Raw genomic sequence first — 72,089 nt, forward strand, 5'->3', positions numbered from 1 at the left:
CTGATCCTTAATGCACTATAGACGAGCTTGTATGGGGGCTGATCCTTAATGCACTATAGACGAGCTTGTATGGGGGCTGATCATTAATGCACTATAGACGAGCTTGTATGGGGGCTAATCCTTAATGAGTCTAAATTGAAGTAATTGCTGAATGTTATTCTAATATAGGTGATGACAGATTTACTTAAATAAAATAGTTCAAGGTAATCTATAAGACTATGTAGAAATATCTTTTGTCTGGGAGATGGGATCTTGATACCTGAGGCTAGCAATAATCTAAAAGCTTCAAATCTATTAAACTATGTAGACATAACTCTTGTTTTATTGAATAGTATGTCTAGGAGATGCGCTCCCATTACCTCAGGCTAGCATCTGTCTAAAAAGCTATAACTGAAACTACTGATATTTTATATATGCATTTTACCTGATGATAAGTATTACTTGCTAAACTATAATTATATGAAATGATGTATAAATGATACACCATGATAACTCATAAAAGCACTTGATGTGGATCTATTATTATTATTATTATTATAGGACAACTTAGTATAAATGTTATATCATGATATTCCTCTCTGTCGGCTGCCAGAGAGAGTGGCTTCAGTCCCGGCTACAGCCCTGCCTGGTCACCGCAGCCCGGCTCCCCAGGCTCGCCAGTCAGTCCCTACATTCCCAGTCCGCGGGGCGCCATGTCACCGAGCTACTCACCAGCGTCGCCATCCTACATGCCAAGCTCACCAGCCATGACCCCTCAGAGTCCTGGCTACTCACCAACAAGTCCGTCATACTCGCCATCAAGTCCTGGTTATTCACCAACTTCCCCGAAATACAGTCCGACTCCTCCATCTTATTCTCCAACAAGTCCAAGCTACAGTCCGACTTCTCCATCCTATTCTCCAACAAGCCCCAGCTACAGTCCCACATCGCCATCCTACTCTCCTACCAGCCCATCCTACAGTCCCACCAGCCCATCTTACAGCCCGACCTCTCCATCCTACAGTCCCACATCACCCTCCTATAGCCCTACAAGCCCCTCCTATTCTCCTACCAGCCCCTCCTATTCTTCAACAAGCCCCAGCCACAGTCCCACATCGCCACAGCCTAAATCTAATCTCATGACGTAATCTGTCACAGGTTTCCGACAGACTAGGATCTCAACCACAAACCCCATCACCAACTGTGAGATATTAGCTTTGCACTGTGTTGTATCAGGATAAGAAATAATTTCAATAAATACTTCAAAAAGTGTGATTTCTGGTATGATTTGATGATTATAAGTGCATAATAAACCAATCCTGTAAATTCCTCAAAATGTGTGTTTTCTGGTCTGTTCCACTTTAATGAAGGGTAAACAGGTAAACAGGGAACTATTGCTTGACTAACCAACCTTGACTAATCCTGGTATAAGCTGTCTGACAAATAGGATGTCTGACAATTGGGATGTCTGACAAATGGGATGTCTAACAATTGGGAGGTTACCAACCCTGCCCAGGCTCCGTGGTCTAGTGGTAGAGCATCCGCTCTCTGCCTCCTTGGTCTAGTGGTAGAGCATCCGCTCTCTGCCTCCGTGGTCTAGTGGTAGAGCATCCGCCCGGAGAGCGGAAGGTCTGGGGTTCGATCCCGGCTGCGTCATACCTAAAGACGTCAAAAGATGGTACTTGTTGTAACCCTGTCTGGTCCTCGGCATTAAGGGGCTAAAACAAGGACTGGTCGGCTCGGAGTCAGTATACTCTGTCTGAATGGGGTATTTATGTTAAACTGCGGCATGGTATCTCAGTGAGCTATGACTATAAATCGGCATCAGTTCTGACTAGTACACACACACACACACACACACACACACACACACACACACACGTGCATGCACATCGCTATATAAGTGCAAAAATCTTGGACTCAATGTTAAACCCAATTTCACCTCACCTCACCTCCACGAGGACAAAGTGCTCAAGCATTATGCAGGGCACATCTGCATTTCCATCGAATTCATTCTTTGAGACATTTATTAAAGAACCAGCAGCAACCTTGTAGGAGTCAACCGTCATTCGAATGCCCTACCCTGATGCAGTATTTCAACTGCTGGTACACATGGAAAAATGACACCTGAAGATCCGGGGTAGAAAGGTCTACAGCAACCCATGCTTGCTGTAAAAGGCGACTATGCTTGTCGTAAAAGGCGACTAACGGAATCAGATGGTCATGTTCGCTGACTTGGTTGATGCATGTAATCTTAAACCAATTGCGTGGATCGATGCTCGTGATGTCAATCACTAGATTATCTGGTCCGGACTCGATTATTTACAGACTGTCGTCACATAGCTGGAATATTGCTGAATGTGGTGTTAAATAACAAATAAACAAACAAACATATAAAATTGGGTTGACTCTGGTTATGGGTTCCAAAGTGCTAGAGCCGTGAAGATCTGGGGAGGAATAGGTCTTCAGCAACCCATGCTTGCCGTAAAAGCTGACTATGCTTGTCGTAAAAGGCGACTATGCTTGTCGTAAAAGGCGACTAACAGGATGGGTGGTCCGGCTCGCTGACTTAGTTGATGCATGTCATCGATCCCAATTGCGTGGATCGATGCTCATGATATTAATCACTGGATTGTATGGTTCAGACTTGATTATTTACAGACTGCCGTCATATAGCTGAAATATTGTTGAGTGCGGCTTTCAACAACAAACCACCCACACAAAGAGCTAAATGATGTATGCATGTAATGCACCTTGGTGTAGTAATTCTTCACACTTGAATTATTTGTTGGACTATTAAAGCCTATGAAACACAAGTCTTTTTATTTTTTTTATCCAGTGATTGATATCATGAGCATCGATCCACGCAATTGGGATCGATGACATGCATCAACCAAGTCAGCGAGCCTGACCACCCGATCCCGTTAGTCGCCTCTTACGACAAGCATAGTCACCTTTTACGGCAAGCATGGGTTACTGAAGACCTATTCTACCCCGGATCTTCACGGGCCAGATGTGGGTATGAACACAATATGGGTGTACTTCGGTATATCGGACAGTAAGTCCAATGAATATTTCTCTTCAACTTTTAATTAAATTTTAACCTGTGAAGAACTGGGTTAGAATTGGTCTTCAGCAACCCACGTTTGTCTTTAGAGGCGACTAACAGGATCGGGTGGTCAGGCTCGCTGACTTGGTTGATGCATGTCATGGCTTCCGAATGGGGTAGATCGATGCTCATGATATCAATCACTGGATTGTAGACCTAGCCTAGATTCGATTATTTACTTACAGCTGGAATATTGTTGTGTGAGGCGTTAAACAGCAAATGAAGGAACAAATTAAATTTTAATTCTGGTTATAGCTTTGACATGTTATTCCTTTGCAAACTGTGAACGTTTAAAAATACTGTAAGTATTCAATTAAGTACCAAGTGTTGGAGATTATATTAACCCTTAATTCATACTTCCATGAGTATTTGTATTTTTTTGCAAATCTTATAAACAACCGTCTGCTCAATCATTTTACAAACACTGTGATCTCGTGGTATATCTTGTTAGCATTCTTTCTCTATTGGTAATCAATGCTTAAGGTTCTTTTATTTATTATGGGAATGTTTCACAGTATTTTTCCAATATTGACAAATCCTTACATTCCAGTTTTTTTTTTATGAAGAAGAGTTCATTAGAATGATATGACATACTAACATGAATGTTTTAATTTTATTGATACAAAATCACAAAACAACAAACATGATACGGTCCCATTTCGCCAGGTACTGTTTTCGCCAACTTCGATACTTTGGCTAGGGTCGGATAGATTTGAATGTATGCAATGTCGTAACCCTGGTAATTTCGTAACCCTGGTAATTGCGTAACCCTGGTAATTACGTAACCCTGGTAATTTCGTAACCCTGGTAATTACGTAACCCTGGTAATTTCGTAACCCTGGTAATTACGTAACCCTGGTAATTACGTAACCCTGGTAATTTCGTAACCCTGTTAATTTAGTAACCCTGGTAATTTCGTAACCCTGGTAATTACGTAACCCTGGTAATTTCGTAAACCTGGTAATTTCGTAACCCTTGTAATTACGTAACCCTGGTAATTTCGTAACCCTGGTAATTTCGTAGCCCCCAAAGGAAGAACCTTCGTAACCCTATTTCATATTTCTAAGCGTTCGTTTATTTTATTTTTATCCTAATGCAATCATTGCATCCACATTCATAACACCAAGCGTTCTGAATTCCATTCACGTGCAACTTATAATCAACATACAATCAAACGTTACATATTTTTATTGCCATATTACATTGCTTAATTTTGTTAAATTACCGGACCGAAGCGGATATCTTTACAATTACTTTGACCCACTCTCCGCCAGTTATGTTAACTGAATCAGTGTATCCTGGATGTTTTTATTTTTGTGTGTTTGTTGTTTAACGCCGTACTCAGCAATATTCCAGCTATATGATGGCGGTCTGTAAATAATCGAGTCTGGACCAGACAATCCAGTGATTAATTTCATGAGCATCGATCCACGCAATTGGGATACGATGACATGCATCAACCAAGTCAGCGAGCCTGACCACCCGATCCCGTTAGTCGCCTCTTACGATAAGCATAGTCGCCTTTCACGACAAGCAGTATCCTGAACGATCAGTACCGACACCGGCACGTATAGGTCCGTGACACCGGCAGAGATTATGGTCTCAGGTAAAGTCTTGATTAAGGCTGGGACGAGTCTAAATTTACTACCTGGGTACCCGACCCCCTATTACCCGACTCTACCCGGGTACCCATTGTAGGTCTCAAGTTGGGTTCAAAATGTTCGATTGGGAAGTTTTTTTACTGGAGCCCTGGCATAAAGTATTTAGATATATTATAAAACGATCTGATCGTGCATACACTGAAGTTGACTGAAGCTTTGTCCTTATCTAACATATAAAAATCAGAAGGAATGTGTGCACAGTCAGAAAGAAATGCGAACATTATAGCGACTTGTACTTATAAAGTGTAACCATGAACTTTTATGGTTAATGTCACAAAAAAATATATCACATGACTAACCACGGGTCCGGGTAGTCCTGTGGGTACCCGGATCCCACCCGACCCATGTACCCCAGTTACCTGTCCCAGCCCTAGCCCTGATATGTTATTCTTGTATATTCAAATAAAATATCTATGCATTTACATTTGCATAACATTCTATGCTCTTCTGTTTGGATTTTGGTCAAGTTGGGTACTTTTCAATTTGTTCGCCACTTAGGTTTAGAGTCGCTATATGGCTGAAACAATGCCGATGCGACGTTAAATTTTAACTCACTCACTTCGGTTCAGGGTTTGAGGGTTACCCATTGTTTAAAAAAACAAAACAACATGCCCCATAATTTAAATAACTCCCCATTAAAACGACCCTCTTTTCGACAGTTTTAAACATTATTTGTAGTGGCAAACATATTGTAAATATGCTTCAATCACTTTCTATTTGTGTTTTGAAATTTCTCATTTTGAGGTTTACGAAGTTACCGCGACCCGACTTGAACTATATCGTGAGCGGTGCTGTCGCATATTTGGCGTATCATTAGAGTTGCCTCCCTTCCAGAGAACAAGTGCGTGCGCATATGACAACAAACATGGACGAAAAAGGTTGAAAGTTCCTGTTTTGCATTATCAACATTAATTGAGGGTAATTATCAAATATCGAAACGACGATGTAACCAGTCAGCCATAGAAAATTCTTGCTTACAACCCAAAATGCATTTTGCCAAATATGAACACGATTAGAAAGGTAGATTTTGTTCTCACGTTTCGTGTTGTTGACAATTTTTTCTCGACTGACGAAAAACAAAACTCAATCATTCTAACACCGATCTAACGAAGAAGTTAAAATGATGATGAATAACCCAGACAACACGGTACAGTTTAGCTGTGGCCTTATTTGTGACACATGCTTTCCTCGACTTGTGTTTGTTCTGTGTGTTTAACTTTGACCTTGTGAGTTGTTGTCGCTAGGCTTAGCTCTCAACCAAGTCTTCCGCCAGGCCTTTGACATATCTGCTGTGTTGCACAACATGCTGACAATCTACACACATATAAACCCATCAGCGATAAGAAAGAGTAATAGTTCGATACGCCTGAATCTGTAGTGGTTCAGTTGCTCGAGGTTTATTATGAACAATCGCCGGAAATACAAGGGTAGGAGGAGGCCCAAGAGTCTTTTCACGATTCCGGAACGAGAAAGACATGGTTTGGCTTTTCTACTGTAGGCCTATAAGTTTGCCTCTGTTGTCAAATGTGGTTTGTGTACTCTAAATTGTAAATTCCAGCACATTTTCTAGTTTTATCAAAGATTTTTAATGGACAAATATTTGATATCCTTTGACATGTTTGCTCATGTTGCTCAATATTCAAAAATACCATTTCCTCGATTAAATGCTCAGGCGTGTATTTCTTTCAGACACTCTTTACACCCAGCGTTTATTGCAAAGATTGTAATGGAGTGAATCCAGTGCATAAATATCTACCTGGCATTTTATCGAGACCCTGCGTTTATTCGAGGCGGCATGTTTAAAACAATTAATGTATACTTGTGCTTGTCATGATTGTATGTAATCTGTAAAGAGCTGTCATTATTGGAAAGTCCCTGTATTGATATATGAACCGAGTAACTTGATGATGATTGATAAGATCATGCAGCTATCACTACAAGTTATTATGATGATACAATAAAACCTTTCTGATGGAATTGTTGAATACAGAACTTGTTAGTTCACTTTGAAAACATGGAAAAAGTTAGAAGTTAATTTCGATTTTCATTAGTCTGCAAACCAGTGGCAACAATGATCTGCCATCTACCTACGCTAATGGTAAAAGTGGTAGTCCACAAGGAAATGTCACTAGTCCAAATCTGAATTTTCCTAGTCTCAGACAGCCAAACTTGTGCTGCAGCATATTTTAGTGAGCCTTCTTGCCAACCTATTCGTCTGAAAAACCATTAGACATAGGATCCACTCCCTCCTGCTCACATAAATACCATCTTTCTCTATGTATATGTTTGTTCAGCTAACTAATTCAGCATGTTTAGTGGGTACATATTTTTTAACTGCTTTTTCAATGATGCGTAGGATGTTTAGTATTATATTATATATTGTATAAATTTAGTATCTATTTTGTTTGATTATGATACATAATATTTCCTGTTCCACTTGTTTTCTACATTCTTGTTGTGACAGGCCAGTTGGGTAGTCTAGAGGTTAAAATGTTGGCTCTTCATGGTGGAGGTCTGGGTTGATTCCCCAGATGAGGACATATTGTGTGAAGCCATTTCTGGTGTTCCCCACTGTGATATTGCAGGAATATATTTATAATGTAAACTCATCTCTCTTCACCTATGCTGACAATGCATTTTATTTGAAATAATTAATTCAAGACACTGGTTCATCCAGCATGTCTAGATCGTATTGATATGTATTGCAGTTAATAATTGCAGTGATATATTGTAACATCCTGATTAATGTTTTTTTTCATAAACTTCAGAGGCTGTTAACAGCAAAAGCATGAATCTCAGCCGTCCAATCTTCCCCTTTGACCTCCCAAACTGGCAGGAGGTCAAGGTCCTTCTGAACGAACTCAAAGAAAACTGTTTGTCAGAGGCCTTTGATGCTGAAGATATCGTGCGGCATGTGCAGCTTGTATATGTCACTAACCATGACACGGTTCTGTATGACGGTGGACTACAAAACTCATCAAATAGCTTGGTGAACAAGACCAGGTCAAAAAGGGACAAACGGAGCAAGATTGACCAGTCCTGCATATGGTTCGGCGTTTGGAAATTTATTAAGAAAGCAACAGAAGAAGAAAATGATAAGTTTCTGTTTACGGTGATTCCTGGAATCTGTGATCTAGTCATTGAGTCTGAAAAGTTGATACCGTCAGATTTCATATTCAGCGAACAACAGAAATGTGAGTTTGTCATTAATGTTACAGTGATCGCTCGTTATTGCGCTCTTCGATAAAGCGCTACTTCGGTTATTACGCGCGGTAACGCATGACTCCCAAAATTTATGTACACTTTTAATACTGAGAGTTTTACACAGACATGATTGTATTGTTGTTCGTTGTTTATTTGCACAAAACGCTTCTCATTGCATAATCAACGGTTTATCGCTGAATGGAGTTCTAATAATCTGTTTGAAAACATCCGCGGCAGGTCCCGGAAATACGATTGTTCTACTAGTTAACTTTTCACACTATACATCCTTTGATCTTAGAAGCGCATGCATGCAATAAAAGAGAACCACAAGTGAAGTTTATATTCTTAATTAGTGGGCAATCCAATTTAAGGCTAAACTGTCACACACATGTAGTTGCTGTCACAACACGGCGGTCATTCATTTCGTAATCGTGCTTTCGTAACATCGCCTGTTTTTTCCCCGTAGTTATAACAAGCGATTTCATTGGATTAAAATTTGTTTCTAATGACGCTTTCTTGCCGAAATCTGCTACAAGTTTCACGCGACCGCACGAAACGATGGAAATAATAACTTAGATGTAAGTTTGATTACTTTTAGATATATTTTTGTTGATTTTATTTATCACTTTGTATAATATATTTAAAGATTTGCTTAAAATAGTCTTTATTTTGCTCTTTGACATGTTCGATGCGGACCCGTTGTCGAAATGTGTGTCCGAGAATTTTATTTTCAATAACATCGCGGGAAATAGTGAATAATTTTTTAATTTATTGATAAAAAATGATAAATTAGAATGGAATACGTATTTCAGACATTGTGAAATATGACAGATTTAATAAATGAATGATATTACAGGTAGATCTAGGTCCATAAAAATATATACTATTTTGACGTGACGTGAGATAAACACATAGGACTATTGATGATTTGAGATTTGCCGAGCGCGCTCCCCCGCCTCGGCCTCGGTTAAACGGCTCATCGTCTATAACGCCCACCAATTATTTGGACCCCATTGGTAGCGCAATAGCGAGCGATCACTGTATATGTCTTTGGTAAATGTGTGAGTTTCATATCTACAAAAGGTCAGTGACTCACTTATCTCAATACTTGCTTGAATAATAAATTTATAATAACATATCAGCAAACACTACTGACCTAAGGAAGACCTTTAACATTGGGAAGACTACGATTATATCTAGCTGCAACTACCATATCCCTTCATTATGCTTACCATATTCGACATAATAAGCGCCCAGGGCGCTCTCGAAATTAGAAATAGGGGGCTCTTATCCGAATATTATTTTGGTGAAAAATAACAGAGTTGAAAGATCGTAAATTTTGTGGTTTATGCTGACAGCCTGTAATGTTTATATATGACAGATATATTTTTCCAGGATTTAATTTCCCATAATTAACGTATTATACATGAATAAATAAGTCTCGTGTACTTTGATCAATTGGAAGGGGTGCTAAATAGGATTGTTCACTAGCCAATGTACATGTATTAGCAAATATCGCTGTGGGCGCTTTTTAGAGCGGGGCGCTTATTACGTCAAATACGGCATTCATTCAGAGTTTAACAAATTGATTGCATGTGGTTCAGTTGCTGGCAAGTGATTGGCTAACCATGCCAATTTTTTTCCCGTTTTTTCTCCATCATGTCCAGGGCGGTGGGGTAGCCTAGTGGTTTAGGCATTGACTCGTCACACTGAAGACCCATGTTCGATTCCCCACATGGGTACAATGTGTGAAGCCCTGCATTCACTCTTAAAGAGATCAATAAATAGGAACAGGTTTTAATGCTGTTTTACATTATTGCATTACATGCAATCTTTATTTGCCAGTGATTAAGGGTGCATATAACACACGATTGCGTATAATACACGAATAAATAAGTCTTGTTTACATTGATCCATCGGAAGGAAGGGTGCTTATTGGGATTGTTCACTAGCCAATATATTAGCAAATATTGCTGTGGGCACTTATTGGAGCAGGGACCTTATTACGTCAAACACGTTACCCATTTTGCACAAATTAATGCTTTGTTTCTCAATCTGTCTGCCGAGGGCACTTTGCTTGGAATCCTTGATAAATCCCTATGATGTCATCTCCCAAAAGAAGAAGTATTGTATGTCATTTACAAAATACAAAGTAACTCTTGGAAGTGCACATTTAAGAAAGTGAAAACATTGACAGTTTTGTGTGTGTGTGTTCTCAGGTGGCAGTAGTGTACTTTCCAAGAGATGTGTGGCAGCCATCTTGGCCTGCTCCTTCCTGTGTCTATTCCCGGAGAGAGAGAGGAGTCGATGGACCAAGCTCAATGTCATCAACTTCACCAACTTCTTTAAACAGCTCCCAATGTAAGTCATGTCTAACCCATGGGGTGGTGGGTAGCCTAGTGGTTACTGCGTTTGCTTGTCACACCAAAGACCTGTGTTCGATTCTCTACATGGGTATAAGTTTGAAGCCCATTTATATTGCCCTTTGCCAGAATATTGCTAAAAGCGGCTTTAAACCACACTCACTCACTCACTCTCACCTACCCACTCACTCACTCACCAGCAACCCATGCTTGCTGTAAAAGGCGACTATGCTTGTCGTAAGAGGCGACCAACAGGATCGGATGGTCATGCTTGCTGACTTGGTTGATGCATGCTCATGATGTCAATCACTGGATTGTGTGGTCTAGACTCAATTATTTATAGACCACCAGCATATGGCTGGAATATTGCTGAGTGCTGCGTTAAACAACAAACAAACAAAATTTATCATATGGTTATGGAGGAACAAATTGATATGTAACTGGTATGTCCTACCTTTCAGTCTTTTCCTCAATTCCTCACAAGTCCTATGACACAAATCCTAATCCTTGTTTTGCCTTTTCGCTTTTGTAATTTATGTAAAAATATGTAAAAATGTTTCAGGTCATCACAGAATGCTAAGATGCGGTGTATCTTGAACTACTTTGAAAGAGTGACCGAGCCTGGTATAGCATTGACAGGAAACGTCACCTACGCTAGACAGGTATTGTTGTCAGATTTCACCTTATCATGCTCTATTATTGATGTTATCTTGAACTTGAACTTTTAGTAGGTTTGAACAGCAGGTGTGTAGAGTTGCCTCCCTTAGCTGTGTGAAGATACGTAGGTCATGGGTTTGAATCCCAAGATTTGTCACAGTTATTATCCTTGTTCTGGCATGGTTGTATAAGATGTGAAGAGTTGCATCCCTTAGCCATGCCAGGATCCCATGACAATAGGTCAAATCCCAGGTTCACACCTGTTTTGTTTCTTGATTTGTCAGAACCATATAGGCCAATTTCTAACTTATCCTATCTCATGCTTTGCATTTCTTTCTTTCTCTTTCGATCCTAGTGTGGAAACGTCCCAGAACAAAGTTTCTAGCTTCAAAAAACATTTCACCCAAACACATCCCAGCATTACCATGGTTGTGACCCAAACAAATGAGTCATGCACTGCAATCCTGTGCGTTGTGTCCCGAAGCGACCTGATCGTCTGACTCCCCCTACCACATTATTCTTTTACTTAGAGCAGACTGGCTAGCGCAACTGTGATGCAAGGATGGCTGGGAGAACAAATAGTGTGTGAGATAGGCATGATAGGATAAGTACATAAATATACAAGTTATTGTAAAATTTTCAATTTTGGGTTTCACTAATGTGGTAAGTGTTGATGACCTGTGTTATTTTGGCCTTCCAACACAATGTCGCCATATAACTGCATTAAGCTTGGACATGATGCAAAACCCAGATAACCAGATAACATTTTGAGCAATTGAGTTTTTACTCAAAGGTTTTTATTTTAATTGGGTTATTACAATTTTCATTGAGTACTTTTTCATTCATCTATTCATCACTCTATTGGGTGTTCCAAAAATGAGTTAACATTTTGAAATTTTCAAAAAAACAACTAATGTTTTAGATGTATATAAAGTTTCTAACTTTAGGCTTGACTCGGAAAGTAAATAACTAAATAAGCCCGTAATTATTTCGGAAATTACCACCTTTGTATGCATGCTGAAAAAGCTTCACTAGGTATTTACGCATGCTGTTTATATACATTTGAGTTTTTCCTTTAATTCATGCAGCATTTCTGTACGCAACTTAATTGAAAGTAATTGGGTTTTGAATAGTTTGGGTGGGTATTTTACGCAAATACACAGCTTATCTGTAGCTCTGAAAACCCCATTTCACCTCACTTCATCTAGACAGCGATTGGTCACGAGACTTTGTAGCACAGCTTCCCTTTTATCTGATATACTGTGTCATAGCAGAAATACAGTAGACTCACTCCATCTGAAGCTCCTTTATCTCAATGTCATGTCTATCTGCAGCCGGACCTTCGGGCCTATATCTTCTTATATAAGTATCATTAAATTTGTACATAGCTTAGACTTCAAGATTCACATTCAAACAGTATTTAGAACCAGGAATGAGTTGTTTTGTAAACCAACTAATGATAGAACGGCCTAAGAGATGTGTGTGCCAAATAAGGGAGTCTAAGCTCAGTGGAGACCAAGCCATCTGTAATGTTGTTTTGTGTGCAGGTGATGGACACGGAGATTCTGCTGACTATTGTAGATGTGACGTCATCAGATGCTGAGCTCTGGCTGTTGTTTTGTGTGCAGGTGATAGACATGGAGTGACAATGGAAGATGTGACGTCATCAGATGCTGAGCTCTGACTGTTGTTTTGTGTGCAGGTGATAGACATGGAGTGACAATGGAAGATGTGACGTCATCAGATGCTGAGCTCTGACTGTTGTTTTGTGTGCAGGTGATAGACACGGAGTGACAATGGAAGATGTGACGTCATCAGATGCTGAGCTCTGACTGTTGTTTTGTGTGCAGGTGATAGACATGGAGTGACAATGGAAGATGTGACGTCATCAGATGCTGAGCTCTGACTGTTGTTTTGTGTGCAGGTGATAGACATGGAGTGACAATGGAAGATGTGACGTCATCAGATGCTGAGCTCTGACTGTTGTTTTGTGTGCAGGTGATAGACATGGAGTGACAATGGAAGATGTGACGTCATCAGATGCTGAGCTCTGACTGTTGTTTTGTGTGCAGGTGATAGACACGGAGATGCTGTTGACTATGGAAGATGTGACGTCATCAGATGCTGAGCTCTGACTGTTGTTTTGTGTGCAGGTGATAGACACGGAGATGCTGTTGACTACGGAAGATGTGACGTCATCAGATGCTGAGCTGTGCTCCATGTTCATCCACACTGATGGCTTCATTGAAGATCTTGGTAGTGAAGCAATTGAGGTAGTTGTTACATGCAGTCAAAACTTCTGCCCCGGCCGCGTCATACCAAACGATGTTAAAAGATGGTACCTATTGTTACTCCATCTGGCGCTCGGCATTAAGGGGCTAAAACAAGGACTGGTCGGCTTGGAGTCAGTATACTGTCTGAGTGGGGTATTTATGTTAAACTGCGGCATGGTATCTCAGTGGGCTAGCACTATAAATCAGTCAGGCCTAGTACAGCAACCACACACACACACACACACACACACAAGTGCATGCACGTCGCTATATAAGTGCAATAATCTTGGATGCGACGTTAAACCTCATTACACCACACCTTATACTAGTCAGGGCTTGGGTTTTACATTAGTGTAATTTGCTTTTGTCTTTCTTTCAACATTTGCATATATTTATATACATATATACACACACACACACACACACATTATACAGAAATGTACGTTTTCTTTCAGGTTGATTTTGCGAACAGATCCATAGGAGGCGGAGTGCTTGGTCGTGGTCGTGTACAGGTATGCTTATCCTAACAACTCATTTCAAACTTAGAATTAACAACTCATTTCTTGTCTGCAAATTTAATCTTGATAACCTAGCTTATTCTTGCTATATGAAACACCTGAAGTCATAATAAATTAATCATTAGATTTTAGTATAAATCTTTAAAACTTTGAGGTTGGAGGCAGTTTGCTTTATACATATACGTTTCTTTTGAAGAAACTGTTGAAGACATGTATGCATGTAGGTGTTGACGGACGTGATCCTATATCATCAAATAGAGACATGAGGGAACATGCACAGAGGTTTAACTACACCTGCTCATAGACTGATAGCCGTCCCCAGTTCATGTTAATATGATTATAATTATTAGGTAGCTGTATATCACTGAAGACCTGTGAAGGTTCCGGGGTAGAATAGGTCTTCAGCAACCCATGCTTGCCGTAAAAGGCGACTAAAAGGATCGGGTGGTCAGGCTCGCTAACTTGGTTGATACATGTCATCGATCCCAACTGCACTGATCGATGCTCATGATGTCAATCACTGGATTGTCTGGTCCAGACTCGATTATTTACAGACCGCTGTCATATAGCTGGAATATTGCTGAGTGTGACGTTAAACAACAAACCAACCAACCAACCAAGTATATCACTGAAAACAAGACCAATAAAGAGGAAGGGGCTTAAATGCTTATATTTTTTACTTATCCTGCATCTTATCTTCACATCGAGAAGACTGGAGGCATGGGGATGTACAGTTTAAGCACACAGGGTTGGGATCCCACGCCAACATATGACGCTGGCACTTGGAACAGGATGGCATGTTATTTGCAATGAAGCAGTGTAAAATCACAATGCACCCCCGCCTGATTATATATGCTATAATTTGTTTGCCTACTACGTTGGTTTATGAAAACAAGATTACGAAAAACGTAAGACAACATACAATGACAAAACAATACACTTGCAAGGGTACAACAATGATGAGGTAGGGTTTGCCTCTTAGCTAGTTGGAACTTTTCTTCAAACAAAATCTTCACACAGCTCTTTTCTCTGTCGAGACCAAGTAGTAATATGCATTGAGGAGTAATGCAGGATAAGTATACAAATGTAAATAATATCTAGGATTTTACTTGTTTTACTTTATTGCAATGTTAAATTAGCTCCGAATTTCGGGCAGAAGAAAACAAAATAATAGACAGATTGACAGATTAGCTGGGATGATTCAATCTTCAATCATGGTTTTACAACCGCTACCAAACCACCCACATCATCTTATTGACCCAGGGGCGGTCGGGTAGCCTAGTGGTTAAAGCGTTTGCTCGTCACGCCGAAGACCCGGGTTCATTTCCCGACATGGGTACAATGTGTGAAGCTCATTTCTGGTGTCCCCCGCCGTGATATTGCTGGAATATTGCTAAAAGCGGCGTAAAACCCTACTCACTCACTCACTCTTATTGACCCAGGTACCCACACATGACTAAAATCGCTGTGTTAGGATTCTAAACTAAGTTCCTTTGACAGGCAAATTGGGGAAAAAAATGTGTTTTTTTCTCTAGAAATTCTGAGGTATTTTAACATTGCAATCAGGTAAAATTCAGCATTCCCTTTATTGGTCCTGTTATCAGCGACATACAGTTACCTCTACATTGATTTGTTTGTGTTTTTTGGGGAAAATTTACATAAGTTTGTGTTGACCTTCTGATCAATTCAATTTAATGAAATACCACTAGTGAGCTTGGGCAAGCATAAAAATCTAATACATAATTTGTTATGGTCTAACTGAGAAAAGACATTGCACTATCTACAAAATGTACATGTTTTAGTCTGTTTTCAGTCGTACAAATGGGTATCTCTCATACCCTCACGTCTAGTCGCACGTTTAGAGGAAGCCAGAAGCTGGAATGTAAACATTAAACTTGTTTCCGTCCGGTTGCGCACGCACCTCCCTATGACATGTCACAAATCTCTCAGCGCGCCTCTGCGCTGGTCGCTCGAGAAAGTCTTTCGCGGTAGACTGCTAGTTCGTATTCTACTAGTACTTATCGCTTATCTACAGTTGTTCTAATAAAGTCATAATATGTCTTACCTGTAGACTCCTGGAATGTAATCCTTGGTAATCCATTGTTTGTGTTCAACGCGTGTTTCGCTGTTTGACAGTGATTCTACACGTGGCAATATGTCGGGCATTTGTGCCTCGTGTCAACGAAAACTGTCTAAAGTAGACCCTCACAAGTATTGTCCTTCCTGCATCATTAAGGACGGGTTTTCAACGTATTCGTGGAATAAACGTTGTAAATAATGTGAGAAACTGTCTTCAATAAACTTTAACTTGTATCTTCGTGCGTTGGCGAAGCGGGCCGCTGACCAGCGCTACAAGCGGCGATGGTCATCGGTTGGATCCTTGGACTATGCACCCTCCGCATCAGGCCCTGGGGGTGGCGAGTCGACCACACCTCAGAAATCAGTTGAAAAAGACCCGCCTCAGTCAACTTCAGTTTTCGACATGATGATACTACCCGCACGACTGGTCTTCGTCATTCGGTTGATCGAGAGCGTCACTCAGTTCCCCCGTTACGACGGGACCGGGTGGTGACGAGGACCATGAGGGGACTACGGTCCCCAGTCGGTCCGCATCTCGTTCTACCAACGACGATAGGGACGTCGTGCGGGACGACAGTGGACACAGAAGTCGTTCCCGTTCATGTCGGGACGACTGGATGAGTGCCTCGTCGAGAGACAGTACACGACACGAGGGCGTTCATCGTCATCGTGGTCGTCGAATGTACGATTCGGACGATAACTACGATTGGGATCGTAGTACTTCTACAGTTAGAGATCGTAGCCCTCCTTCGCCTGCTGATGATACTACCCGCACGACTGGTCTTCGTCATTCGGTTGATCGAGAGCGTCACTCAGCCTCCCCCGTTACGACGGGACCGGGTGGTGACGAGGACCATGAGGGGACTACGGTCCCCAGTCGGTCCACATCTCGTTCTACCAACGACGATAGGGACGTCGTGCGGGACGACAGTGGACACAGAAGTCGTTCCCGTTCAAGTCGGGACGACAGGATGAGTGCCTCGTCGAGAGACAGTACACGACACGAGGGCGTTCATCGTCATCGTGGTCGTCGAATGTACGATTCGGACGATAACTACACTGGGGATCGTAGTACTTCTACAGTTAGAGATCGTAGCCCTCGTCCCCACGGGGACGTGCGACGTTCTCGCAGGGAGAGTTTGGGGGTTCAGCGTCGTAGTGAAGATAGTGACAGAACGACGACCTCGTCTCACTTTCATATCGACCCGGCTTTGATAGCCCAGATCACGGCGGCGGTCCTCGCCTCGACGGCGTCGACCAAGAAGGATACGACTACATCAGGGGTCCATGGCCCGTCAACTAGTACAGCAGCTCCTTCATCTACGTCTCCACACTCGACGTCGACGATGGATTGTGACGACAGCCAGACTACGGCGCGTCGCCATGGTTACATAGACTGCACTGACCTACCTGATCGTCATGGCAGGTCACTCTTACGGGCCCCGTGGACATCGCAACAGTTGTTCGACGGTCGTACCAACGACGTTCTGGACAAGTACTCCAGGGAAGCCGAGCGTGACATCATCATTTCGGCTTCACCCAACCTGTCCAGACGGCCACCGGTTTCGAACGCCCCACGACGACGTTACCGAAACGAGAATGTGCAACGGGCCTTCCGTAGGGACGTGCCTCGACAGCCGTCCCGCAAGGGAGGTTCCGACAGGAAAGGTCGCCAGGTCTCCTTTTCCACGTTTCCCAGAGGGGGAAAGTACCAGCGGGGGAGGAAGTGAGGTCCCTTCCCCCGCCGTCGCCGTGGTTGGAGTCTCCCCCGGTGACACTACCTTTAGACGAGCTACCGGTAGGGGGGCGACTTCGTCACTATGCCCACAAGTGGGTTTTCCTCAACGCAACATACCTCCAACCACCCGACACATTCACCATGAATCCCTCAGCTCTCTGCGTCGGATGATATTACCGAACGACTTCCTCGTCTCGTTAGACCTTCAGGACGCGTATCTACATGTACCAATAGCTTCCGAGTTCCAGAAGTACCTCCGATTCGAATGCCAAGGTATTCATTACCAGTGGGCGGCCCTCCCGATTGGAATTTCTACGGCCCCGTGCTTTTTCACACGGATCATGAAGACGGTCGTAGAATGGCTCCATCGGCAGGCGATCAGGGTCGCCTTCTACCTAGACGACGGGCTCCAAGCTCACCAGTTTACAGTAGCCCTTCAAGGTGAGTTGGCGACCACCCTGAGTCTACTACGGTACCTCGGGTGGATCGTCAACTTTCAACAGTCGGACTTGGTACCACCTCGGGTTCTACAGTACATTAGGATACGCTTCCAGACGGGAGTCAATCTGGTCCCGGTACCTCAAGACCGTTGGGACAAGATTGTCAGCAGCGTTCCGTGACGTCTACATGCCTCGTCGTCGGTGCACACGTGGCAGGTAGTCCTCGGTCTGTTGACATCGGCCCAAGACTTGACCCGTCGAGGTCGTCTTCAACTTCGTCCGCTGCAGAGATTGCTGTACCCCCACCTGGTGTTTCCCAATCTCCTGGTTCCACTTCCGGCGCAGCTACGTTGTCATTTGGAGTGGTGGCTCCAGCCGTCGAACGTTTGCGAGGGCGTCTTTATGAGCGAGCCTCCGTTCATACTACACCTATTCGTTGTCACGTCATTGGAAGGCTGGGGAGCGCACTTCGGGGACGACCAAGCGGCCGGGCGGTGGTCGCCAGTAGAAAAGGTCCTCCACATCAACTACCTCGAGATGGAAGCAGTGCTTCGGGCGGTCGAGTTTTGGAAACTTCGACTCCGTCGGAAACGGCTGATGATACAGTCGGACAACTCAACAGTCGTCCACTGCGTCAACAAACAGGGAACAACTCAGTCGGCGGCCCTTTTGGACCGGACATTCAGGTTCTTCGCCCTCGTCGACGACTTGGACATGGGCGTACGCGCCCGTCACATCCCGGGGGCCAAGAATGTGATTGCCGACGCCCTGTCGAGACCATCGAGGCCGTCTCCCACGGAGTGGATGATCCATCCGACAGTCTTTCATCTGCTGACAGATCGACTCTGGTTGCCCCAAGTAGATCTCTTTGCTGCCCCGTACAACAACCGCCTCCCTCGATTCGTGTCGCCGGTTCCAGACCCATGGGCATGGGACCTCGACGCTCTAGCGATATCGTGGGGGGTCTAGACGCTTACGCGTTTCCACCAACGGTGCTGTTACCATCGCAACTGGTGAAAGTTCGTCAAACGGCCAACCTACGTCTGCTTTTGGTCGCGCCTTCTTGGCCGGCCAGAACATGGTTCCCGGAACTTCTTCAGATCATCGTTCAACCACTGTTCCCGTTGCCAGATCGAGACGACCTCCTTCTTCATCCTCACACCGACGACTTGCATCCGGGGATAAAGAACTTCCAGCTTCACGCCTGGGTTTGCTTAAGACCTCGTTAATGAAGAAAGGCTATTCGGCTAAAGAGGCAGCGCTTGTCTCGTCGGCACATCGAGTTACGACTCGTAAGCTGTAAGATGACAAGTGGACCACTTTCTCCATTTTCGCCAGGTCTCATGGCTTCAACCCGGCGGTAGCGACCCCACCACAGGTGGCGGAGTTCCTAGTCTCTCTCCGGTCATCTGGTCATCTCGGCGTCTGAAAGGGTCGACGATCTCGACATATCTGGCAGCTTTGGCTTCGGTAGTGCCGTCTCCTACGGGCGACAAGCTCACTAACGTGCCGGAGTTGCAGAAGATTCTACGTGCCTTCATGGTTGAAGATCAGTCACGTAAATTCCGACCGCCGGCCTGGGACCTCGATGTCGTTCTGCGCAACCTGTCTAGTCAGGCTTACGAGCCTCTCGATAAGGTCGCGTTCGACTTATTGTCTCAGAAAACGTTTTTTCCTTCTCTCGCTGGCTACGGCTGCGAGAATTACGGAAATACATGCCATTAACGTCGGTCGGATTACGTTCGATCAGCGTAACCATGGCAACGTCCATCTTGGTCTCCGATTGGATTTTTTAGCGAAAAATTAACTTCCTGGCCAAGATCCGAGAATGTTCAACCTTCCTTCCTTGTCTGCCATTATGGGCCCTCGTGATCACGCTGATCTCACCTTGTGCCCAGTTCGTGCGCTTCGTATTTACCTGCAGCGTTCTGAACAGCGACGACAACATTTTCGACGGCTGTTCATACAGCTCTCAACCAATGCAAAGAAAGAGATTACACGTAATACTCTCTCATTTTGGTTGAGAGCGGTAATTCTCAGAGCTTACGAGGCGCAAGGACTCGCACCTCCCACCTCATCTCATCCGCACGAAGTTCGAGCCTTCGCTTCAACATTAGCACTCCACAGTAATTGTTCGCTACAAGTTATTATGGAGGGCTGCTTTTGGAGGTCTACTTCAGTGTTTGCTTCGCATTATCTTAGAGATATCTCCACAGAAGAGGTTGAAGGACTCAAACAGTTTGGTCCACTCGTGGTGGCACAACAGATCTCTCAGAAAAGACAGTGAATTCGTGTTTTATTCACTTTGGAGTTTTTGCTCGACACTTCGTGACATACTACGGGTTACAATAAAAGCTGTTGGTGAATGTACGCATTCTTATGGTTTTTTGTTGCGTGCAGTACTTCTGCTTTTTATTATGGTTATTCGGTGTATGCATCGTCTTCCCATACATTATAGTACTGCTTGTATTTTTTAGTTACTTTGTATACTGCGAGTTGCTCTGTAACTAAATTATGCGCCGACCTCACTTCGATCCGGGTTCAACTGACGTGTGCAGTTGTACTGTCGCATCGATAATTAGTTGTGTGTCGATGAGCATTACCCATGCTATTTTAGTTACCTTGTCTACGGCGAGTTCTGTAACTAAATTATACGCCGACCACATTTCGATCGCAATTCAACTGACGTGTGCAGTTGTCCTGTCGCTTCGATATTAGTTGTGAGTCGAAGAGCATTAAACATGCTGTTTAAGTTACCTTGTATACTGCGAGTTGCTCTGTAACTAAACTATTCGTCGACCACACTTCGATCGCAGTTCAACTGACGCGTGCAGTTGGCCTGTCGCATCGATAATTAGTTGTGTGTCGAAGAGCATTAACCATGCTGTGCGTTCGTGATAAACAACTTGTCTCGTCCGTGCATCTGGTCGAATGTTCTATTGTCACTACAGGGGTGAGGAACTTGGTACATTCGACGTGAAAGTGGTCACTGCCTGATTACTTTCCCGACCCTCCTTCCAGTGTTCCGTCGAATTCTACCCATTTGTACGACTGAAAACAGACTAAAACATGGGTTTTTCAGATTAAAAACGATGTTTTATTGGTCTGTTTTCAGTCGTACGTTCCCACCCAGCCATCCCCACAGGGAAGTAATCCAGTCCAGTCCTACTTGATGGCTTATTCTTCGAGATTTGTGACATGTCATAGGGAGGTGCGTGCGCAACCGGACGGAAACAAGTTTAATGTTTACATTCCAGCTTCTGGCTTCCTCTAAACGTGCGACTAGACGTGAGGGTATGAGAGATACCCATTTGTACGACTGAAAACAGACCAATAAAACATCGTTTTTAATCTGAAAAACCCATTTAGTCTGCCTTTTTGGTGTCTATTGGAGTTGTAATATGCAAGGGGGCACGGATGGCCCAGCCATGTAAGGCGCCACGATTCGCGTTGCAGAGTTTTGTCCCTTGGGCACGCAATGAATGTGGGTTCGAATCCCGGTTCACCCCGATTATGTTTCTAGGTTTGTCAGCACCATACCCACCGAAGTGGTAAACGTCTGAGGCCTGCATCACTCCCACATTAAGCTGACACGCCGCGATATAACTGGAATAATGTTAAAAGCGACATTGAACCCAACTCACCCACTGTAATGTGCAAAGTAGACACATTTTGTGTGTGTCTACTTTATCATCCATCAACTTCTAAGAAATGCCTATGCTATAATAGTACATTAAAGAAGTTGTTATCCATAAATCGTGTTTACTTTGTCTTCCGTCATCTTCTAAGAAATTCAAACAATTGTAATACAAAGCATATTATGTTTTTATTTATGTCTTGTCTTGTTATGTTTTGTGGTGCAGGAGGAAATCAGGTTCTGTACGTGTCCTGAGCTGATAGCGTCCATGTTGTTCATGGAGAACATGGAGGACAACGAGGCCATCCTAATCAGTGGCTTCGAGCAGTTCTCCCAACACAGCGGCTACGCCTCCGGACTGGAGTTTGTTGGTGACTACAGGGATGATACTGAGGTGAGCTCCGGAAATGAAATTAGTCCAAACCAGATGTGTTTTGGTTTGAAAAATATGATTGTTTTAGACAGGAGGCTAGGGTTAACAATTTCAAACAAATTACCTCCCTTTAATTGACAAGACATTTCTAAAGTTATTCTTGCTATTTCTTATCGTCAAATGTGCTTCAATTTGTTGTGGAGAGTTGTGTCTCTTAAATGTGCCAGAACCTGAGGGTTGTGGGTTCAAGATATGGTTCGCCCTGGTTATTTGTCCCTGTTTATCAGCACCATACCAGTGCTTGTGGTGAGCTTCTAAGAGCTGGGGGGCACGGGTGGCCCAGTCGTCTGTGCAGAGTGGCGTCCCTTGGGCACGCCAGAAACCTATGAATGTGGGTTCCAATCCCGGTTCGCCCCAATTATGTTTCTAGGTCTATCAGCACCATACCCGTGCTCGTGGGTTTCACCGAAGTGGTAAACGTCTGAGACCTGCATCACTTGGGGCTTTCCTCCCACATTAAGCTGACACGCCGTGATATAACTGTAATATAACTGTTAAAAGTGGCGTTAAACCCAACTCACTCACTCACTTCTAAGAGGTGACCTGTGAAGATTTGGGGTAAAATAGGTCTTCAGCAACCGATGCTTGCCGTAAAAGGCGACTATGCTTGTCGTAAGAGGCGACTAACGGGATCGGGTGGTCAGGCTCGCTGACTTGATGCATGTCATCGATCCCAATTGCGCGGATCGATGCTCATGTTATCAATCACTGGATTGTCTGGTCCAGATTTGATTATTATTTACAGACCACCGTCAAATAGCTGGAATATTGCTGAGTTGGGCGTTAAACAACAAACAAACAAATTCTAAGACCTGCCTCATATGAGACTTTCCTCTTTCATCAGACATTAAGCTGAAACTGTAATGTAACAGAAATACTGTTCAAAGCAGCACTAAACCAAATCTCGCTCACTATATTATCAGTGGGGAGGGTGGCTGTTTTCCTTTGGGAACAGTTCCCAGGGATAGATGTCAGGTTAGGACTTTTCCAGATTACAGTTCTCCTGATGACACTTTTCCCCTTTCCCAGATAGATGAGTGGGGAAACGTGAAAAGGACGCTATGTGCAATAGATGCCACTCCCTTCAAGCACGACAAGTTCCGTCAGTACACAGAGAGCTGTGTGATGCGGGAGTTAAACAAGGCTGTGGTTGGGTTCTGTGATGTGGGTGGGGCCGACCTGGACACGTCATCTCGGCTTAGCATGTCATCTCACGGCCTCAACACATCCACAGACGAGGAATATCACACTGCAGTCCAAAGCCCTATAGAAGAAGGTAGGAGAATTCAGTGATCACTGCACAGCACGAGCAATCAGGGGAAACCTCAATATTACTCATCTTAGGACCCAGCAGGATTCTGAGCTAGATTCTCTAGCAACTAATGCTGATCAAAGGGGGGCCTTAATACATCAGGGCCCACTTGCACAAAGCGATCTTAGCGCTAAGATCCACGTAACTCCCATACTTTAGCATAGGCTTACAAGAGTCTTAGCGCTAAAATCGTTTTGTGCAAGTGTGCCCAGGTGGTCAGGCTCGGTGATTTGGTTCATGTCAACAAACCGTAATGGCATGGATCATCGTTCATAATAACAATCACTGGATTGTATGGTCCAGACTTGATTATTTACATGTGGCCATGGTTGATGCATGTCATTGTATCGCAATTGCATGGATCAGTGCTCATGATATCAATCACTGGATTGTATGGTCCAGACTTGACTTGCGTTATACAACAAACAAACAAACACACATGGATGATTTACCAAGTCCAAATTTAGATAGGAAATGATGCCTTAACTGTGGACCACAGTCCCCTTTAAATAATGAATCAAACACTTTACCAGAAACACAATTATTTTTGAGGGTCTAATATTAAACATTTTAAAGTTATATTTTGTCTTCTTTCAGATGGAGGAAAAAGGCGTTTGTCTAATTTTGTGGTGACATTACTGTCACAAGCTATGCACCAGGCTGTAAAGGAATCGGTAGACAAACACAAGTCAGGAGAAGAAACCAAAGAATCTGACCAATCAAAATCCAGTAGTGGCAGTATTAGCCAATCAGACATAAGCATTCCTGAAGTGAACCAATCAGATGCTAGCAATGATCCTGGCAGTTCCTGTGATAGAAACCATAACCAGGTTTCCCGAACTATCCCACCCCAGCCTCCCAATGGAAGCAGTGATCTGTTGGATGTAGATTATGCTGATTGGTTGTCCAATTTCCGGAGGCGGAGCTCCAACTTGAGTGATGTTTCCCGGAGAAGTAGTTCGAGCACAAAACATAGTTCCGACCTGAGTTCAGATTTAGAAGAAATTTATGAGTCTTACTTGAAGAATGAAAAGAATAGGCACGGCACTATCGAGGAGGAGACGGGCCAGGCCGGGATAGCTGATTTTGCTACCAAGTTGGTGGCCTGTTTGATGCAAGAAGGCACCTCCACAGCAGCTCAGATGATGCCAGGTACGTTCTGGTGTTTCACGTCTTGTATCACCAGTGGGGATTCAAGGTTAAAATAGGTCTCCATCAACTCAATGCTGGTCGTACCATGGGGATTCCAGGTTGAAATAGTTCTCCAGCATCCTATGCCCTTCCACCCTATAGGGATTCCAGGTTAAAATGGGTCCCTAGCAACCTATCCTGGTCCATCCTATGAAGAATCCAGGTTAAAATAGGTCCCCAGCAAAATATGCTGGTTGTACCATGAGGACTACAGGTTAGAATAGGTCCCCAATCCCATGCTGATCCACTTTATAGGGATTCCAGGTTAGAATAGGTCCCCCAACCCATGCTGGTCCACCCTATGGGGATTCCAGGTTAGAATAGGTCCCCCAACCCATGCTAGTCCACTCTATGGGGATTCCAGGTTAGAATACGTCCCCCTACCCATGCTGGTCCACTTTTTAGGGATTCCGGGTTAGAATAGGTCCCCCAACCCATGCTGGTCCACCCTATGGGGATTCCAGGTTAGAATAGGTCCCCCAACCCATGCTAGTCCACTCTATGGGGATTCCAGGTTAGAATAGGTCCCCCAACCCATGCTGGTCCACTCTATGGGGATTCCAGGTTAGAATAGGTCCCCCAACCCATGCTGGTCCACTCTATGGGGATTCCAGGTTAGAATACGTCCCCCTACCCATGCTGGTCCACTTTTTAGGGATTCCGGGTTAGAATAGGTCCCCCAACCCATTCTGGTCCACCCTATGGGGATTCCAGGTTAGAATAGGTCCCCCAACCCATGCTAGTCCACTCTATGGGGATTCCAGGTTAGAATAGGTCCCCCAACCCATGCTAGTCCACTCTATGGGGATTCCAGGTTAGAATACGTCCCCCTACCCATGCTGGTCCACTTTTTAGGGATTCCGGGTTAGAATAGGTCCCCCAACCCATTCTGGTCCACCCTATGGGGATTCCAGGTTAGAATAGGTCCCCCAACCCATGCTAGTCCACTCTATGGGGATTCCAGGTTAGAATAGGTCCCCCAACCCATGCTGGTCCACTTTATAGGGATTCCGGGTTAGAATAGGTCCCCCAACCCATTCTGGTCCACTCTATGGGGATTCCAGGTTAGAATAGGTCCCCCAACCCATGCTAGTCCACTCTATGGGGATTCCAGGTTAGAATACGTCCCCCTACCCATGCTGGTCCACTTTTTAGGGATTCCGGGTTAGAATAGGTCCCCCAACCCATTCTGGTCCACCCTATGGGGATTCCAGGTTAGAATAGGTCCCCCAACCCATGCTAGTCCACTCTATGGGGATTCCAGGTTAGAATAGGTCCCCCAACCCATGCTGGTCCACTTTATAGGGATTCCGGGTTAGAATAGGTCCCCCAACCCATTCTGGTCCACCCTATGGGGATTCCAGGTTAGAATAGGTCCCCCAACCAATGCTGGTCCACCCTATGGGGATTCCAGGTTAGAATAGGTCCCCCAACCCATGCTGGTCCACCCTATGGGGATTCCAGGTTAGAATAGGTCCCCCAACCCATGCTAGTCCACTCTATGGGGATTCCAGGTTAGAATAGGTCCCCCAACCCATGCTGGTCCACTTTATAGGGATTCCGGGTTAGAATAGGTCCCCCAACCCATGCTGGTCCACTTTATAGGGATTCCAGGTTAGAATAGGTCCCCCAACCCATGCTGGTCCACTCTATGGGGATTCCAGGTTAGAATAGGTCCTCCAACCCATGCTGGTCCACCCTGTGGGGATTCCAGGTTAGAATAGGTCCCCCAACCCATGCTGGTCCACTCTTAGGGGATTCCGGGTTAGAATAGGTCCCCCAACCCATGCTGGTCCACTCTTAGGGGATTCCGGGTTAGAATAGGTCCCCCAACCCATGCTGGTCCACTCTTAGGGGATTCCGGGTTAGAATAGGTCCCCCAACCCATGCTGGTCCACTCTATGGGGATTCTGGATTAGAATAGGTCCCCCAACCCATGCTAGTCCACTCTATGGGGATTCCGGATTAGAATAGGTCCCCCAACCCATGCTGGTCCACTCTATGGGGATTCTGGATTAGAATAGGTCCCCCAACCCATGCTAGTCCACTCTATGGGGATTCCGGATTAGAATAGGTCCCCCAACCCATGCTGGTCCACTCTATGGGGATTCTGGATTAGAATAGGTCCCCCAACCCATGCTGGTCCACTCTATGGGGATTCCGGGTTAGAATAGGTCCCCCAACCCATGCTGGTCCACTTTATAGGGATTCCAGGTTAGAATAGGTCCCCCAACCCATGCTGGTCCACTCTATGGGGATTCCGGGTTAGAATAGGTCCCCCAACCCATGCTGGTCCACTTTATAGGGATTCCGGGTTAGAATAGGTTCCCCAACCCATGCTGGTCCACTTTATAGGGATTCCGGGTTAGAATAGGTCCCCCAACCCATGCTGTTCCACTCCATTGGGATTCCAGGTTAGAATAGGTCCCCCAACCCATGCTGGTTCACTCTATGGGAATTCCAGGTTAGAATAGGTCCCCCAACCCATGCTGGTCCAATCTATGGGGATTCCGGATTAAAATAGGTCCCCCAACCCATGCTGGTTCACTCTATGGGGATTTCAGGTTAGAATAGGTCCCCCAACCTATGCTGGTCCACTCTATGGGGATTCCAGGTTAGAATAGGTCCCCCAACCCATGCTGGTCCACTCTATGGGGATTCTGGGTTAGAATAGGTCCCCCAACCCATGCTGGTCCAATCTATGGGGATTCCGGGTTAGAATAGGTCTCCCAACCCATGCTGGTTCACTCTATGGGAATTCCGGGTTAGAATAGGTCCCCCAACCCATGCTGGTCCACTCTATGGGGATTCTGGATTAGACTAGGTCCCCCAACCTATGCTGGTCCACTCTATGGGGATTCAAGGTTAGACTAGGTCCTCCAACCCATGCTGGTCCACTCTATGGGGATTCCAAGTTAGAATAGGTTCCCCAACCAATGCTGGTCCACTCTGTGGGGATTCAAGGTTATAATAGGTCCCCCAACCCATGCTGGTCCAATCTATGGGGATTCCGGATTAAAATAGGTCTCCCAACCCATGCTGGTTCACTCTATGGGGATTCCGGGTTAGAATAGGTCCCCCAACCCATGCTGGTCCACTCTATGGGGATTCTGGATTAGACTAGGTCCCCCAACCTATGCTGGTCCACTCTATGGGGATTCAAGGTTAGACTAGGTCCTCCAACCCATGCTGGTCCACTCTATGGGGATTCCAAGTTAGAATAGGTTCCCCAACCAATGCTGGTCCACTCTGTGGGGATTCAAGGTTATAATAGGTCCCCCAACCCATGCTGGTCCAATCTATGGGGATTCCGGATTAAAATAGGTCTCCCAACCCATGCTGGTTCACTCTATGGGGATTCCGGGTTAGAATAGGTCCCCCAACCCATGCTGGTCCACTCTATGGGGATTCTGGATTAGACTAGGTCCCCCAACCTATGCTGGTCCACTCTATGGGGATTCAAGGTTAGACTAGGTCCTCCAACCCATGCTGGTCTACTTTATGGGGATTCCGGGTTAGAATAAGTCCCCCAACCCATGCTGGTCCACTCTATGGAGATTCTGGATTAGAATAGGTACCCCAACCCATACCGATCATAAAAGGCGACCAAAAGGATCAAGTGGTCAGGCTTGGTGTCTTGGTTGATAGCATATCTTTGTACCCCGACTGCATGGATCCTGTCTGATAAGGAGATGCAATTTTCCTAGGATCATTGGTTCAAAGCCCGGTTCACCCTGATTATGTTTCTAGGTTTGTCAGCACCATACGTGGGTTTCACCAAAGTGTAAGGTTTTGAGATGTACATCACTTTGGGCTTTCCTCCCACATTAAGTTGACATGCCGTGATAAAACTGGAATACTGTTCACAACCGCGTGAAACCCAACTCACTCACTCACTAATACACCAAGCTCACATGCGGGATAAAACTGGAATACTGTCCAAATCGGCAATAATCTAACTCACTCACCAATTGCCCATGATGGAAAGACCGTTCTTTTATGACGTACTTGATTTGTACAGGTGTTCCATGGGTAAAGTGAATGGAGAAAATACTGGATTTCCACTCACTCACTCACTCACTCACTCACTCACTCACTCACTCACTCACTCACTCACTCACTCACTCACTCACTCACTCACTCACTCACTCACTCTCACATCTCCCATTCCAGGGATGCAGATGTTCAGCCATCTAGCTCCTCCCGATAACGCCGTCAAGCCATGTGCTCTCCGCCCCGATCCATCGATCGACATTGAAGTAGATGATGTGCCTGCGTCAGTGTCTGACTGTGAAGAAGACACTGAAGAACCTCCACCACTCCTACAAAACTATGCCCAGTCCCTACTGGATGCAACTCTCCCTGCCGCCTTCCAGGATGTGGTCCAACTTGCCTTATCTCCCCTACCTAGCCCCCTACCTTCCCATCAAGATCTTCCAACTGACCGCATGTACGAGTGGTACGCTGACCAGATCGTGCAGCAGGTCTTCCTCCATGTGTCTCAGGAACTGACTGGGGAGGAGCTGCCTAACTCTCCTGCTCATGACGACCCGCCCACTGCCGCCTCATCTACTCAATCTGCTGATCCCCCCTCCTCAAGCTCATCCCATAACAATTCCTCAGCCTCCTTCTCCTCCAGTTGCTCTTTGTCAGTGTCAGGCAGAAGGACCTCTGAAGACTCTTCTTCTGACAGGAGGCCCTCTGAGGGTTGTGCTTTTGATAGGAAGCCTTCTGAAGACTCTTATTCAGACAGGAGGCTCTCTGAAGGGTGTACTTCAGACAGGAGGCTCTCTGATGGGTGTACTTCTGATAAGAGGCACTCTGAAGATCTCCATGAAGAGAATCCTTCTGATGATTGTGTTTCTGACAGGAGGTCCTCTGCAGGTTGCACATTACCCTCTGATGGTCGTATATCCGGTTCTGTGATAGAGGTACAAAACATTCAGTCATTATCCTGTGATACTCGGTCCTCCACCCCAAAGCCTGACCAGGGGGAGGAAACAGGCTGCAGCATTCCAAGTAAATTAGACAAGATTATTCCAAATGACTTTGAGATCAAGGTTGATTATCATGCAGCTGCTGCAATAATTGTTGACCATGTGTTTCAAACCCTCCCAACCCACCTCGAATCTCTAGCAGCTACAAGTCCAGGCAACCATAGCATCAATGGGAGGAACACAAGCATTCGTAGTCTCGGCACCAGAGGGTCTTTCAAAGGATTGAGTGATACCTTGTCCAGTGTGAGCGATGGTAAGGATCCTGTGAAAGTAATCAAACCCCAGGAATCGGAAAAAATGTCTCGTGCTGGTCTACCAAACGTTGGGGTTCTTACAAAGAAACTAAGTCGCGAGATGTTAACTAAAGCATTCCTGAATGTCGAGGACAGACGGCACATTAAGAGCTATGAGCGACGTAGCAGTGAGCCTTGTCATATAAGCGTGGAACTTTCCCTTCAGGCTTACAATTCCAATAAACTAGTTTCCATGGACGAGGACAAGAGGAGGAAGATCTCCCGGACGGATGACGATCTGGAAAGGGTGAGAGGAGAGTCGTCTCGAAGGGGTTCATGGAGCAGCTTTCCGACCTCTCGCAGAAGGAGTTCCTGTGGATTCAAAGATCCCATCCTGTCCAAGTTTGCAGAGGAGCTGATGAAGGCCGACACCACTGTGCCGCCGTTGTTGCTCATGGGCGCTCAGACAAACAGCAGCACGACAGGGTCACGGCGGAGCAGCCTGAGTGGCTTCCGAGACACGACTCTGGCTAATCTAGAGAATGAGCTCCTCAACAGCAGCTTCTGCCAGCCGTCCAGTCCTCGTCATAGTATTAGGTCCAAGGGGTCTCGCAAGGGGCGAGACAAACTGACTCATTCAGAAAGTTCTGAAACAGAATATTGGTTTCCTCTTCCAAAGAAGGTTGGGACGGAGTGTCAAGAAGAGCTGTACCGGTCAGGGTATTATCACAGTGTTGATGAGATTGAAGACTTCGCGGACATGTTTGCTAATGACATCCTCAACCAGGCAGTGAACATCATCTACAGAGATGCCCGTATTGATATGGAACGGGAGGAGCTAGCAGGGTCGCAGCGCGTTCATTCGTATGCAGACGAGCTGGCTACCGCTGTGATACGTTCAGCGCTGGAGAGTTTACAGGGGATGTCTTTTGACGAAGTCTCCAGCGTCATCTCCAACTCTTCCAAGGTTGTGGGTGACAGTTCGGCTGATCAACCTGACTTCACTGACGCCCTGGATGTCCCGTTTGCTCATGTAGAGGAGTTTGCCGACACTCTCTCTGGACAGCTCATGAAGGAGGCCATGGACGTTCTGCAGAAGCACGCCAAATGCAAGGTAAAGCAACCTCTCACATTATTTTTAGGACACTGACTTATTGTCTTGCAAAGTGTCTTAAAGCTGTTTTAAATGTTTTAAATATTTGGGAACAATATAGAATGTGCAGAGATGCTAATTATTACGGTTTGGGTGTATTCATGGTAATACATGTAGTTACGATTTTGAGCCTAAAATTGTCCTAATAGGCTTGACTTGCTAATAGGCTTGTCTTCCCACAATTCCTATGAGAATTAAATACATGAGCAAATTGTTAATGCAACAGTAACAAGAAGCATTCTGCAATGAAACTTTACTGACCAATGAGAGCCATGCTTTCAAATCAAGTGGTGTTAAGATGTCCACTACTCAGTGATATGAGGTCTCTGATTGGTTGTTATGTTAAAACAAACTCAAGTCTTTACTTGCTTCAATCTTAGCTCTAAGACCAGTTTGAGGCATGGGAACCAGTTTTTTTTAGCTTTAGTAGTTTGTTTTTTTGAAGCTATTTTTATTTGATTTTCTCTTTTCTAAGCTCGTGGCATTACATCCTGGTATAATTTCAGTGTTTCAAAGATAAATATGTGGGCATGCCATGTATTCATTCTATTCTATTTGTGTGTAGATGTAACATCTATATATGATCCGGTCAAGATGTGGATAACTCTAAATGTGCTTCCATACTTTCCATTCAGGTTAATCACTGATTATCAGTAGACACAGTTTATTGTGTTTAAGGACAACCCTAGACCTTAATGCATGTTGCTTTATAGGCCTAATTGAGTAGAAGAGAATGGGGAATTCATTGCAAATAATCTTAAATAACTTGTGTGAAAGGCAGGCTCATATTAATACTACTTGGGTCTTTGTTTTGGTTTATGGATCCTCAAAATACTGAGAAAACAATATAAATATATATTATATGTTTAAAAAATATTTTTCTCACCATGATCACTACTGACCTGAAGACCTTTGACATTTCTGTAAACCAAGTAAAAATAAAAATAAGACCTCAACAACGATGAACAAATTGTGAAAGTCCCCCTTTGGATGAGCAGTCAATGAAAACATGTCTTTAAATAATAAAAATCTTTTTTCGAAAGAACCTTTCCCCTTCTGCTGTTTTGTGGAATCAAGCAAACTAGACTTGGTTAGTTTGATCTAGACTTGGCTAGGCTTTTAGTAAAATAAAATACCTAAAAAATATAAATTCCACAGTCATGGTGCAGGACTAACTGAGCAGTAACCATAGTAACAAACATTCAAACAAGATTGAAATGAACTGACTGTTAGTTCATGTGGTTACAGAGTCGGCTCAAATCCCGGGGGCTGCCGATCTCGTCTGGCAACTGGGGATGTGGGGCCTTTGGCGGAGACCCTCAACTCAAGTCCCTCCTCCAGTGGATGGCCGCCAGCCTCGTCAAGGCACCTGGGCTGCACTACTACACCTTTAACGATGGGCGCTTGATACAGGTGAGACAATACCAGGGGTTTACTTTCACCTACAAATATAGGGGTCAAGGGGTCCCCCAATAATTAATTTCCTTAAGAAATATGTGGGTCCTGTAAAGTAATAAAATGGTGTAGTGTACTACCAGTGTATTGTAAGATTAACTTTATTAACAGGATTTTGATATTTCTTGTCAAGAGTGAGTGAGTGAGTTGGGTTTAACACCGCTTTTAACAGTATTCCAGTTATATCACAGCGTGTCAGTTTAATGTGGGAGGAAAGCCCGAAATGATGCAGGTCTCAGACGTTTACCACTTCAGTGAAACGAGCACGGGTATGGTGCTGACAAGAATTTGGTACAATGAATATTATTGTGCGTCCCTTGGGATGCAACAGAAAAAAATATCTCCATTAAAAAAACCTTATGATTATGTGTACAGGCACCAAGGGATGTGAAAATATTTCAAATATGTGTCTAACTAACCCTTACTTGTCCACGGGGGCACGGGTGGCCCAGTCTTCTAAGGCGCCGTGATTCGCTGTGCAGAGTTGCGTCCCTTAGCACGCCAGAAACCTATGATTGTGGGTTCGAATCCCAGTTCGCCCCGATTATAGGTTAACCAATTTCTAGGTTTGTCAGCACCAATCCCGTGCCCGTGGGTTTCACTGAAGTGGTAAACGTCTGAGACCTGCATCACTTTGGGCTTTCCTCCCACATTAAGCTGACACCCCGTGATATAACTGGAATAATGTTAAAGCGGCTTTAAACCCAACTCACTTGCTCACTTACTTGTCCACACAAGATCTATCTTTGAACACACTCAATACCTCTAAATTTTATTTACCATACTACATCACTAATCCCTGTGTTTCGTGTAATTTGTCATGTTGACGTCATCAAACTGTGGCTATCTCAATATTGTGTACACATGTTCCTATGACATTTTACGGCAATATGTCATTAATTTATGTGACACCTACAGCAGACGGGCTTTGTTTCAACTGTGATAAATTTATGGGACCAGCTTGCAACCTGGTTTTGCCTGGTGCAACTTGGTTTTCATGTTAATATGCACCGGGTGCAAGTTAAATTATGTTCCTTAAATTGAGGTGGTGAGGTGAGGTGAAATGGTATTTAACGTGGCGTCCAAGATTATCGCACTTATATAGCAACGTGCATGTACGTGTGTGTGTTTGTGTGTTTGTGTGGCTGCTTGTAGTACTCCGGACTTATGCCGATTTCTAGTGCTAGCTCACTGAGATACCATGCCGCTGTTTAACATGAATACCCCACTCAGACACAGTATACTGACTCCGAGCCGACCAGTCCTTGTTTTAGCCCCTTAATGCCGAGCGCCAGACAGGGTAACGACAAGTACCATCTTTTAACGTCTTTTGGTATGACGCAGCCGGGGATCGAACCCCGGACCTTCCGCTCTCCGGGCGGACGCTCTACCACTAGATCACGGAGGCGGTCTTCCTTAAATTGAGCCCTGCTATATGTGGGTGTTTGTGTCGAAATAAGTAAGATCCATTTTGCTATGTCAAGTCTCTATTTTGTTTAGGCCTCACCATTTTGTAACAATTTTCTTGTTTTGCGGACAAATGTGAACGTTAGATTTAATGTTTTTGTTGTTGTCTCTGCCTGCAGTTTGATGAGATAGTGGCTGTCATCCAATCACTAGGCTGGACTGTGGGACGACTGATGTCAGAGGTCAAAGGTTACTGCAATATGATTCGCGAAGAGATGGAGAAAAGAGGTGATACTGACGGCTATCCCTCAATAACCCTGTTCGAATACATTGTCTCAAACATATACATGTGAAACGTTGCCCATGGCAAACACAAATGCTATGACATTTTTCCTTGATTTTATACTGGGCGGCGTAGCAATGCAACCTGACAGTTTTTACATTTTTTATACCAAATTTGTAACAGACTGCTAAAATAGTTTTTGAAATGTGAACTCACGTTTGTTGCTGTTCGATCATTGATCAAATTCTTGATGTTACAGCTAGTTCCTGATCAAAGAATAAATATTTATTTTTAACTGAAATTTGTGTACAAATGGTGGAATGATGATTTGTTTACACAATTCGTTTACTGAATTGCCAAACATTCTCTTACATTATTGTGGGCACAAATTCATGTGTATGTCTGCTGGAAAACCAGTTTGAGATTTGTCTCTTATTAAAAGGTATGGGGGTAGCCGTGTGGTTATGCTCTTGCCTGCTGTCATGGGTTTGAATCCCATTGTAGAGCTGGTTCTTCGTGCCCCTGCTATGATAATGCTTCAGAACCAGGCATACAATAGAATAGGAGGATTTCATATTGGTCTGTGATGAGCCCTTTATGTCTTCAAAGACGTTAGATAAAACACGTGAAAAGAAGGTGTGTTGCTCGTTTGTTAAACGTAATTGTTAACATACTTTGTTCTTGCTTACCATGCTTACCTTATGGTTGTTAATTTATGTATATTTAATGCAAACATTCTGCGCCAAAATCTTTTGGGTCTGCTACACCTAACTTGTCTTTCAACATCATTTTAGGTAGAATTTAGGCTTATGAATAGACAATAGCTCAGCTTACTGAACATGTGGTTAAAAATACTGGTTATGTTTGCAGAGAGTGTGTAATGTGCCCAATTCAGTGGAGGGGTTTTGGAAGCATTGTTTTACAAGCCCACACTCCGAGGGGCATGGGTGGCCCAGTTCTTCTAAGGTGCTGTGATTCCCTGTGCAGATTTGGGCCATTGGGCACGCCAGAAACTGATGATTGTGGGTTCGAATCCTGGTTCGCCCCGATTATGTTTCTAGGTTTGTCAGCACCATACCCGTGCTCAAGGGTTTCATCGAAGTGGTAAACGTCTGAGACCTGCATCACTTTGGGCTTTCCTCCCACATTAAGCTGACATGCCATGATATAACTGGAATACTGTTAAAAGCGGCGTTAAACCCAACTCACTCACTCACCCACACTTCGGCGCAGTGATGACTTAACATTATACCACTGCCTCAGGCTTATTTGCATATCACATGACTGCAACTGCACTTTTCTCTTGTTTGTGAACTAATGCGATTTGTTCTGAAATCAGAACAGATTGGTCTGATGCCTTTCTGTGCGCTTTAAATATTGTTTTGCACAATTATATAGATATGCTACTACAACAACAGTGAGGTTCATGACAATATATATCTTTATATCGTATCGCTCTCCATAAGTCTTTGACCACAGCACCTGGAGCTGTACATCCAGTGTAAACAAAAGGTAAATACGCAAAAGGAAATACGTCTGCATGCTTTAGGATATTTTCTCAATGAAAGTCCCTGCCGTGATATTGCTGGAATATTGCTAAAAGCGGCGTAAAACCATATTCACTCACTCACTCTTTAAATGAAAGTTTGTCATTTCATGACATATGTTTGTCTAAATGTCTTGTGTGGCCTGTGTAAGGTGTTACGAATCACATCTCGCTAACTAGTGGCAGGTGGCAGGTGTTTTTTTTCTTATTACTAATCGGAAGATTTTGATTTCATAACCAGTGGATGAGAGTCCTAATAAATATTAATAAAAAATTGCTTCAACATTTTTTATATAGTCATCTCATATTAATTTGGTTTGATGAAACTTTCATGAAATGAAATTTAAGTCCATGCTGTTTAGAGTTACTTCCCCTTTCACTCAAATCAACAAGCTCCTCCCCAGTGAGGGACACATTCATCACACTCTCGGTAACATCGCTGCCTCCAGTGTGGGTGCGGCCATTACAAGAATCTTGAAATTTGCCATCTAACCCCAAATGTAGTAACGTTTTGTTTATATCTTTGGGAATGCCATTGCAGTTAAGTTTGGAAAGGATTACGACTGACCATGTTTCCCAGATGAATTAACCTTTTTGTTTGTGTGATCGGATTAATTCGAGTTTGCAGACTAATGGAAAATCAACCAACTTCTCTCTTACATTCTTACTATACCAATTTCATGATAATTTAAAGAAATAGAAATTCAAATTGACAAAGAAAGAAAATAATTTAGCAGGGGTAAGAGTATTCGGCGTCACGGTAGTCATGACTTGTACTTAAACATAACGGTCGGTCAGTTGCGAGTTCATCTCCAAGCATGGTTGTAGCCACCTATCACAGTTGGGAGCTTCAACTGGTGGCAGCGATATTATAGAGAGCTCTGCAAACGTGATATTGCTGTGGGGAGCTAGTCTAATCAACTTTTACATTTTGGATGGGAAGAAATTTGATAGTAAGGAAAGACGATTGTTCTACAAAACAATTCTATCACACAAACCAAATAATGAAAACTTATGTGTCTGTGACCCTGGGGGTCTGGACAGGACAGGCGGGATGAAGGCACTGGAAGTGTTTTAATATGGCTCAAAGACTCCCTTTATCATTTGCCTCTGTCCATGTAGAATTCATCATATTCATCAGGGGGCATGGGTGGCTCAGTCGTCTAAGGTGCCGCGATTTGCTATGCAGAGTTGCGTCCCTTGGGCACACCAGAAACCTATTATTGTGGGTTCCAAACCCAGTTCACCTCGATTATGTTTCTAGCTTTGTTTGCTCGCGGGTTTCACCGAAGTGGTAAACGTCTGAGACCTGCATCACTTCGGGCTTTCCTCCCACATTAAGCTGACACGCCGTGATATAACTGGAATACTGTTAAAAGCGTCGTTAAACCCAACTCACTCACTCTTACTCATCATGTTCATACACTCCTCACTGTTTCAATTTTTCACATTTCTATGTATGAATTATTTCAATGTTTTTGGTCATCCTGTGATTGGTTCGAGTTTGTTGTATCACATAGCCAATATCTTTTGAAAAAATATGTTTTGTATTTATAGGAAATAACTGCATGTTGTCAATAACTGATTTGCTTGCCAGGAAGACTGAATGATCTGACCATTGTCGTAAATGTGTGACAAGATTTAAGAGAGTATATTTTGTGATACCTAGGTTTTACTGTCCTATTTCATGCTTTGCATTACGTGAAGACTTCACAGATGCTGAAAATCCAAAGATATGGATCATCCCAAGTGTTTGCATTGTGGACTGACCTTTTGATACTCTTTAGGGCTGGGACTTTGTATGGGATGGTCAGGTAGCCTAGTGGTGAAGGCATTCGCTCGTCACACCGAAGACCCGGGTTCGAATCCCGACATGGGTACAATGTGTGAAGCCTATTTCTGGTGTCCCCCGCCCTGATATTGCTTGAATATTGCTAAAAGCGGAGTAAAACTAAACTCGCTCACTGTATGGAGACTGGGATATTTGTTGAGCCACAGCTGCAAAACAAAATATTTTTTTAATTTAAAACAACGAGCAACAATGTATTCATTGTGGCAGACAATTTCTTTCTTTTCAGCAGTATGAAGAATAATGAATTTTTTCAATCATTTTCTGGAACATTTGTTTTTTCTCGATACAATACCTTGGGCCTATTCGCCTCCTTAGTTTTGGTTTGGAAGTAACATACACAGCGCAATCTTTCTTACTACCTACTCAGCACTAAATTCTCTGGGGAAATCCAGGTTAGCATTGGTCCTAGAAACCTACTCTGGCCGTGAGAGGTGACCAAATGGATGGGTGGTCAGACTCGCGGACAGGGTGGATCACCGCCATCATGTCTGATAGGATACATCGTTGCTCACTGTATCAGTCACTGGATTGTCTGGTCCAGACTTGATTATTTACTGGCCACCCTCGTATAGCTATAGTGCAGCGTTAAACAACAAACAAACACACATGAGCTGGAAATCAACTACCAGTCAAAATGTTTCTTCTGATGATGATGGGTACAATGTGTGAAGCCCATTTCTGGTGTCCCCCTGCCGTGATATTGCTGGAATATTGCTTAAAGTGACTTAAAATCATACTTACTCACTCACTGTCACAGACTGCTTATGTCATGATAATCTTGGGGCTTATTTCTCTTAAGGGGTTAGGGGCGGTCGGGTAGCCTAGTGGTTAAAGCATTCGCTCGTCACGCCAAAGACCCGGGTTCGATTCCCGACATGGGTACAATGTGTGAAGCCCATTTCTGGTGTCCCCCTGCCGCGATATTGCTGGAATATTGCTAAAAGCGGCGTAAAATCATACTCACTCACTCACTCCTTTTGATAATTGGCATAGTTCTACGTTCAGAATTGCAATTTCATCCAAGCAAGCCCTGGATGTGACTACATGAATCACAAGACTGTTGTGAATGATTTTTTAGCTTGGAGAAGATGTTTTCCTAATCAATACAACATGGAAGTATGTGTCCAACAAGATGTTCTTGTATTTGCAACCACATGCATCAGTGGAGATGAGTACTGTTGATATCGATGTGTAATTCATAAACGAACCGTGCAAATAGACTGGATATGTATATTTAGGGTCATGTCATTCAAACCGGCCTCAAAACAAAACTAAGGTGACAAAAATTTATATGACAGAATGTGATACACATGCGCCCATAGGCGCCCATTGTGGCGCTGAACACGTTCATAGTAAGTTTGAGCAAAACAAGTCTCAGTTCCCGACTATGCTGTTGTCGGGGTAGTGTGTAGCAGGGCGTGGAGCCATCCCAGAGATGACATCCTTACCTTGTCAACTTGCTGACGGGTTAACCTCTTTATGTGGACAAATCGTCCGACCTCAAATCTGAAGGTCCGTGTTTCGAATTCCATCACATTTTATGGCCACTGCAACTGCAAAGCAGGGATGAGATTTCATGTGGAAGTCAGTTTGGGATGATCAAGCTGTTTACAACCTGCTTGTTTGGGGGCTTGTTTCAATCCTAATGCTGACCTGGGTGCGATGATGTCACAGGAATACTGTTTTTAATCCATGTACAACACTGTTTAGTTCCTTCTCTCATGCCGATTGGACCTACATTTTCCCAAGAACATTGGTGACTCTCTTGTCTCAGGTGCTCAATTCGTTGTACAGAGTTGAATCCCTTTGGCATGCCAGAAACTAGGGCTGGGATGGGTCCTGCGTAGGACCCGGGTACCCATTATTTAATGACAAAAACTCACTATAGCTCAGTGGTTACACTACAAGTTGCTAATGTATGCATTTCTTTCTGACGATGCACACATTCCTTTTGACTTGTATATGTTTGAGTAAAGATAAAGCTTCATTCAACTTCAATGGGTCGTGATCTGATCGATTGATACATCTATCTAAATAGTTTTTGCCAGGGCTGCGGTAAAACAGTTCCCAATCAGACATTTTGTTCCCAACTATGGAGACCTACAGTGGGTACCCGGGTAGGGTTGGATAATAAGGGGTTGGGTACCTGGGTTGTAAATTTGGACTCGTCCCAGCCCTACCAGACAACCTGTGGTCATGGATTTGAAATTGAGACGCACTTCCTGCTGTAAATGGCCTTCATCATATTCTATATCAACCACTGGTTTGCCTGCTCCAGGCTCCAGCGTTTCCGCGCTGCCTTGTGAAGCCCATTTCTGGTGTCCCCCCGCCGTGATATTGCTGGAATATTGCTAAAAGAGGCGTAAAACCATACTCACTCACTCACTCCACGCTGCCTTACTTTATTTGTGATATTGGTGATTCTAATGTTGTGCCCATTCATGATCATTTCTGTGGACCAGATTGCCCAGTGCCTCCATCAGGGGAAGCAGAATCTTCGTACAGTCTTTCCTGTACTTCCATATGCTAGTTGACCTCCCTGTTGATGTTGAATCTGTTGTGCATATGTCGTAAGGTCAGCACTTTCAGAGGTCATCTTTCAGAATGAAACATGTCCGCTATGAGGCTCATTCTCAATTTTGTTCCAGTTTTTAGAAATATGGGTCCTTAGTGTCCGTCATGTTCTCTGTTAAAATACGTCAATCTGATTGGAGGACAACAGTTATGACCTCTACTAGTTTAGATTTATATACTGAACAAAAAAGGTTAGGGGATATTTTTTGTAGGGAAGCAACACACGATTTCATCAAAACTCCTCTGTTTCCCCCCCCCCCCCCCCCTACCCAATTCATAATTCTAGACCTCAGATATCCCCGATATTCCTCATGTTCCTCTTTGCGTCAAATCGGGGTTAGTATCTCTGAATACACGTCCGAATACCAGCCCTTGTTTGATGGTACTGAAGATTTGTACAAGGGATCGATCGTATTGGTATGATACCAACTTCCAGGTGTGGAATATATACCACTCATCCTTTGATAGGGATAAGGAGTATCCAGGTGGGGTCTGGACGTGGCTGATTGCTGGGATGTGTTGTCATACAAACAGTATTCATATTGCCATGGAGCTGAAACATGCGCGACCTTGTTCACGTTGATTAAACATAAATACTCAGTTCAATGAGTTGTTGGGATTCATCACAGTATGGACATCTCAGTGTTCCTTTCAAGTGTTGAGTGGTATATTTGCTTGAGGAGATTTGAAGTAGGAGGGTTGTCAATGCGTGAATGTTTGGCTGTTGATGTTTGTAATTATTTTTCAAAGATGTTATACACTAATACTTATATTGACAAAGTCATTGTGGTGATCCTTTTGTTCTGCACTATAAGCTATTATTATTGTTATTGTTTTGTTTGTTTTATTATGAAGAACATTGTTGCTGTCTATTGCACTGCTTCTATCAAGGGGGGTAACTCTTCATGTGATCTTTTTTTACCCCCAAAGAGCTACTATATGAAGAGCACAACACATTAAGAGCACAACACAACACACACTTAGGAATACACAGTTAGGGTCTCGGGCCTAATTAAGTAAAATACAATCACATCACACTCACATCAATGTAACATCACACTCACATCAATGTAACATCACACTCACATCAATGTAACATCACACATCAATGTGACATCACACACATCAATGTAACATCACACTCACATCAATGTAACATCACACTCACATCAATGTAACATCACACATCAATGTGACATCACACCCATCAATGTAACATGACTCACATCAATGTAACATTACTCACATCAATGTAACATCACACTCACATCAATGTAACATCACACTCACATCATGTAACATCACATTCACATCAATGTAACATCACACATCAATGTGACATCACACCCATCAATGTAACATGACTCACATTAATGTAACATTACTCACATCAATGTAACATCACACTCACATCAATGTAACATCACACTCACATCAATGTAACATCACACATCAATGTGACATCACACCCATCAATGTAACATGACTCACATCAATGTAACATTACTCACATCAATGTAACATCACACTCACATCAATGTAACATAACACTCACATCATGTAACATCACATTAACATCAATGTAACATCACATTCACATCAATGTAACATCACATTCACATCATTGTAACATCACATTCACATCAATGTAACATCACACATCAATGTAACATCACTCTCACATCAATGTATAATCACACATCAATATTACATCACACTCACATCAACGTAACATGACACATCAATGTAACCTCACACATCAGTTTAACATGACTCATATCAATGTCACATAACACTCACATCAATGTATTTGAACGGAGGGATCCCCTAAATCTTTAGCTATTAACATCAGAGTTATCAGAATGACACCTTGACCTTCATACTTAGTCCGAACACTGTTTCTTCTCCTGTCAGTGTGGAAGCTTGTGCATCAAGTTACTTATTAACCTGACAGTGGATCTCATACATTATTTTAACTTACACCTGAGTCATCTTCTTTGTTATGAGTTGGTGTACAAAAGTTAGGCAGGAAATTCAATTCAATGTAGGTACAGAAGTACAAGTGCGAAGCAGTATAGCAAGATAATCTATTTTTCTTTTTGTTAGCATACAATTTGTAAATGTTGTATCATATTGTAAAACCGGTTTTGACCAATATTGAAATCTGTCAGACCAGTTAATCTGCATGTAGTGCATGCTTCACTTAGATTGTTTTTGTTATGTTACCATGGTTACACTGTATTTTGTTTGCAGTTTGAATGTCATCACAAATGCCTGTCATCTAAGTATTGCCTTTATTTTGTATTGGTTTGATTATACAGTAGTCATCGGTTCCTGTGTTGAGTTTGTGTTTCAGACAGTATAGTTTTGTCCCCTACGTTCTAAACATGTATTTACCTGTGTATCCCACCTTATGTTTGATCACTAATACATGTTAAGCTTTCAATATGCAAAATACATATAGCATCTTCCTGAGGCAAGAGAGTTAACTGGCTTTAAAAGTCCAGTTTCCACCCTTGCCGAACTTGGCTGGAATCCCTTGGTTCGACCGTAGCGCCACCAGTGGTTATTATGAGTTATGTCCCTTCTGAGCCTCTCCTATGGACCAATCTGATTCCATCACTTGCATTTGTTTCAAACAAAATGGCGGAGCCTAGTCAAGACGATCTGATCGATAATCAAGACCTATGTTGTGATAAAACGAGACTTACATCGCGAAGTGCATCAAATCACGTGAGCACCTTGATTAAAAACATGAAAAAGTTTGGAAAATATCTGTTGACGGTGGTGCACATGTTTTTTCAAAATCCTGCAATCAAAAGAAATCTGCACGACAGTTTACGAAGCGGATTTCGATTTCGTTGCAAGATTTTGATTGGACTATGCATAGACTCGTTAATCCAGCCAAAATGTATAATCAATAATATCAGCCTAGTTCGGCAAGGGTGGAAACTGGACTTTTATAGTCAGTTAACTCTCTTGCCTCGGGAAGCTGTACATATAGAGGACCCTATATATTCTGGACAGCTTTGAAGCAAACCAAGCCTTGACCTTGGTACACCATCAATACTTGAGAGATTTGGTATACACCACGTTCCTCCATCAGCCATGATGACATGTGACCACTTTGTTCATGTCAGCTGGTGATTAGGCTGTTTAAGACTCAGAAAATGCATGAACTTGTGAGAACACCATCATTGCCTGTTATTGAAACCTTGAGTAGAGTAGATCGCCCCACGACTGCAGCACATGTTGTACAAGAAATATTGCCGTTTGTGCGATGTAATCTGAGTGCTCATTGGTCAGAACACTCTCTGATTTCCCTCTCACTGGAAGCAGGCCTTGGCTTGATTCGTTGGCTAAAAATAGCGACTACAATGGAAATGATGTTCTAAGTTGACAAAGAATAGACAAGTGTCACAAATTCACAGGTGATGGAGGAACGTAGTGTATACAAAAGTACTGATGACGTTGCTCCACAGTGTACTCTTTTGCTGAATCAGGCAAGATTTTATTTATTGTTTTTATTCAGTGTTATCATCTGAACTGTATTTTCCCAAATTGTTAATAAGTTAAAAAAATGTATTCTCCATTTTGGGGCAACAGCAAACAATGCATATGGTTTTCTTTGGCAACTTTTTTTGAACTCACTCGACCAGTCAGAACATATAAGGTGTGGTGTAATGGAGTTTAACGTCGCGTCCAAGATTATTGCACGTACATAGCGACATACATGTACGTGTGTGTGTGGCTGCTTGTACTAGTCCGGACTGATACCGATTTATAGTGCTAGCCCACTGAGATACGGAGCTGCAGTTTAACATGAATACCCCACTCAGACAGTATACTGACTCCAAGCTGACCAGTCCTTGGTTAGCCCCATAATTACGAGCGCCAGACAGAGTAACAACAAGTACCATCTTTTAACATCTTTTGGTATGCATTTCTGGTGTCCCCCGCCGTGATATTGCTGGAATACTGCTAAAAGCGGCGTAAAACCATATTCACTCACTCACTCACTCTTTTGGTATGATGCGGATGGGGATCGAACCGCGGACTTTCGGCTCTCCGGGTGCACACTCTACCACTAGACCACGTCAGCGGTTCAAAACATATAAAGTGAACCCCAAAGTGTAATCAGTCTCGGTTATCTGCCGAAGCAGATTCCAATAGTTGTTAAAGGCAATTTAGTGGTGAATATTATTTGAAATGATCACTGAAAATCAGTGACAACACCACAAAAAAGGGTAAGCATGTCCTGCTCTACTGGATGCTCATATGATGTGTTTAATGCTTGTGAATCACAGACAAAACCAATAAGAATATTACTAGCCCTATGTCAATCCTGTTGGGTGTCTCTGCTCCAGGAATAAGCATTGGATATTTTAATTGGTTTGTTGTTTAACGCCGCACTCTGCTATATGACGGCGGTCTGTAAATAATTGAGTCTGGACCAGACAATCCAGTGATTAATATCATGAGCATCGATCCACGTAATTGGGATTGATGACATGCATCAACCAAGTCAGCGAGTCTGACCACCCTATCCCGTTAGTCGCCTTTTACGACAAGCATAGGCGCCTTTTACGGCAAACATGGGTTGCTGAAGACCTATTCTACCCCGGGGTAAGCATTGGAAGCTTGAGGACAGATGTGTTTTTCATGTCTCGGTTTGGGGATTTTTATTTAAAATCCTGATCAGTAGGTTTGGGAAAATGACATTTCAGGTATTTTTTTAGTTCATCAAAAATATGTCTGAATATGTTGCCAGAAGATGGTGTTGTCAGGTGAGGATTGAGAGTAACCTCCCTTACCTACAGGGAGAAACAAGCCTGATACAATTGTTGTTGTTTTTCAGTCAATGACCGTTTGGCATTTTTGTGATGATTGCACAATTTTGTGGTCAGCCTATAACTTGGCCGATTATGAAAACACTGCTTTATTATTGTGGCGACACGGATGACCCACTCGTCTAAGGCGCCGCGATTCCCTGTGCAGAGATGGGCACTTGGGCATGCTAGAACCTATGATTGTGGGTTTGAATCCTGTTTTGCCCTGATTATGTTTCTAGGTTTGTCAGCACCATACCCATGCTTGTGGGTTTCACCGAAGTGAAATCACTTCTGGCTTTCCTCCCACTTCAAGCTGACATGCCGTGATATAACTGTAATACTGTTAAAAGTGGTGTTAAACCCAACTCACTCACTCACCCCCTTTATTATTTTTCTACTACACTTTTCATTTATCTAATAGGGACAATGGATACAAAAACAAATTTTCAAAATGGTATTGTCTGTTATGATTGGCAGAGAAACCTATACCAGGAAATATGACAATAATTCTAGACAAATATCAAAAGGAAATGTATTGACTAAGATCTTATTTTCCTCTTTTGCTGTATATGTTTACCGTATTCAACGTAATAAGCGCCAAGGGCGCTCTCAAAATTAGAAATAGGGGGCGCTTATTAGAATATTATTTTGAGTTGAAAGATTGTAAATTTCGTTGTTTATGCCAACAGCCTGAAGTGTTTACATACGAAAGATATATTTTTCAAGAATTTAATTGCCCTTAATTAACACACGAGTGCGTATTACACACGAATAAATAAGTCTTGTGTACATGATCAATCGGAAGGGGTGCTGATTGGGATTGTTTACTAGCCAATATATTAGCAATTATCGCCGTGGGCGCTTATTAGAGCGGGGCGCTTATTACGTCGAATACGGTAATTGTGATTGGTATCAATGCCAAAAATGAAATAGTCTGTTTGGTGATTCCATACATCTCTGTGTGTGATTGAATTAAAAAAATATTGGACTAATATTGGAAAAAGTAATGGGACTTTTCTTCCATTTGTTGATTTGACTCAGTAGCAGGTGGTAATCAATTTGCAGAATTGTGATATTTCAAACATTCGTTGAACCTTTATGACATTTCTTGCAAATGTTTCAAGCAGAAGTAATACAAATTTGATTGAATCATTAATATATTGATTGATGGATGGATTCCAATTTGACAGAAGCCATGGTTTTACAGTGTTGGCACTCATTTCTTTGGATTACTGATGAATATTGTAGTTTTCTTTTGTGTATTTCAGTGTATGAGTGTATTATGATAGTATGCATATTTATAATGCATCAAAGCCATACCCTAAAGAATGCTCAAAGCACTTCATTATTACACCATAAATGGATTAGTGTGCACTTGATGTTTATTGTCAGCGTCTGGGGAGTATGTTGTGTCAGTGTTACCCTGGAGACTGAAACATGAAGGTGATTAGGCTTATTCGAATTTAGCTGTGCAGAGTTACTTCTCTTGGCCCCACCAGGATCCGCTTGTCATTGGTTCGAATGCCACATCATATGTTGATTCTCAGCTCCCTATGGAGTATGTTGTGTCTGTGTTACCCTGGAGACTGAAACATCAAGGTGATAAGGCTTATTCGAATTTAGCTGTGCGGAGTTACATCTCTTGGCCCCACCAGGATCCGCTTGTCATTGGTTCGAATCCCACATCATATGTTGATTCTCAGCTCCCTATAGAGTATGTTGTGTCAGTGTTACCCTGGAGACTGAAGCATTAAGGTGATAAGGCTTATTCGAATATGCTGTGCATAAGAGTTACGTGTCTAAGCCCAACCTAGGATCCGCTTGTCTTTCTTTCCAATCCCACATCATATGTTGATTCTCAGCTCCCTATGGAGTATGTTGTGTCAGTGTTACCCTGGAGACTGAAACATCAAGGTGATAAGGCTTATTCGAATTTAGCTGTGCGGAGTTACATCTCTTGGCCCCACCAGGATCCGCTTGTCATTGGTTCGAATCCCACATCATATGTTGATTCTCAGCTCCCTATGGAGTATGTTGTGTCAGTGTTACCCTGGAGACTGAAACATTAAGGTGATAAGGCTTATTCAAATTCGCTGTGCAGAGTTACAACTCTTGGCCCCACCAGGATCGGCTTGTCATTGGTTTGAATCCAACATCCACCCAGTTATGATCCTTGGTCTGTCTACACCATACGATTGCTTGTGGGTTTTAGTGATCAACGTTTACAACCTACGTCACTTTGGACTTGGCGATATAACGGAAATAATGTATTTATCGGTGGTGAAAGATACTCATCGTTTATCGAGTTTGTTTCCGTTCTCCAAACCAAGATGTGTGTTGTGTCCTGTTGCTGTGTTGAGGGTGTGAGTGTGTATGTGTGAGTATATATTCATATATGTGCTATTTTTGCCTACTGAGGGTATTTTTGGACAGCCCACAATTTGGTATGTTTGCCTCGGAACAGTGAACACCTAATGTCTATTTTATCATGATGTATAAAAATTATGTGAATAAACTTTCCTTCAATGGTCTTGTTGTTTTGTAACTCTTGTGGTCTTGGGGGCGGTCGGGTAGCCTAGTGGTTAAAGCGTTCGCTCGTCACGCCGAAGACCCGGGTTCGATTCCCGACAAGGGTACAATGTGTGAAGCCACTCACTCACTCTTGTGGCCTTGGGGACCAGTTGCCCAAGGCGCCGCAGTTCGCTGTTCTCAGTTGCATCCCTTGGGCAGCCAGAAATCTGTGAATGTAGGTTCACCCGGATTATGTTTCTAGGTTTGTCAGGACCCTACTGGTGATTGTGGGTTTCACCAAAGTGGTAAACGTTTGAGACCTGCATCACTTCATGCCTTCTTCCACCATGAAGCTGACACACTGTGATATAACTGGACTACTGGTAAAAGTGGCTTTAAACACAACTCGCTCACTCACTCACTCACTCACTCACTCACTCACTCCACTATTTTGAATGGTACCATATGTTCCCATGAATTTTCAGGTGAAAAATTGACATGCCTTTGCATGTGTTTGTGATGGTGTCACCAGTGGGGCAGGATACACTTTATAAACACATACTTTTGATATACAGTAAACTACGGTTATAACGAACACGCTTATAACGAACTGACGGATATAACGAACTACTTTTTTGGTCCGGACTATTTGTTGTAGTTATGCTGTATATATGCTTGTAACGAACTACAGCTAAAACGAACTAAAATTAGTAGTCCCTTTGAGTTCGTTATAACCGTACTTTACTGTAGTTAGAATCGTGCAATGGATTCTGATTTTTTAATATACAGTAACAGCAAACCTATTATTAATAACAGATCCAGCAGTCAAAATCAGATAGTGGGATGAAACTGGATACTGCATTTTACAATGGGAGTTACATCACTTCTCACATATAGAGCTGATACTTAACAACGTACCCGTGGGGATGCCGGGTTTGAAAAGGTCCCCAGCAGCCTACGCTTGTTGTAAGAGGTTACTCAATGGATTGGGTAGTAAGGCTTTGTGACTTGGTTGATTGACTGTGTATTGTTACACACAATATATCATGGACTAGCACTATAAGACTCACACTAGTACAAGCAGTCCTACACAAAGGTGAATGTACATCGCTATTTACCTGCCTTAATCTTTATTGCGACTTTGAACCCAATTTCATCTGGCATATAGCTGAAATATTGTTGAGTGCCGCTTGAAACATACATCATCCAAGGTATACAATACCCAAAATGTACACTTCACAATAGACATCAGACAATAAACAGTATGCTATGTACAATACATCCTCACAAGACATACAATACAATACACAAAACATACAATACAAAGTACACACAATACTCAACATATACGTAACACAACATATTCACCACAGCATATACACTACACAAAATAATTAAATACACAACATATACACTACACAACATATACAATACACGTGTACACTACACAACATGTACACTACACAACATGTGCACTACACAACCTATTCAATACACAACATATACAATACACAACATATACAATACACAACATATACAATACACAACATATACAATACATAACATAACATATACACGACGCAACATCCGGATCTCTGGATCTTCACGGGTCTGCGTCTCAAGACAAGCATGGGTTGCTGAAGACCTTATGTTGTGCCTCTTGCGTTCTAGTCAATACGAACCGCCTCCGTGGTCTAGTGGTAAAGCGTCCGCCCGGAGAGCGAAAGGTCCGGGGTTCGATCCCCGGCCGCGTCATACCAAAAGACGTTAAATATGGTACTTGTTGTTACCCTGTCTGGCGCTCGGCATTAAGGGGCTAAAACAAGGACTTGAGTCAAGGAGTCAGTATACTGTGTCTGAGTGGGGTATTCATGTTAAACTGAGGCATGGTATCTCAGTGAGCTAGCACTATAAATCGGCATCAGTCCGGACTAGTACAAGCAGCCACACAAACACACACACGTACATGCACGTCGCTATATAAGTGCAATAATCTTGGACGCGACGTAAAACCCCATTTCACCTCTCCTCTTGTCAATTCATGAAGAAACACTTATTTGCATCGGCCTGAAGTCATAAACCACCTGGGGAAGCGGTGGGCTAGACTAGAGACCCGCGTTCAGTTCCCAACATGGGTACAATGCGTGAAGCCCATTTCCAATGTCTCTAGCCGTGTCTGCTGGAATATTACTAAAAGCGGCGTAAAACCATACTCACCCACAAATAAACCACTTTCAGATGAAATTGGCTTAGACAAGATCTGGCGTTTAGTAAATAACCAAATCAGATCAACCCTTGAAGGAACGGAAACCATTAAAAAAATTTATTACTTAACGAACATTCGAATGGCAATCACCGAGTTCATCTCTCATGAGGAAACAAACCCAATTTTCTGTAAAACATAATCAATTTTAAGCCTGCTTGTCACGCCCTTGTATATGTGGGCCACTTGGTGGCCTTCACCTTGACCCCAGTACATGCAGCAAATATGTCCTCATAACCTAATTATATTTTTACTGATGTTCCTGACTTTTCCAAGTTGGATTTCTTTTTTTTAAAAACCGTCCAAATACCTTCCACTGGCGTTTTGAAATTTCTGTTTTTGCTCACCTTGAAGATGTCAGTATTCGTAATGAGCGTTCGTCTGTCGTCGTTCAACGTCCACCTTTTGACGTAAGGCTCTTCCGTCAACATCCGTGTGTTCATTTTTTGTTTTGCCAATAAATCAGGGTTTATTTGAAATAAAAGTTGATTCATTGCCAAGTTGAATATAAAATATCTCTTATCTTTCCTTGCAGCATTTTCATCTTATGAACATATGTTTTTTCATCATCCCAAAGATGATATTTCTGTTTCGTTAAAAAAAAACAATGTTTAGTATGAGAAGAGCCTGTCAACCGAACAACGGTGAAATTAAATTTTGCGTGATTAGGTCGACATATATCTACACTGAACAGACAGACAGAGTTTATTCAATGTACAGGCCAGAGGCACATAATGCAGTCATATTATTTAGAGACCCATTCTTGTGTTAATTTTGTGGATATTAAGGACACATTTGCATAAGTTATGTGACAGGTTCAACTTCGTTAATCGACGTACAGTAAACTACGGTCATAACGAACTCAAAGGGGCCACTAATTCGGTTCGAAATAACCGTAGTTCGGTATAAGCATATATACAGGATATATACAACAAATGGCCGGGACTAAAAAATAATTTCGTTATATCGGTAGGTTCGTTACAAGCGTGTTCGTTATAAACGTAGTTTACTGTACTTAATAAAAATACAAGCTAGCATTGTACACTACTTCATTCTTCCTAGATGCCAATAGAATTACAAGATGGTAGGTGGATTGATAATTATCAATTACATGTGGAAGATGGTTGCTTAGATATGTTTCTCTAAATACTTCATACCTACTACAAATGAATAAAACGTGGAATTCATCATCAATATATTACTGATTATTTTTTTACAAAATGGGCAAAGAATCTGGGAATATTCAATATTTTGTGCATCTACCAGTTTCTACAATTAACCCAAGGTTACTACAGCTAAAGTTTGCCAAAGCAGACCTTAAGTAAACAGGGATATTTGATGAAAGGTACAAATCAACATTTAACAGTGACTTAAACTGTACATAGTACCTACATTTTGACGATTTGGACACGTCGGTAATCCAGACTTGCTCGAGATGGTCAAAGATTCTGTTTTTAAAAATGGATATAAAAGTGTTTGTATTTCCAACGTCTTGTAACACAGACTTACGACAATCGCAGCGCTAAAACGATCGTAACTCCCATACTGTAACATAGACTTGCGACAATCGTTTCCCAAGACGATCGTAACCGTAACATAGACTGAGCGCTGAGATTACTTTGTTGTACGGGGCCAATAGGGGTACGCCCGCCTCCGTGGTCTAGTGGTAGAGCGTCTGCCCGGAGAGCGAAAGGTCCGGGGTTCGATCCCCGGCCGCGTCATACCAAAAGATGTTAAAAGATGGTACTTGTTGTTACCCTGTCTGGCGCTCGCCATTAAGGGGCTAAAACAAGGACTGGTCGGCTCGGAGTCAGTATACTGTGTCTGAGTGGGGTATTCAAGTTAAACCTCGGCATGGTATCTCAGTGAGCTAGCACTATAAATCGGCATCACTCCGGACTAGTACAAGCGGCCACACACACACACACGTACGAGCACATCGCTATATAAGTGCAATAATCTTGGACGCGACGTTAAACCCCATTCACCTCACCTCACCAATAGGGGTACGATGACACACAATCAGTCAGGTCACACTTCATGGCCACCAGCACCTCATTTCCGGTGAATTTTGGACACAGTGGATCTATTTACTCTCGTCTCAATGACTCCAGTACGTGCAATACTTTCCTGCCAATACCGCTTCAGTGAAGAACGTTAGCACCAGTAGACCGTGTCTGCAGGGAGTGTAGGTTCGTGTCAACTGACAGTCCCAGCATATTTGATTCAAGTCCTTGAAACAACACGTTGTTTTGCCTGCTACTTCAATTTTATTATATGTGTCAATACACCTGCTGATGCTTGCCAGGAATACACCGAGACAATATTTCCGTTTTACACAAGACGCTAGTAACAATGTCTGACTTCACACAAGGCACTAACACAATGTCACATTTCATTCAGTTTATTAATGTCTCAGGACATTACAGACACTGTCTCAGCCCCAACAAGCCATTAATAACAATGTCTCCGTTCAAACAGGGCGCTGATGACAATGTCTCCGTTCACACAGGACGCTGATGACAATGTCTCCGTTCACACAGGACGCTGATGGCAATGTCTCCGTTCACACAGGGCGCTGATGGCAATGTCTCCGTTCACACAGGACGCTGATGGCAATGTCTCCGTTCACACAGGGCGCTGATGGCAATGTCTCCGTTCACACAGGGCGCTGATGGCAATGTCTCAGTACACACAGGGCGCTAGTAACATTGTCTCCGTTCATCGTTACCCTCTTTAAGAGGCATTCACACGTCACGACTAGTTAGTACAACTTATTGCATACATGAACACACAATGCCATTAAGAAAGAGGTCAAATGTAACAAATGTTATATTTGGGATAACACTCTCTTAGTAAAGTACAGATTCTAGTACTTTGTTGGGTTGAGACCGATCCGGGATTCGAACCCACACAGCCATAGTGATGTACCAAATCGCCAGCACACAAAGTCAGCGATCTAACCCACTCAGCCACCGAGGCTTCCACATAAAATGAAAGTCAAGCTGGTAGTCTAGATCACGTACTTTGTGTACCCCTCTGACTAGTGTAAATTTTCACGGCTCCCATGGCCGAAAGCTATGAATACACAATGCCATATAGAAACTGAGTGGGTGCGGGTGATTAGGTGCTTCACTCTGGGAGTGTGGGTTCGAATCCCGAATGGGACTCAACCCAAAAGAGCATAGTATGTACTTTACTTAGAAATTGTCATCCCCAATATCCCAAACACATAACCAAGTGTACCAAGCTGTGTCGTGTGAAGGCCTCTTAATGGAAGACAGGGCTTCATCCAATTATGTGCTTTTTATCTATTACCGGTGTTGTGTATGTCATATCTGTTATTATCGCAACATGTCATGCATATAAATACCTCTCATCACTTGGTTGTTGTCACTCCAGCTCGATAACGGTGTAAGAATCTACATCGAAACGTCGCTATATGCAATAAACCAGAATCCCGGACGGGACTCAACCCAAAAGAGTACGCGAATCTGTACTTTACTATGAAAGTGTTATCCCAAATAATAATGAGTGAGTGAGTTTGATTTTACGCCGCTTTTAGCAATATTCCAGGAATATCACGGCGGGGGACACCAGAAATGGGCTTCACACATTGTACCGATGTCGGGAATCGAACCCGGGTCTTCGGCGTGACGAGCGAACGCTTTAACCACTAGGCTACCCGACCGCCCCAAATTATTATTATCATTATGATGATGATGATGATGACGATGACGATGATGATGATGATGATGATGATGATGTATTAGTATGGCGCAGCACACAACAAATATTACATTTGTTACATTTGACCGATTTCTAAGTGGTATTGTGCATCCAAACCAGAAGTTGTTATTCATAGAGTTGTACGTTTTTCGTTCGTCTCTGGTGACGCTATTCGCTGTGACGTTATGGGATCGGGATCGGGTGGTCAGGCTCGCTGACTTGGTTGATGCATGTCATCGTATCAAAATTGCGTTGATCGATGCTCATGTTGTCAATCACTGGATTGTCTGGTCCAGACTCGGTTATTTACAGACCGCCGTCATACAGCTGGTATATTGCTGAGTGCGGAGTTAAACAACAAACACATTACACAAAACGTTATACACGGCCGATCCTTTTGTTTATAAAAATATTTAAAAAATAAGCTGATATATAGATATAAAGTAAACAAAATTATAATATTCTGATCAACAAAATAAAAATACGGCATGAAGTAACACTCTGACACTCACTTGAAATACAGTATAAAAAAATCCAATATATATTTTTAGGTTCACCATACCCACTACTAAGGGTTATAAGAACATATAACTATTTTATCTATTTTTTAATGACAGACTGACAAATATCCGAAAAGATATAAAAAACCCAGCTACAAATAACATGCGAGGTCTTTGAATTTGTTGTTGTCCAGCCAAATGGCTGACCAAGAAAACCTTCCCTTGTTAATACCCACACGCAGCTTGACATGACGTGACCCGTGCATATATGGCGGTAAGCTCTTCCGGCGCTACAAAAAGTCCTTTCCTGCTTATTATTATCGAAATATAAGGATAAACTCGTACACTTGTCTCCAGCCAACATCACACACTCCAGCCATCAACTCCGTCACGCACAACCGACGTCAATCTACCTAGAAACAATGGCGATCCTCTCCGGCCGGATATTTGTGCCAGACTCCTTTTATTGCTATTTCCAAACATGCTGGCAGGTCTTCACGTGTGATGCTGGCAGGTCTTCACGTGTGATGATGGCAAGACGCCAATCGAGACAATATTGTTCTCAATGAATCAGCTGCGGCTTTGACCAATTCTGGCCATGGTTGTTCAACTCCTCCAGGCTTTGTTCTGACATCAGACGAGAGGATTTGCTCATTTATCAGCCTGTTATAACAAGCACGGATGTTTGGGGCTTTCTGTGGTTGTGTTACGAGGAGAAACGGACACTTGCACAAGATGAACATTTGATGGTCTGGCAAGACGGAACGGATGCTTGCATGCAGATGGGGACCCCTCATAATCACACAGCTCGACTTCCGGGGTAGAGTGGGTCTTCAGCAACCCATGCTTGCCGTAAAAGGTGACGGTGCTTGTCGTAAGAGCAGGGTATGAAACTCCCAAAAAATTCAGCCGCTTTTAGCAATACTCCAGGAATATCACGGCGGAGGACATCAGAAATGGGCTTCACACATTGTACTCATGTTGGGAATCGAACCCGGGTCTTCGGTGTGACGAGAGAACGCTTTAACCACTAGGCTACCCGACCGCCCTCTAAAAACAAAAGACTAGACAGGCTTTAATATGTGTATGATCACGTTCCCTTACATATGATGACCTTATGTTGTGCAGATTAATAGGGGAACACATTTCAAGTTTTATTTATCACATGTCTCATATCGCTCAGTCTTCACAGTGAAAAAACAGATCATGGTGTGTTCACTTTTCGTTTCCCGAGGGCCGGCAGTTCAAAGTTTAGAATAACCCGTACTAAAACAACATTACTGTCACAACACACAGCATCAAAGGATTTTACCGCGCACCCAAAGGTCTATTTTAGGGTAAGTCCCCCATTATTCACCCTTGCTTGACAACGGCATACGGATCAATACCGACACGTCGCCTTGACAGTAAATGAAGAAGTTGTTATCCATAACTTGTGTCTACTTTGGAAGTGATTTACATTTGATTTTTCTACTTTGTACACCACTATCCCACATGACAAACTTAAGGAAAAACTTCATTCCTTGATCCATGGGGCTTTTGTTACATACCACAGATACAGTTACGAATCTATCTATATTCATGGGTTCAGGACAATTTGTGAAAAAATAAAGCAAATGCCATCTGAAGTTTACTGAGAAAACAATATGTGAAATGCTGGACTTCCTCATTGATGACATCTACGAAAAATGTGGGGCTAAGGCATTTAGGCAAGAAGTAGGCATTCCCATGGGCACCAACTGAGCTCCCCTTCTTGCGGATCTGTTTCTTTATGCATATGAATCGGAATTTCTGTTCAGATTGGCAAAGTCAAAACAGGGTAATTTGGCCAAGAAGTTTAACTTAAGCCTCAGGTATATATCATCTGATATCATTCAATAACAATCAAATAGCTAATTCCCTTCCACTGATTCACCCACCTGAACTAGAAATAAAGGAGACCAGTGAGACCGCCTCATCTGTTTCATATTAAGATCTTTGCATAAATATTCAGAGTGACAAAACGCTCTGCACAAGACTGTATGACAAAAGGGATGACTTCAACTTTCCAATAGTCAACTTTCCCTTCATGTCGAGCAATGTTCCAGCAGCTCCAGCCTTTGGTGTTTATATTTCACAGCTATTGAGATACAATCTACCAAAATTTCAAAGAGCGTCTAACGACTCTTGCTCAGAAATTGTTTGATCAAGGCCCCAGTAAAGCTTTCCAAAAGTTTATGGTAGACGCTTGGAGGACATTTCCAAATTTGACTCATCAGTGACAAAAATGATGTCCAATGCAATTCCCTATTTTGACTTGTACCATATGTTCCCATGTTTTTTCGGGTGAACAATTGACTTGCCTCTGCATGCCTTTGTGACGGGTGCCACCGGTGGGGCAGGATACGCTCACCTTTTCGCGAACACCTGGTATCATTACTATTTGATAGTGATTCATAAACAGATGCTCATGATATAGACGGAATTGTACAATCGACTCGTCTTTATGCAGATATTTCTATTGGCTATGGAAAGGGTTTTGTCGCTTTATTTAAGGTATTTTCGCAAGTTCAACAGATCTTCGCTGATCCAATTTTTGTATTACTAAATAATGATGAACTTCCGTACATCTGGTACTCTTTTAATTAGTTAACATACATCCGCTAGAATGGCATCTAATAGTGAAAACAAAACAGTTAACTGGAAAGCCCTATTATATTTATATGCTGCCGAACGCAATACAATACAATGCAATGCATGACCAATGAGATTGGTCTAACGAACACTGCACTCATGACAAAATATTATAATACTTTTTGTAAATAGCAACCGCCTTCCGAATCTGTAAACAAGACATCACTTGTTGCTTTAATTGTACGATATCTCCAAAGCCTGTGATTTAAACAATGCCAAAAGTAGAGTAAATACTACTGAATGTACGACTTGCTGTCTCATAGCGTACATTTTCAGCGACGCTTTAGACGTCGGGGTGAAGAGTCCTTGGTGTCGGGTTTTAACTATTCAGAGTTGTCGTGAGGAAAATAGTATGACGCTGCGCCCTGAAACTCGTGCTCGAGGCATGGCGGCGATTGATTGCTAAGTATCCTCTAACGACTTATTATTGAGCTAATCGCTGAATAATTTGTTTAATAACGTCTGGGATCTCAGTTTTAGCCGAGACTGTTGGCTGGGTACCGGAATACACCGTGTAAACACATAATAACGCAGTATAAACATGGTTATTTGCAGTAGTACCTCTCAAACGTCTGGAGGTAGTTTTAGTGTAAGTTGAAACCCACTGACGTCAGACTTGTATATACCTACCGCTATACAAAGATCTGAGGACATCTCATTACAGGCCACGTCAGACCGACCTTCATCCGACTCATGAGATCGCAAAGGTGAAAGTCCGAATGTGTTTTCTAATCATGCAACCTCGAACTGGTTAATAGGGCTTTCCGAGCGACAGTTACGAACTGTAATTTGATACGCATTTGAAACGGAAGAGACTTCCCATAACCGGTTGGAACTACTGCCACACAACATCTGCCATCTAATATCTATTTCAGAGTATTTTCTTTTGTTCAGTTTTTTAGATTTTGAATCGAGAACTTTGTAAAAAAAAAGCAACTAGAGCCGTAAAGCTCGAGAAATGGGCTTTCTGATTAGTAAGTTCGCGAAATGTCGTTCGGACGTGACCCGTAAAGGGATTTCCTCAGATCTTCGTTGTGGTAGCGACTATAGTCCTCGCCATTTGAAATATAATCACGAAAAATATCGCGACATATATCAGTCGAAACAACGTGACAGATATGGTAGTCCAAGCGACGTAACAGATATGGTAGTTGAAGCAACGTAACCCATATGGTAATCGAAGCAACGTAACAGATATGGTAGTCGAAGCGACGTCACAGATATGGTAGTCGAAGCGACGTCACAGATATAGTAGTCGAAGCAACGTCACAGATACAGTTGTCGAAGCAAAGTAACAGATACGGTAGTCGAAGCAAAGTAACAGATACGGTAGTCGAAGCAAAGTAACAGATATGGTAGTCGAAGCAAAGTAACAGATACGGTAGTCTAAGCAACGTAACAGTTATGGTAGTCGAAACGACGTCACAGATATGGTAGTCGAAGCAAAGTAACAGATATGGTAGTGGAAGCAAAGTAACAGATACGGTAGTCGAAGCAAAGTAACAGATACAGTTGTCGAAGCAAAGTAACAGATACGGTAGTCGAAGCAAAGTAACAGATACGATAGTCGAAGCAAAGTAACAGATACGGTAGTCGAAGCAAAGTAACAGATACATTTGGGTAGTCGAAGCAAAGTAACAGATACGGTAGTCGAAGCAAAGTAACAGGTACGGTAGTCGAAGCAAAGTAACAGAAAAGGTAGTCGAAGCAAAGTAACAGATACGGTAGTCGAAGCAAAGTAACAGATACGGTAGTCGAAGCAACGTAACAGATATGGTAGTCGAAGCAACGTAACATATATAGCAGTCGAAGCAACGTAACAGATATTGAAGTCAAAGCAATGTAACATATATCAGTTGGAGCGACGTCACAGATATTGTAGGCAAAGCAACTTCACAGATACAGTAGTCGAAGCAACGTAACATAAACTGACGTCTAAAAGAAACTTTACCAGAGTTTGAAATCACTCTTGCTAAAAAACAACAAAACATACATGCATGAAGTAAAGTGTATTGAGAAGATCAATAAATCAACATAATCAACACCGAGAATGACGTCAGAGCCCCCCAAAGTTGGGTGTGGTACAAACCTCGAGCTTTCAGAATCATGGACAATAGGCAGAGTACATAAACAATCGCTCTCGGTCAATAACAAGTCATTAGTAGCGTGTGTGACCACCAAATGCCTCAATACACGCAAAAACTCTTCGACGCACAGAAAAAGTCAGTCGTCTGATGAGGTCACGTGGGATTTGACGCCATTCTTCTTGGAGGGCCAAGATCAGTTCTTGCCGGTTGGCTGGAGAGTGTGGTCGTTGTCGAACACGACGATCCATCATGTCCCAGAGGTGTTCTATGGGGGACATGTCGGGTGAGCGTGCAGGCCACGGCAGGACGTTGACGTTGTTAGCTGCGAGGAAGTTAGTGACAATTCTGGCTGTATGGGTTCTAGCGTTGTCATGCTGATAAATGACACCACGTGGCTGCTGTTGGAGAAATGGTAGGACAACTGGACGAAGAATGTTATCCATGTAACGCTGAGCTGTCAAATTTCTGTCAACGATGACCAGCGGTGTCCTCTCCTGCCCATAGATCCCTCCCCACACCAAGACACTCACTCCACCATATGGTACGACCACCTGCACGCAACACGCCGCCGTTCGTTCACCCCTTCGGCGCTTAACACGTTGTCTTCCATCAGCCCTAAACATACAGAATCGACTTTCGTCAGTGAAGACAACCCTCTGCCAGTCACGTCGTTGCCAACTTCGTACAGTCCGGGCCCATCTCAATCGCAGACGACGATGTTGCGCTGTCAATAGCTGTCCTCTGTATGGTCTAAAAGTTCTGATTCCATGAGCCTCCTGGCCACTGTCTGTCGACTAACCCTGTGACCTAAGGCATTTTCGCCGATTACGTCACTGTCAGGAAGCGATTTCGGAGGTGCAAGGTACGCAAGTAGCGGTCATCATGGGGCGTGGTCACTCTGGGTCTGTCTGTTCTTGGCCTGTCAGCGGTCCGCCCTGTCTGTCTGTAACGTTGCATCAAGTTGGTAACGGCAACACGGGAGCCACCGAAGGTTCGTGCAATATGGGCGTGGGTGGCTCCCATCTGTACCATATCTAAGGCTCGTTCACGTTGTTCGACTGTGAGTCGTGGCATTTTGTGTGTGTTTTTTTTATCACTGTGGATGTCTGACTTGCCGTTGCAATCGTTTTATACCCTTACACGCACGTGCATTTGCAGATGTCCGTGATGCACGTGTTTTTCACTTTTTCGCGTGTTATCTCGCAAACATGTAACAGACGATTAACATTTTCTGCATACACTATTGTTGTATTTAGGTTATGTGTTTTAGATAGACTTCATCGAATTTTTTTTTATACTTTGTCTGAAATTTATATTTTCAGTTGGTAAAGTTTCTTTTGGACGTCAGTTTATATCAGTCGAAGCGAAGTCACATATATAGTAGTCGAAGCGATGTAACAGATATAGTAGTCGAATCAACGTAACAGATATGGTAGTCAAAGCAACGTCACAGATATAGTAGTCGATGCAACGTAACATATATCAGTCGAAGCGAAGTCACAGATATAGTAGTCGAGGCGATGTAACAGATATAGTAGTCGAATCAACGTAACAGATATGGTAGTCGAAGCGACGTCACAAATAAAGTAGTCGATGCAACGTAACAGATATGGTAGTCGAAGTGACGTCACAGATACAGTAGTCGAGATGACGTCTCAGTTATGGTAGTCGAAGCGACGTCACAGATACAGTAGTCGATGCAGCGTAACAGATATAGTAGTCGAAGCGACGTCATAGGTACAGCAGTAGAAGCGACGTCACAGATACAGTAGTCGATGCAGCGTAACAGATATAGTAGTCGAAGCAACGTCACAGATACAGTAGTCGAAGCAACGTCACAGATACAGTAGTCGAAGCAACGTCACAGATACAGTAGTCGAAGCGACGTCACAGATACAGTAGTCGAAGCGACGTCACAGATATAGTAGTTGAAGCGACGTCACAGATACAGCAGTCGATGCAGCGTAACAGATATAGTAGTCGAAGTGACGTCACTCATACAGTAGTCGATGCAGCATGACAGATATAGTAGTCGAAGCGACGTCATAGATACAGTAGTCGAAGCAACGTCACAGATATAGTAGTCGAAGTGACGTCACAGATACAGTAGTCGATGCGGCGTCACAGATATGGTAGTCGAAGCGACGTCACAGATACAGTAGTTGATGCAACGTGACAGATATAGTAGTCCAACAACGTCACAGATTCAGTAGTCGAACAACGTCACAGATTCAGTAGTCGAAGCAACGTCACAGATACAGTAGTCGAAGCAACGTAATGGGTATAGTAGTCGAAGCAACGTTATATATATCAATCGAAGCGACGTCACAGATACAGTAGTCGAAGCAACGTAACAGTAATATCAGTCGAAACGACGTCATAGATATCATAGTCGAAGCGACGTCACAAATATGGTAGTCAAAACCACATTACAGATATAGTAGACTAAGCAACGTAATTGATATGGTAGTCGAAGCGACGTCACAGATACAGCAGTCGATGCAGCGTAACAGATATAGTAGTCGAAGTGACGTCACTCATACAGTAGTCGATGCAGCATGACAGATATAGTAGTCGAAGCGACGTCACAGATACAGTAGTCGAAGCAACGTCACAGATACAGTAGTCGAACAACGTCACAGATTCAGTAGTCGAAGCAACGTCACAGATTCAGTAGTCGAAGCAACGTCACAGATTCAGTAGTCGAAGCAACGTCACAGATACAGTAGTCGAAGCAACGTAATGGGTATAGTAGTCGAAGCAACGTTATATATATCAATCGAAGCGACGTCACAGATACAGTAGTCGAAGCAACGTAACAGTAATATCAGTCGATACGACGTCATAGATATCATAGTCGAAGCGACGTCACAAATATGGTAGTCAAAACCACATTACAGATATAGTAGACTAAGCAACGTAATTGATATGGTAGTTGAAGCGACGTCACAGATACAGCAGTCGATGCAGCGTAACAGATATAGTAGTCGAAGTGACGTCACTCATACAGTAGTCGATGCAGCATGACAGATATAGTAGTCGAAGCGACGTCATAGATACAGTAGTCGAAGCAACGTCACAGATACAGTAGTCGAACAACGTCACAGATTCAGTAGTCGAAGCAACGTCACAGATTCAGTAGTCGAAGCAACGTAATGGGTATAGTAGTCGAAGCAACGTTACATATATCAATCGAAGCGACGTCACAGATACAGTAGTGGAAACAACGAAACAGTAATATCAGTCGATACGACGTCATAGATATCATAGTCGAAGCGACGTCACAGATATGGTAGTCAAAACCACATTACAGATATAGTAGACTAAGCAACGTAATTGATTTGGTAGTCGAAGCGACGTCACAGATTCAGTAGTCGATGCAGCGTAACAGATATAGTAGTCGAAGCGACGTCACAGATACAGTAGTCGAAGCGGCGTCACAGATATGGTAGTCGAAGCGACGTCACAGATACAGTAGTTGATGCAACGTAACAGATATAGTAGTCCAACAACGTCACAGATTCAGTAGTCGAAGCAACGTCACAGATACAGTAGTCGAAGCAACGTAATGGGTATAGTAGTCGAAGCAACGTTACATATATCAATCGAAGCGACGTCACAGATACAGTAGTGGAAGCAACGAAACAGTAATATTAGTCGATACGACGTCATAGATATCATAGTCGAAGCGACGTCACAGATATGGTAGTCAAAACCACATTACAGATATAGTAGACTAAGCAACGTAATTGATATGGTAGTCGAAGCGACGTCACAGATAGAGTAGTCGATGCAGCGTAACAGATATAGTAGTCGAAGCGACGTCACAGATACAGTAGTCGAAGCGGCGTCACAGATATGGTAGTCGAAGCGACGTCACAGATATAGTAGTTGAAGCAACGTAACAGTAATATCAGTCGATATGACGTCATAGATATCATAGTCGAAGCGACGTCACAGAAGTAGTAGTCAAAGCGACGTTACAGATATGGTAGTCTTAGCGACGTAACAGATATCGTAGCCGAAGCAAGTAACAGATATAGTAGTCGAAGCGACGTCACAGATATAGTAGTCGAAGCGACGTCACAGATACAGTAGTCGAAGCGATGTCACAGATACAGTAGGCGAAGCAACGTCACAGATATAGTAGCCGAAGCAAGTAACAGATATAGTAGTCGAACCGATTTCACAGATATGGTGGTCGAAGCGATGTCACAGATATGGTAGTCGAACCGATGTCACAGATATAGTATTCGAAGCGATGTCACAGATATGGTAGTCGAACCGATGTCACAGATATGGTAGTCGAAGCGATGTCACAGATATGGTAGTCGAAGCGACGGTACAGAAGAAGCATTCATTCACAGAACGCGACTTGTATTCGTAATTCAATCCAGTCTCTGAACACTGACACTTGTAGTTTCCCCCATTGTGGTGAAATCTGTTACTTGTGTAAGGTCAGGTCTGTCAAGTTAAACTTCTGACCCGTGAAGATCCGAGGTAGAATATATCTTCAGCAACGCAAACTTGCGACAAAAGGCGACTATGCTTGTCATAAAAGGTGAATAACTGGATCGGGTGTTCAGGCTCGCTGATGCATGTCATCGTATCCCGATTGCGTGGATCGATGCTCATGATGTCAATCACTGGTTTGTCTGGTCCAGACTCGATTATTTTTCAGACGTCCGTCACATAGCTGGAATATTGCGACGTTAAACAACAACCAAACATTGAACTTCTTGTTTTTACGGATTTTACGGATATAATAACATGTTGAACAACAACCTATTTTAACACACGTGTTCATGGTAATGTCTGCTTTAGAGACAAGCTGGCGATAAAGTTTCACCCTTCATGTCCTCGATCAATATTCTCGTGGCGGTTGGTTGCAGTTAATTTGACAGTTTTATCCGAAATGTATCCAGACAGCCATAAACTAATGTTTTATTGTAAACTGCCTTCTCTCAGATTGTTTGGATCGCCGAGCTTGTTCACACCTGTCACACATGGCCACATCGGAAGGGCTCCAAGCTTCTTAACATCTTTCACACCTGGCTACATCCGGGAAATCTCCGGGGTTCTTCACACCTGTCACACCTGGCCACATCGGAGAGATCTCCAAGCTTGTTCACACCTTTCAGACCTGGGCACATCAGAGAGATCTCCAAGCATCTTCACACCCGTCACACCTGGCCACATCGGAGAGGCCTCCAAGCTTGTTCACACCTCTCACACTTGGCCACATCGGAGAGGCTTCCAAGCTTGTTCACACCTCTCAAACCTGGCCACATCGGAGAGGTCTCCAAGCTTCTTCACATCTTTCACACCTGGCTACATCCGGGAAATCTCCGTGGTTGTCCACACCTCTCACACCTGGCCACATCGGAGAGGTCTCCAAGCTTGTTCACACCAATCAGACCTGGCCACATCGGAGAGGCCTCCAAGCATCTTCACACCCGTCACACCTGGCCACATCGGAGAGGTCTCCAAGCTTGTTCACACCTCTCACACCTGGCCACATCGGAGAGGTCTCCAAGCTTGTTCACACCAATCAGACCTGGCCACATCGGAGAGGCCTCCAAGCATCTTCACACCCGTCACACCTGGCCACATCGGAGAGGTCTCCAAGTTTGTTCACACCTCTCACACCTGGCCACATCGGAGAGGTCTCCAAGCATCTTCACACCCGTCACACCTGGCCACATCGGAGAGATCTCCAAGCATCTTCACACCCGTCACACCTGGCCGCATCGGAGAGGTCTCCAAGCTTGTTCACACCAATCACACCTGGCCACATCGGAGAGGTCTCCAAGGTTGTTCACACCCGTCACACCTGGCCACATCGGAGAGGCCTCCAAGCATCTTCACACCCGTCACACCTGGCCACATCGGAGAGGCCTCCAAGCTTATTCACACCTTACATGTGTGTACACACCACCTTACATGTTGGGACACGCCACCTTACATGTTGGGACACGCCACCTTACATGTCTGTACACGCCACCTTACATGTTGGGACACGCCACCTTACATATTGGGACACGCCACCTTACATATTGGGACACGCCACCTTACATGTCTGTACACGCCACCTTACATTTGTGTACACGCCACCTTACATGTGTGTACACGCCACCTTACATGTTGGGACACGCCACCTTACATGTGTGTACACGCCACCTTACATGTGTGTACACGCCACCTTACATGTGTGTACACGCCACATTACATGTGTGTACACGCCACCTTACATGTCTGTACACGCCACCTTACATGTGTGTACACGCCACCTTACATGTGTGTACACGCCACCTTACATGTGTGTACACGCCGCCTTACATGTGTGTACACGCCACCTTACATGTTGGGACACGCCTCTTTTCATGTCTGTACACGCAACCTTACATGTTGGGACACGCCACCTTACATGTGTGTACACGCCGCCTTACATGTGTGTACACGCACCCTTACATGTGTGTACACGCCACCTTACATGTTGGGACACGCCTCTTTTCATGTTAGGACACGCCACCTTACATGTTGGGACACGCCTCTTTTCATGTCTGTACACGCCACCTTACATGTCTGTACACGCCGCCTTACATGTGTGTACACGCCACATTACATGTGTGTACACGCCACCTTACATGTTGGGACACGCCACCTTACATGTTGGGACACGCCTCTTTTCATGTGTGTACACGCCACCTTACATGTGTGTACACGCCACCTTACATGTTGGGACACGCCACCTTACATGTTGGGACACGCCTCTTTTCATGTCTGTACACGCCACCTTACATGTCTGTACACGCCACCTTACATGTTGGGACACGCCACCTTACATGTTGCGACACACAATTTTATTTAATGCGTCTGACTTCATGTTTACACTGACAGCCATATAACAACCAGCTATATCGCGGAATAAAATAGTTCCTCAAAAAGAGAGGTGACATGAGCGTATGGATGCACAACTTGGTCTTCAGACACATCTTACGCAGCACATGTTTTCAAATCATATCCTCATTAGATGAGAAAGGTCTGTAAAGAACTACCTCAGTAAGTCAGTCACAATGACAGCGCGTCGTAATACATTTACATCAAGTACAAGACGTCAAAATGGCCGACACGATAAACGTGACGGGAGAGATTTCCGAAGTTGTAAATGAACCTGTGGCGGTTACATGTGTTAGTCATCATTGATCAACTGGCCGATCATTGAAAGGTGAATAAAGATGCGTCAAACAGACAAAAAGGTAAATTCATAGATTGCTGGGGACGGTCAATGTCAGCCAAGGCACGGATCAAGTTGATACTACGATAGTTCATGTGTGCATTTCTTCGTTTGTTCATTAGGATGGGCCGCAGCGAGGATATTCGTGAACAATCATGCAGTCAAGCTCTCTGACTTTTCTCAATATATAATGAAATGCGGAGGCCAAGATTAAAGGTTCAAAATTTTAGAAAGAGCAGTCATGTATGTTTTCGTGCTAAGGAATTCCCAGGGTTTTCCCCAGGAATGTGGAAGTAGTCCGTTAGTGTTTACGTCATTTCAAGAACACAGTCTCGTGAAAAACGTATGAACGTCAAATTGTGGCGTTCATACACTTATGGACGTCAATTTCGCGGTCATGTGACCGACCTCTCGTCCAATGGAAAAGCCGTATATTGTGTAAACTTCAAAATAAAAAATTACATGTGGGTACACGCCACCTTACATGTGTGTACACGCCACCTTACATGTTTGTACACGCCACCTTATATGTCTGTACACGCCACCTTACATGTGGGTACACGCCACCTTACATGTGTGTACACGCCACCTTACATGTGTGTACACGCCACCTTACATGTTGGTACACGCCACCTTATATGTCTGTACACGCCACCTTACATGTGTGTACACGCCACCTTACATGTGGGTACACGCCACCTTATATGTCTGTACACGCCACCTTACATGTTTGTACACGCCACCTTATATGTCTGTACACGCCACCTTATATGTCTGTACACGCCACCTTACATGTGTGTACACGCCACCTTACATGTGTGTACACGCCACCTTACATGTGTGTACACGCCACCTTATATGTGGGTACACGCCACCTTACATGTGTGTACACGCCACCTTACATGTGGGTACACGCCACCTTACATGTGTGTACACGCCACCTTACATGTGTGTACACGCCACCTTACATGTGTGTACACGCCACCTTACATGTGGGTACACGCCACCTTATATGTCTGTACACGCCACCTTACATGTGTGTACACGCCACCTTACATGTTTGTACACGCCACCTTACATGTTTGTACACGCCACCTTATATGTCTGTACACGCCACCTTACATGTGTGTACACGCCACCTTACATGTTTGTACACGCCACCTTATATGTCTGTACACGCCACCTTATATGTCTGTACACGCCACCTTACATGTGTGTACACGCCACCTTACATGTGGGTACACGCCACCTTACATGTGTGTACACGCCACCTTACATGTCTGTTCACGTCAAATTATAGTTATACACACACACAGGCACCCTATTTCTCCCCCCTCCACATCGCATTTCACCTGGGCCACGTCATCACATCCTTAAGTCGCAACCCAGACGCTCCGCATATGGGCGAGGACGTCGTGGTATCTGGCCTCTGTCCCTTGTGGAGAAATTCCCCTTCATCAAACCGTGTCTGAATCTGAGCGTCCGTCAGCAGTTCGTGTCTTGTCTGATTGCCTGGCAGTGGTGAATACACCCATTAGCTCTACCTAGCCTGTTTCTACAGTGTTTCAATAGGCAGAAGATAAGTCCTCACAGATCCATTCTTGTGTGTATGTTTTAATAATGATATTGCCTGGGTTTTTTTAACAAGAGAGACGCCTCAGCAAATGGCTTTCGGGGTTTAACCTTAAGAATTAGGATCAACCAAACACAACCAAAAGGTCCCCGTCACTTTTTGTGTGCGTTTTGGCTATGAAACTTTATCGTGGGCGGGAGCTGTTGTAAAAAGTGTGACTCATATCCATAGGCAGAATACATCGATAACAACAGCATTACTTATCAGCATATCGTCATCTTATAGTTAAATGGTTTTAAAAAGTCATGGGGAAGCTATTTTGTCGTTAGTAAACTTCCAATGAAAATATTTGAAAGACATGTATAAACTTAAACACGTTCTATATAAAAATTAGTATTTTTCGTGTCAAACAATATTAAGTTCGATGATTGCAATAGAATCAATACATATGATCCAAAAGAACTCCTTCAGATGGAACTGAGTATTCAAAAATCCAATAAGATTTAATTTGATGTTACATGCATTTCTCTCTTTAGAATTACTCTAATCACGAAAGGTGAGAAAAGGTTTTTGTATTTTGATAAGTCTAAAAGATTCAATCGATCCATTATTGTTAAAAGAGTCTTCAGCAGATGTTTCTTAATTTCCGACATGTATTGTCAACATCTCACTCGAGTCTCACATTCTAATTTATAAATTTCAGCTTATGAGAGTGAAATTTGTAATAATGACTGTCTGTGTGGTCTCGTGGATAGAGACAGACACATACACAGAGACACATACACAGACACAGACACAGACACAGACACTGACACAGACACAGGCACTGACACAGACACAGACACTGACACAGACACAGACACAGACAGACACTGACACTGACACAGACACAGACACAGACACTGACACAGACACTGACACAGACACAGGCACTGACACAGACACAGACACTGACAGAGACACAGACACAGACACTGACACTGACACAGACACACAGACACAGACACACAAACACAGACAAAGACACACAGACAAAGACACACAGACACAGACACACAGACAAAGACACACAGACACACAGACACACACACAGACACAGACACACAAACACAGACAAAGACACACAGACACACAGACACACAGACACACACACACACACAGACACACAAACACAGACAAAGACACACAGACAAAGACACACAGACACACAAACAGACACAGACACACAGACACAAAGACACAGACACAGACACACAAACACACAGACACAGACACACAGACTCGGACACAGACACAAAGACACAGATACACAGACACAGACACAGACACAAACACACAGACACACAGACACACAGACTCGGACTCAGACACAGACACAGACACACAGACACACAGACACAGACACACAGACAAAGACACACAGACACAGACACAGATACACATACACATACACAGACACAGAGACACAGACACACAGACACAGAGACACAGACACACAGACAAAGACACACATACACAGACACACAGACACACAGACACAGACAAAGACACACAGACACACAGACACAGACACACAGACAGACACACAGACAAAGACACACAGACACACACACAGACACAGACACAGACACTGACACAGACACAGACACTGACACAGACACAGACACTGACACAAACACAGACACTGACACTGACACAGACACACAGACACAGACACACAGACACACAAACACAGACAAAGACACACAGACAAAGACACACAGACACAGACACACAGACAAAGACACACAGACAGTCATTCACAGACACACAGACACAGACACACAGACAAAGACACACAGACACACACAGACACAGACACACAGACACAAAGACAGACACAGACACACAAACACACAGACACAGACACACAGACTCGGACACAGACACAAAGACACAGACACACAGACACAGACACAGACACACAGACACACAGGCACACAGACTCGGACTCAGACACAGACACAGACACACAGACACACAGACACAGACACACAGACAAAGACACAGAGACACAGACACAGATACACATACACATACACAGACACAGAGACACAGACACACAGACACACAGACACACAGACAAAGACACACATACACAGACACACAGACACAGACAAAGACACACAGACACACAGACACAGACACACAGACACAGACAAAGACACACAGACACACACACAGACACAGACACACAGACACAAAGACACAGACACACAGACACAGACACAGACACACAAACACACAGACACAGACACACAGACTCGGACACAGACACAGACACAAAGACACACAGACACAGACACAGACACACAAACACACAGACACACAGACTCGGACTCAGACACAGACACAGACACACAGACACAGACACAGACACATCAGGACAGACTTACCCTTTTCACGAACACCTGGTGTCATCCCGGATTTCAGAAATCTATTCATTTATTGTTCACCACTATTTTGCCTTTTACGATCAATGGAATATGTTTGACAGATAATCGAGACTGTTCTTTGGCGTTGAAGTTGGCGTTTTATATTTATATATAAGATAGCTACGCGATAAAATACAAAGAACAATGAAGAACGAAGCATGGTTATTTTACTATCATTGTCGGTTGTATAAGGAAATACCCTGCTCCGATTCTAGGGGCCATAGAATGTCCCTAACAGTTTCATAAACATTTCATTTGTATGGAAAAGATATGCCTTCGTTAAATCTTGTAATGTCATCAACGTAGCAGGGTTGCGGCCAAGAACGCCAAAAACATCCGATATCAAACTACCGTATTTCCTCTATTTGACCGTCTATTAATTTCCAATATAAAACTACCGTATTTCCTCTATTTGATCTTGAACGATCGGCGGGTATTTTTTTTATGAATCAACGAAACGCACGTTTTTTTGTGTGAAAAGGCTTAATTCGAACACAATCATCAGCGGGGGTCCCGCTCTGTTCAAGACTGGTTTGCCTACCTCAGAACTTTGCGCTTCTCGCCAGCAGCCGCTAGGGGGCGAAGGGCAGGTGCCAGTCTAGACCTATTTCCCCCTACAGCCTTTCACTGAAGTGAGACGTTGATCCATTTAGCAGGTGACGTGGACAGGAATAGGTCATATCACTTTACGTTGACCCAGATTCCGTGTTGCGAGGTATTAGCACTTTTGGACAGCGTGAATAATGAGGTGTTAGACTACAGGAGTTAACATATTAGCCTAAATTAAATATGATTTAATTTATAACTTTTAAAAATGAAAAAACTTCGCGCACTACACAACTGCTGATTGATATCTTAGACATCGTAACATCAAGTTAAATCAATAAATTTGCTTTTTTCGGCACACATTTACAACATTTCAAACATGGTAGGGTTATGTGGTTGCTATTCATTTCTTATTCCAGTCTCCATTGAACCTGATTATTGTTACACAAAATTACCCAGCCCCAGATTACTTTTTACAAACTGTTGCAAGAATGCTTAAAAAACAAATTCGGCAAACTTTGTGGTTTTTTTTTTGCCTCTCAGTTTATAATACGGTTTGAAATATTTTTAGGAAGTGTATGCAAAGAGCGTATTGCCAGTGTAGCTCTCATCCAGTTTGAACAATTTCTGAGTGACATATTTTTGCAAAGCAATGTATTATTAAACTTATATCTATCAATGTACAGATGTAACATTTTGAAATATTTCTGGCGCAAATCGGGCGGTCGGGTAGCCTAGTGGTTAAAGCGTTCGCTCGTCACGCCGAAGACCCGGGATCGATTCCCGAAATGGGTACAATGTGTGAAGCCCTTTTCTGGTGTCCCCCGCCGTGATATTGCTGGAATATTGCTAAAAAGCGGCGTAAAACCATACTCACTCACTCACTCTGGCGCAAATCATTATAGCTTGGGTATTCAAATAGAAGGTGAATTTATATTTCAAAAAAACTGTTTTCACTCATATTGCGTAACAGACATTGCTGGGGCACTCTATCACGTCAACCAATATTTTCATATCTACTACTCAAAGTTTGCCGCGGATCAAGTTTTGATGATGTGAAAATATCACCCAAAAAGTAAAGATTGAAATATCCCGGTTCACAATGATTGAATAACCCTTATAGGGCCTCAGTTTCACGATGAACAGACAAAGGCTTGCAGTCATGGGGCACCGTGTGCTCGAGGTGCTTGAAAACCTGTGTTTGAATGTATCATGACAGAATCCTTGCATATCATTTTCAGAGAGCACAACATCTGTTACTGAGGACTGCAACCACTGAAAGCACTAATGCCCCCTCAGCGTCAGTGGCGTCGTTTGGTGACCGAAGAAATAGGCAGATGCATAGGCATTGTTTTGAAGACATGATGGAAATTAGAAATGCTCTCCAAAATGCACCCGGAACCCATAGAGCGCACTTCAAGTGTAGTAATAAACTGTTCTTAGGACATGTGTTAAATAGAGAAGTGTTCTCCAAAACACACCCGATGCATAAAGATCGCATTCATGAAAACACCGACGTAGGTGAGGTGAGGTGAAATTGGGTTTAACGTCGCGTCCAAGATTATTGCAC

The 72,089-nt window shown here is 43.3% G+C and overlaps 2 protein-coding genes across 2 annotated transcripts; both read left to right on the top strand.

The window, feature by feature from the left end:
* The first annotated feature begins 511 nt into the window (after window positions 1-511).
* On the top strand, window positions 512-1,441 carry LOC125377417 (DNA-directed RNA polymerase II subunit RPB1-like). Its single transcript, XM_048390595.1, has one exon. It carries the CDS (start codon window positions 693-695, stop codon window positions 1,125-1,127), a length of 435 nt encoding a protein of 144 aa, XP_048246552.1. The 5' UTR covers window positions 512-692; the 3' UTR covers window positions 1,128-1,441.
* A 4,140-nt stretch (window positions 1,442-5,581) lies between these two features.
* On the top strand, window positions 5,582-36,926 carry LOC124147812. The gene is made up of 12 exons (XM_046518596.2): window positions 5,582-5,667; window positions 7,518-7,943; window positions 10,173-10,314; window positions 10,879-10,978; window positions 13,127-13,246; window positions 13,702-13,758; window positions 21,885-22,052; window positions 23,121-23,367; window positions 24,001-24,555; window positions 28,768-30,938; window positions 32,226-32,390; window positions 34,019-36,926. Exons 2-12 carry the CDS (start codon window positions 7,538-7,540, stop codon window positions 34,190-34,192), a joined length of 4,305 nt encoding a protein of 1,434 aa, XP_046374552.2. The 5' UTR covers window positions 5,582-5,667; window positions 7,518-7,537; the 3' UTR covers window positions 34,193-36,926.
* The last annotated feature ends 35,163 nt before the right edge of the window (window positions 36,927-72,089 follow it).

This window comes from Haliotis rufescens, unplaced genomic scaffold, assembly GCF_023055435.1.
Source record: "Haliotis rufescens isolate VD_foot unplaced genomic scaffold, xgHalRufe1.0.p SCAF_9, whole genome shotgun sequence".
Lineage (NCBI taxonomy): Eukaryota > Metazoa > Mollusca > Gastropoda > Lepetellida > Haliotidae > Haliotis > Haliotis rufescens.

Coding starts and splice junctions, on each gene's coding strand:
- LOC124147812 (XM_046518596.2), top strand. CDS start 7,538: ATGAATCTCAGCCGTCCAATCTTCCCCTTTGACCTCCCAAACTGGCAG. Junction 10,315..10,878: donor TTCTTTAAACAGCTCCCAAT/GTAAGTCATGTC, acceptor AAAATGTTTCAG/GTCATCACAGAATGCTAAGA. Junction 24,556..28,767: donor AGCAGCTCAGATGATGCCAG/GTACGTTCTGGT, acceptor CTCCCATTCCAG/GGATGCAGATGTTCAGCCAT.
- LOC125377417 (XM_048390595.1), top strand. CDS start 693: ATGTCACCGAGCTACTCACCAGCGTCGCCATCCTACATGCCAAGCTCA.